The sequence below is a fragment of the Lithobates pipiens genome, unplaced genomic scaffold (genome assembly GCF_037356315.1).
Source record: "Lithobates pipiens isolate NorthernLeopardFrog02 unplaced genomic scaffold, aLitPip1_a1.2 Scaffold_13, whole genome shotgun sequence".
Taxonomy (NCBI): Eukaryota; Metazoa; Chordata; class Amphibia; order Anura; family Ranidae; genus Lithobates; species Lithobates pipiens.
The window spans coordinates 310137586-310209674 of NW_027507718.1; the positions used below are offsets into that span (position 1 = coordinate 310137586).

The 72089-nt window shown below is 41.6% G+C and overlaps 1 long non-coding RNA gene across 1 annotated transcript; it reads left to right on the forward strand.

The window, feature by feature from the left end:
• Positions 1-18085: 18085 nt before the first annotated feature.
• On the forward strand, positions 18086-41279 carry LOC143976114 (uncharacterized). Its single transcript, XR_013272516.1, has 2 exons — positions 18086-18251; positions 39627-41279. It is a non-coding gene; the product is annotated as an uncharacterized LOC143976114 (long non-coding RNA).
• Positions 41280-72089: the final 30810 nt, after the last annotated feature.

Below are 72089 nucleotides of genomic sequence, written 5' to 3' on the forward strand. Positions count from 1 at the left end.
TAGATTTTTATCTATTGTAATAATAAGTTGGGTTTTCTTGACAGAATATGGAAGCAATTTTCTTCTATCAAGGGTCATAACATTGAATTACTTTAGTAAGGGAATAGTTTGTTTATGGAAGGTAACTGGAGCACCCAAAGGCAACCCACACAAACATGATGATCATACACTAACTCTATGTAGATAGTATTCTTGTGGGAATTGAACCCAGAATCACCACATTGTAAGCTTAGAGTGCTAGCTACTGTAAAGTAATATCTAACAATCAGAAACCCTCAACAGACTGACCTACAGGTTATTCACCACTGCCAGAAGACATAATAATTTTGTCTTTCAGACATGGCATAATTGGCTTCTTCAATGTGAACGCTACAAACCTTATATGAAAAAGACACACTGAGAAAAAATAGGGCACACTCACTAGTAAGAGGTCACTTATTGTAAAACATAACAATAACCATAAATGACTGTGCTACTGAAATATTTCCCAAGTCAATAAATTTAAGAATTGCTCTAGGAAACTCTAAATGTTCAGAGATCATCTGTGTGGTAGGTCAATTCTACAGCACATATCGGTAATTGAAAAAGAAAAATGATAGCCCTGGGGATGCTTGAGATGGTGTCTGTGCAATACTATATTTAATTAGGAAATGGTTTGTAACGCCATTCTCCAGTTCATGTGATATTATTAGCTTCTGGGAAATACTTTACTTCAATTACTTATCATACCACATTAAATTTGTTCCATGCAATGAAGTCACCAATGCTTGGGCTACTCATTGCTTATTCAGATATTTCTGAATGCGGCCTGGAAAAAAATAGTGCGAATAAAACAAAGACAGATTTATAGTATATGTCAATGTTGCACTATAGAGTAAACTATGCAAAAGGTTAAATATATTGTGTCTAGTAAAACATGTATGTTGAAAAAACAGTCAATTCATCCTTTAAAATGTTTTCTTTTTAAAATCATTTGGTTCACGCTTTCCTAATTCCATATTTTTAAATATGTTTTCTTTAAAGTACTTTCAGCAGTGTTAGTTAAAGACAGCCATGCACTTAGGGACCCTGATATGGTCCTTGCTGGAACCAACATGCACAGCCAATATTCAGTATATGTTGGGAAATCTTCTACAATTCTCATCCCCTACATGCCCTTCCATAGATAAGCTATACGTAGGCACCTCTGTTTTTGGTAAAACAAGATGAGATTGCTGTTTCCTGACAACAAAATCTCCACACCAGCAACAACTATTTTACAAAGGTGTATTAGTAGTTAGTGTTAGATTATCTATGTATAAATAACAACAATCATTCACTATTTGTAAAGGTTGTTCAACAGTAGGGATGAGCCGAACACCCCCCGGTTCGGTTTGCACCAGAACTTTCGAACGGACCCCAAATTCGTACGAACTTTAGAACCCCATTGAAGTCTATGGGACTCGAACGTTCGAAATTAAAAGTGCTAATTTTAACGGCTAATATGCAAGATACTGTCCTAAAAAGGGTTTGGGGACCTGGCTCCTGCCCCAGGGGACATGGGTCAATGCCTAACATGCTTTTAAAAATGGCCGTTTTGGCGGGAGCACTGATTTTTAATGACGATTAAAGTGAAAAAAAAAGTGAAATATTCCTTTAAATATCGCGCCTATGGGGTGTCTGTTGTATGCCTGTGAAGTGCCACGTGTTTCCCGTGTTTAGAACAGTCCCTACACAAAATTACATTAAACGGAAATAACATTATTTAAAACTGCTTGCGGTTTTAATGTTATATCTGGTTCCTGCAATATGGTTGAAAATCATTGAGAAAAATGGCATGGGTAGCCCTCCCTGCCCATTACCAGCCCCTTTGGGTCTTGTACGCATATTAAGGGGAACCCCGTACCCATATTAAAAAAAGGAAATGCGTGTGGCCCCCAGGCCCTATATACTCAGAACAGCAGTATACAGGCGGTGCAAACAAGACAGGGATTGTGTAGGTTTGTTGTGTTAAGTTGAATCTGTTTGTAATTTTCAACTGGTACATTTTTAAAGTGTAGCTCCAGTCAAAAAAACTATTTTTAAGCTTTTTGGGAAACATAGGGAAGGGTTATCACCCCTGTATAATTTGTTTTGTCGTCCATCTTTTTTCATCTCACTTGCTGTTGTCTCCTTCCTTTTGCAAGTAGGAGATGTTTGTAAGTTGGATGTTTGAAAGTAGGGGCCTGCCCTATATGCTCTGCAGAAATGGTGGAACAAGGTGTTGGTTTTGCCACAACATTGTAAGCGTTCAAAGTGACTCTTGGTGGGCGCTGAAGCGCCCTGCTGTGAACGATTATATCAAGAATTGTAATTACATGCCATTGTTGAACAGTGGTAGAAAAATTGACCTTTGGTGGTTGTGGTGCTGGTGCCACAACACTATAAGTCCTCACAGTTACTCTGGGTGGGCACAGGAACGGGCCCTCCTGTGAAATATTATATCAAAAATTGTAATTAAATGTCCCTGTTAAACAGGGGCAGAAAAATTGTGCCTTAGGCACTGGTGCTGGTGCCACGACACTGCAACCTCTCCCATATACTCTAGTTTCATTGCAGAAATTAGCCCTGCTGCAAAGCATTGCATCAAAAATTGTAATTAGACGCCCCTGTTAAACAGGGGCAGAAAAATTGGGCCTTAGGCACTGGTGCTGGTGCCACGACACTGCAACCTCTCCCATATACTCTAGTTTTATTGCAGAAATTAGCCCTGCTGCAAAGCATTGCATCAAAAATTGTAATTAAACGCCCCTGTTAAACAGGGGCAGAAAAATTGGGCCTTAGGCACTGGTGCTGGTGCCACGACACTGTAACCTCTCCCATATACTCTAGTTTTATTGCAGGAATTAGCCCTGCTGCAAAGCATTGCATCAAAAATTGTAATTAAACGCCCCTGTTAAACAGGGGCAGAAAAATTGGGCCTTGAGCATCCCCTCTCTCTGCATTCACGCTACTGCCTTCCTCTAGCTGAGTGTCATCATCAGAGCCTACAAAACACTGGGCATCCTCCTGGAGCATGTACCCAACACTGTGCTCAAAGAGTTCAGGAGACTCCTCAGGAGGACGTGGTGGGTCTAGGGAAGGAGTCACTGATGATGACATTGAGAGGAGGGAAGACGATGCGTTGGCAGCTGCTTTGCTAGTACCCTGAGACTGGGTGAGAGAGGATGAGGAGGATGAAGAGGGCTTGGTCATCCACTCTACCAAGTTGTTGGCATGTTGCGGCTCAACATGTCCAGCTGCCGAAAAGAAGGACAAGCGTGTCCCATGGCCACGTGTTGATGACGATGCACCGCGTCCACGACCAGCACTGTTGTCTCTAGACACAGAGCCTGCTTGCCCTCTTTTATCGGCTCGCGCCTGTCTGCCTCTCCTTGCTGGCCTTCTAGACATAGTAATGGCCTGGAGGGAGTTGGGTAAAACAGCAATTGGGTAGTGTATATTGTGCTGGAGGCACACAACACCTACTAACTCCTGCAGATGCCTTTATTATAGAACACCAGCAATAAAGGGTAGATAAAGGGGTATACTGTACTGGAGGCACACAACACCCACTAAGCCCTGCAGATGGCTCTATTAGAGAACAGCAATAAAGGGTAGATACAGGTGTATATTGTGCTGGAGGCACACAACACCCACTAACTCCTGCAGATGCCTTTATTATAGAACACCAGCAATAAAGGGTAGATAAAGGGGTATACTGTACTGGAGGCACACAACACCCACTAAGCCCTGCAGATGGCTCTATTAGAGAACAGCAATAAAGGGTAGATACAGGTGTATATTGTGCTGGAGGCACACAACACCCACTAACTCCTGCAGATGCCTTTATTATAGAACACCAGCAATAAAGGGTAAATACAGATGTATACTGTGCTGTGCTGGAGGCACACACAACTTCCAATAACTCCTGCAGATGGCAGATGGCTCAAATAGAGAAGAGCTATGTAGGTGGATATAGCGGTGTGTACTGGGTACAGAGCACGCAGACAGCACGCACAAGCTCCTAACACTGACTGCAAGCTCTATTATAAAAGATAGATATATCGCTAGCTATATAGGTGAGGTGAATATAGCGGTGTATACTGCGGTCAGGGCACGCAGACAACAACCACTACAGAAGAGCAAGATCGAAAAATCGTCCGATAACAATCGGTGTATACTGTGTTGAAGGTACACAGAACACCCACTAACTGCTTCAGACGCCAACACACTACACAAGGCCGCCACGCTGGCGGCCTTATATAGTGTGGGGCGTGTACTACACAGCCTGAGCTATGATTGGCCACAGGCATCCAGCCTATGCCCAATCATGGCTCTCCTCGCTGCCGGCACTGTGATTGGCCAAGCATGCGGGGTCACAGTGCATGCTTGGCCAATCATGAGCCAGCAATGCACTGCGCCATCGCAGTGCATTGTGGGCCGTGAGCGCCACACGAATTTGGCGCGAACGGCCCATAATGTTCGGAATTCGCAGAACGGGCGAACAGCCGATGTTCGAGTCGAACGTATGTTCGACTCGAACACGAAGCTCATCCCTATTCAACAGTCTCAGAAGAGTACCAGTAATCCACAAATTGTTGCAACTAGTGCTTAAAGTATAACTAAAGGCAAAACTTTTTTTTTACTTTTGGATAGAGTGGAGATGGATTAGAGCAGTGGTCATCAACCCTGTCCTCAGGGCCCACTAACAGGCCAGGTTTGCAAGATAACTGAAATACAACACAGGTGATATAATTTGCTGCTCAGTGCTCAGTGATTGCAGTATTCTAGTCTGCATCTCCCCAAGGTAATACATAAAACCTGGCCTGTTAGTGGGCCCTGAGGATAGGGTTGATGACCACTGGATTAGATCACCTGTCAATTTTTATTGCTGTCTGTCCCCCCATTAGGGAGATTCACCCTCTCTATTTGACCTGTTTACCATTACCATAGGAAGTGAAAGTAAAAGAAAATCCCACATTTTAGGTTGTCCCCAGAAAAGTAATAATGGGTACCGGCAGTGTATATTTGGCTGTGGAATTGCTTTTTTCTTCAACAATTAGATGAGTTACACACAACATCAACCCTAATCAGATATATTTTACTTTGAGAATACGTTTTTTTTTCCAAGTAGCTTTGGTAACAACAGTAATATTCCCTCTTTGACCGGCAAGCAAGAATTGTCCAGTAGTTAGCTGTGCCTGTCCCTTTTATCGTTGATGAAAAACGTTTCTGTTACTGGCCATTTTCTGTCAAGCTTTTGCTTAGAATGAAGAGACTGCAATAATGTACAGCAATACAGAACTGTAAAATTGTCCAGCAGCAGGACATTTTTAATGAGGGAGATTTGACAAAATTTGCCCTAGAAAATATGTACAGGCAGGTGTTTTACTATAATTATAGCATTAAAAGACCACAGATGACACAGCAGTAAAAATGAGTCAGAAGCAGGGCAATTTTAACTAAGGCTAGACTCACATTTATTAAAGCAAAGAACATGGAATGCGGTATTACTATAAGAATTAAGATACCACAAAGGATACAGCAGTGTAAATTCAGCTAGTAGCAGGATGGTTTTAATGATGGATACCAAGCCTAACTGGTGTATGTCTAACTTTTATTGTATCTATGGGAATAGAGTGGGGGTTGGAGGAATGTGAGATATATAATTTGAGGTAGTTTAGGTGCACCTCTGATCTTGTTTTCTCTTGCAAACAATTCAGTGGCTTGCTGTAAACAAAAGGCAGCTCCAAAAGCAGTAAAAAAAACAAAAAAAAACAAGACCCTATCAAAATAATAAATAATAAAAATAAAATACAAAGAAATTACCCCCCCCCCCCCCCAATTCCCCCTTTAAAACAAAAGTGCACATTTTCTTAAAGGGAAGCCTTTAAGAAAACATAAAATAAAGGCCTTATCAGTATAAAGCAGAAACCAATATATCCTTCAAATAAATGAAAACCACAAAATACGACCCCCTGAAAAAAAAAACGTTGTTGTTTTAAAGGAAATACTTGCAGCAGAGAAAAAAATATGGTATGGATGAGACAGCAGCTAAAAGGCTGACCAACCTTACCCTCAAAATAAAATGAACCTTGGAAGGTTCGGTGGGAGGAGTCGCTATCTCTCAGGTGCTGTCCTGAAAGACTTCTGGAAAGACTTCTGGAAAACAAGTTACCGCCGGATCTGAAGAAGCTGTGAAATGCGTCATCCTATTGGTTACCCGTATCACGTGACTTTCAGGTGTCGATGTTTGCGTCCCAGGCCGTAACGCACTTCTGGTTCCCATTTGAGATGTAGGATGCTCTCTCGTTGTTCTCACTGAACACTCCAGATTAACCCAGTGATGCTATGGCCACATCATAAACACCCTACAGGCATTATTGGTGTACTACATCCAGCCCCTAGCATTGGGACACAACTCAGACCACTGCAGCCCTTGTCACTTTACTTGATACACCTGTACTTACTCTGCTCTTGTGAGTAGCCATTTGGCTTTGCTTTTATTTTATTAAATGGGAAATTTATACTACTGCACTTAGTTTGGCGTGCCTGGTCTTTTATTCTTTTTACTATTGCAGAGTTTGCTTCAACTCTAAAGGTCGCTGCCTATGGTGCCCCCCATGAACTTTTATGAACTTTTTTTGAATTTACTTCATGATTGGTTTTATTTCCATTTGTATGCATTGTTTATTTCCCCAGTGCTGTTTTTAATTATATTGGACACTCCACTTTTGCGCCATATACCCTTCCTTTACCTACAGATATGTGCCACGGGTACATACCTCCGTGCACACAGCAGTTGCACATCTCACATACAGAGCGGTCGTGCATCTAGATGCATTTGCAGGAACCCAATTTTTAGGGAAATGAATAGTAAAGCAGATGCAGATTTCCAGGTCTGGACTAACAAATTTTAATAGTGAAAGGTAACTGGTGTTTTCTATTAAACAAGGTCTAAATGGTCCATTGACATGCATCACAGTTAAACTTAGGAATGTGTCTTTGCAAAGTTAAACAAAATAAAATACTTTTTCAGGTGATCTACTCATACTTAACCAATTGTCTATCAGAACTGTTTATAAATAGCAGCAGGCAGCAAGAAAATATTGGCAAATCAGTTTGTCTGCTCAAGCTTAAAGCAGAGTTCCACCCAAAAGTGGAACTTCCACTTATCTGCCACCACCGGTGCCACATTTGGCACCTTTCAGAGGGAGGGGGAGCAGGCACCTGTTTTGGACAGATACTCTGTCCCCACTTCCATCAGACCCATGGCAAGGTATGTCAGAAGTTCGGCCCCCTCCTCCTCCCTCCTCCTTCCCCTGCTGTTGGGTCAGTAGGAGAGCTCAGCGCGCTTCCCGCATATACGCAGTAGGGACCCGACCGTGAAGGCTTGTGGCTTCATGGCCAGGTTACCTCACCAGCATGGGCAGCGGCAGTACACAGCAGTCGATGGAAACATTGGCTGCGTTGCCGACATCGCTGGACTCCAGGACAGGTAAGTGTCCTGATATGCTATATATACTGTAGCTGTTGACTTTTAATTTTTTGAGGGGGGGAACTTTGCTTTATGATCAGGCAGGCCTAATAGGTTTTGGTAGACAGTGTAATTATTTTTTTTTGCTGGCTAGTTGGTAATTGTGTTGGGAAATACATTTAGTTTTGTTTGCTGTGTACAAAGCCCATTCATGTGCATCTTGCTCTAAAAACTCGTTATAAATTGAGTTGCTTGCCATTTTTTTCATCTCCTAGTTTTGGGTGTTTGGATTGTTTTTATAAAGAGAAATTAGACTTAATAAACAAAGGTCAACTTTGGACAGGCCAAAATAGATGAAAATAATCAACATTTTAATACAGTCACTTGACTCGGAAAGATTTAGAGAAGCAAAAAAGCCCTTAGATGTTACATTACTGCTCCAGCAACAGCCTGAATTAAACAGTTTTTTTTTTTACAGCTTTCAAGAACGGAAGGCGGCGGCGGCGGCGACGACAGCGGCGACAGAAGACCGGGCCACCGCCTGTAAAAGAGCTACAAGAAGGCGCGGTGGCCCGGCAGAAGAACCGAAGAGGGGGACAAGACCCCCGAAGTCGGGAGAAGAGGCCGGCGGCGGGGAGGAAGAAAGCCGGACTCCTCCGCTAGTAAAAGAGCTACACACAGATAGCGGAGGAGTCCGGCGAGAAGACCCCCGAAGACGGAAGACCCCCGGAGCTGTGCAATAAAATATTTTTTCCCTGTGTTGTGTTTTTTTTTGTACTTTATTTCACAGGTGAATGGGTAGGGGTACATTGTACCCCATACTCATTCACATAGGGTGGGGGGCCGGTATCCGGGGGCCCCCTTCTTAAAGGGGGCTCCCGGATTCCGATAAGCCCCCCGCCCGCAGACCCCGACAACCAACGGCCAGGGTTGTCGGGAAGAGGCCCTTGTCCTCATCAACATGGGGACAAGGTGCTTTGGGGTGGGGGGGCCGCGCGGCCCCCCCTTCCCCAAGGCACCCCCCCATGTTGAGGGCACGCGGCCTGGTACGGCTCAGGAGGGGGGGCGCGCTCGCTCGCCCCCCTTTCCTGGCCGGCCGGGTAGCGTGCTCGGACAAGGGTCTGGTGTGGACTTTGGGGGAACCCCCACGCCGATTTTTTTCGGCGTTGGGGTTCCCCTTTAAGCCCATTCCAAGCGGCGGAGCCCGCGACGTCTCCTTCGCGGGCCCCGCCTACCTGTACACGCGCTCGAAATGGGCGGATTTGCCTCCTCCTTACGTGGGCGAGTCCGTTCATTTCAAAAGTTGAGCGAACTGTTTGCCCAACCTTGTTCGTCAAACAGTCCGCTCGTGTGTGGGCAAGTCCGCTCATGCAAATTTTGAGCGGACTGTTTGCCGAAACTGTTTGACGAACAAGGTTGGGCAAACAGTCCGCGCGTGTGTACGCGGCCTTACACAAAGTTAGATTAAACACAGTCACATTTTAGAAAGACGTGTCATTATTTTGAATAAATGATTCCCCAATAAAAAAGAAATTCGACTCATCAATAAAATAGACAAATGGCATAGATAATATGATAAATATCATAGACAGATGTTGTTTCTTCATCAGTTGTATATGCCTATAGGTTTCCCGTGACTAAATATCAATAAAGTATCAAAAAAAATGTACTCTACTCACCTAAATTTGTGTGGTGCATTTTATTGGGCCTTTTGAGTGTTAAAAAAAGAGGACTCATAGATTAATAAGACAAGTGATATAGATAATGTGATAAATATCACAGACAGACAATATGTCCCTGTCAATAACCCCTCGTTCTTTAAATGAACACTGAATAATAGCAACTCATCCTTTTTTTTACCTAGACCTCTTCCCTGTATACCTCCCTTTAATAAAAAGTTTCGATAGAAAATCTGAGGCCAAAGACCCCATACAAAACAGCAAACTCATTTTATCCTGTTCAAACAGGTTATGGGTTCCTTTTTTAAGACAAACTTCAGAAAAGCACTGCTGATTGTCAGAAGAGCATCAACTTGTTTAAAGAAGAATTCAAGGTGTTAATTCAAAGTATTACTTTGGTTACATTGTTACATTGGTCCATCTGTGGGATCCTGCTAGAAGCAGGAAATCCCTGTAGTAGACACTTTTACTCCAGTGATCTCTAAGACCCCATTCACACCTGAGTGTTTTGTAGCTTGAAGCCTGAAGCTACAAAACGCTACAGGGGAAAAAATCTATTATTCTCAATGGAGATTGTTCACATCTCCATTCCATGTCGCCTGAAGCTGAACGCCTGAAGCTCAAACAAGTTCCGGACCCTTTTTTGTCGCTCGAATCTAGCAGATTTGGGCGTTTTTCTTCTTTTAACATTGGTGACCTTTTGCCCTGCACAAAATCGCGGCAAATCGCGGTAAAAACGCTGCGAATCGCAGTAAAAAATGCTGCAAAAAACGTTGCAAAATCGCGCGATTTTCTGCTTGAAAACGCTACGCTCAGGTGTGAATGCAGCCTAAAAGCTTCTGGTTCCCATGCCGAGCAGTTGCTCTGCTGAATTATGAACACAATAGTTTGGCCACTGAGCAATGGGTGGATTTTTCTGAATTAATGCAAAGCATTCTCTGATTGAAAGAGGCGGAGAGGTGGGCAGGGATTTTAAGCTTTCCACCAGGTCCAAACAGAGAATGCTTTGCAGTCATTGAAAGAAAATGCAAAGTGATTTCTGAATGGTGCCTGGACTGATGAGCTAAGCTCCTGTGTTTACAATGCAGCAGGGCAGCTGCTCGACTAGTGGAGATTACTGGTGTAGCAGTGTTTACTACAGAGATTTCCAGCTTACATAAATGGGTGACCCCCTCCCTCCTCTGACAATACGGGGAAAACCATAGGGAAGTCCCTGTGTGTCAGGGGGCGGGGTCACTGGGTGGCCCCACCCTCTGTTACAAAAGTAGCGTCAGAAGAACCAAAGCGTCACGCGGCAGAAGACTCCCACTGAGGCGGATTGTGCGGACAAAGTGGAGAAGAAGCCGGAGGAAGACAAGAAGAGCGGATGAAGAAGAAGAAGATGGAGGAAGAAGAAAAACACCGAAGGAAGACCAGAAGAAAGAAGATGGAAGAAGCGGAAAGAAGAAGAAATTAATAAAGGACTTTTCAAAAACCATCTCTTGTGTTTAACCTTTTTGACACTTTTTTTGTGAAATGGTAAGGGTACATTTACCCCATTACCAATTCACACAGGGGTGGATCTGGGGATCCCCTAGTTAAAGGGGGCTTCCAGATTCGGATAAGCCCCCCGCCCGAAGATCCCCACAACCACCGGGCAAGGGTTGTGGGGATGAGGCCCTTCTCCCCATCAACATGGGGACAAGGTGCTTTGGGGGGCTACCCCAAAGCACCCTCCCAATGTTGAGGGCATGTGGCCTGCTATGGTTCAGGAGGGGGGTGCTCTCTCGCCCCCCCCCCCTCTTTTCCTGCAGCCTGCCAGGTTATGTGCTTGGATAAGGGTCTGTATGGATTTTTGGGGGAATCCCATGCCATTTTTAAAAAAAAGTTTGGTGTGGGGTTCCCCGTAATATCCATACCAGACCTGAAGGGCCTGGTATGGAATTTAGGGGAACCCACACGCATTTTTTTTATTACATTTTGGTTTGGGATTCCTCTGTGAACTTTTATGTGTATTGTCGGACTGACAATTCATTATAGCCCCGAGTAGTTTTAAATTACTTTTTTCCTTTAGAAATGTCATTTTGCTGTCAGACTGTTCTAAGCACGGGAAACATGTGCCCCTTTACAGGCATACTATAGACATCCCCCAGGTACGAAATTTAAAGGAATATTACACTTTTATTGTTTATGCATTATTAAAATCACTGCTCCTGAAAAAATGTCTGTTTTTAAAACTTGGTTCCCCAAACCCTTTTATGACAATACCATGCATATAAGCCTTTAAAATTAGCACTTTTGATTATTCATGTTCGTGTCTCATAGACTTTAACGGTGTTCGTGTGTTTGAACAAATGATTTGCCTGTTCACATGTTCTGGATGTGTTTGGCTCCTCCCTACTCCAGATCTTAAAGAAAAACAGATTTTAACCAAGTTATCACATATGTTGTGGAGGCCTCTCTTGCACCCCCTGCCCAAAATTCCTCAAGGTGGAGGGTGTGAGGGCACGGAGTGGCACAAGTTCCAGAGTAGCTGGCTGACTAAGTCTGCTCTTTAGGTGGATGAAACGGGGGGTCGCAGTCTAGAGGGCAGGATACCGAAGCAGCTTGGCACCAGAGCAGGAGATGGTAGCAGCGTGGAGGCAGGCAGCTACCAATGGCAGCAGGCAACAAGGAACCCGAGTCAACATGAAGTGCAAAACCAGGAATCAAGCCAAAATCTGCAACAGCCAGACAGCACAGTACAAAATCAGCAAGCAGAGACAAGTACAATAAACAGGCCGTGGCAAGAGCAAAGGCGAAGTCCAGGGGGAAGCTGGGTCATACACAGGTAAGCAGGTTCAATGGATCAGGTCTCAGGAATATAGGTACAAGCTGAAGACCATTCAGCAAGTGCTCATGGTAACAGACCAATTTAAATAAGCCACTGGGCGTCACATGCGCATGCTATTTGGTATGTACATGTGCGAGTGTGCGCATGAATGTTAGTACGACAAACTGGAATAGTACATCCAACATTGCTTCTTCACCTAGAAGTATGAGCATGTGAGCAATGCTCAAATGTGAGCATAAGCCTGCGCTGGTTTTCTGGTGCTTGTTATCCGGTTTACCGTAACGAGCATTACTGGAGTTGGAGAACACAGGCATAATGTAATTATTGCCAAGTGATTACATTTTAGTCATCCTATCTGTTTTGAGGACAGAAAAAAAATGTAAGTTATCTGATAAACAACTCATAAGCAAATGCATTAAAAAAAACACCCATTATTCAAACCTCCCACTTATAGAAATATGACTGCACACCCACCTGTAAGCTTTATTAAACCTCTTAACAGAGTGGTCAAAAGCAAATTGAGCTGTTTGTTTTCAACTCAAGCTCATTTTATGTAATATGAAAGTTTTCACAAGTAAAGCAAAAGAAATGTAGAAAGCAAACCAGGAAGAAACACATGAGTCAAAAGATATAATGGACTTATTCCATATCAAAGTACAAATTCTTTTTACACACAATAGGGCCACCTTTTTTGTTGTAAGTACCTCAAACTGGAGCCAATAATTTTCTTTAGGACAACAGAATTGAACTTACTTCAACAATGGCTTTTAACCTCTTGCACGTTCAACTTCCTTCACCAGGATGTCAATGATGCAATCATCTAAGAGCATACCACATGGATGCAAATCAGCTTTCCTTCGGCCTTTACTAAAACAGAGGCAGCAAGTAGAATGATAAATCATATCTTGGTCAGAGATGTCCTCTCACAAAGCACACAGAATCCTCATTTCAGAGAAGAAAACTTCCATATGGATTGGTAATGCAATAACTTCACCAAGGGTGTTTTCTGAATGAAGTTGGTCTGCGTGATGCCTTCCTCTATAAGAAAATGGGCATGTTTTGTATGTGCTGAATATTAGGCATTTTTGGGGTGAGGTTAAATAAAGTCTGAGGCAATTTGAAAAGTATAGAGTGAGGCAGTGTGGAATAGGGAATGTAGAGCACGGGATACAGAATGAGTCAGCGCAAAATAGGAATTGGCTTATAGATGATATTCTTGAAAAATTAAGTATATCTATTTCAAGAATGATATATGTTTGTTTCCACAAGATTAAAAAAAGATTAATTTAACTCTATTGCTGTCACAGTGTTTTTCACCATATTTTGCACATATTCAATTGGCAGACTCCGAGACATCAGTAGGACAGCAGTACGGGGCAAGGCCCCCAGCAAGGGGCCACATCTGCACGTGCAGGACTGCTGTCTCCTATGGCAACAGTCTTTAACAGTTCCTAAAACAAATCGTTACAGTCCTCTTTGCTTCACTACAACTTCTACTTGTAGTTCTTGAGATCACACAACCCATATTTGTAATCCACAAGATAATGGTGTCGCTTTGATGAGATTTCACCAATAATATCTTGGATCTGGTAGTGTTACTTCTTCTCCTTTGATATTTACAATGACAACATAATATTTGGCATTTTTCTTGTCCGGCTTATGGAGAATTATGTCGTCCTGATACATTTTACTGCCGTAGCCCCAGGTATTTAGCACTGAGAGGTATTCCCCATTTGCAAGTACTTGACACAAAGAAAAAAAAAGACTGGAGTAAGTTCAGCAGAGCGTCCTTTGACTCCACACATGCACATTCTAAGAGAGACTGCTTTAGCACCTCCCTAACAATTGCCAGTAGCATTATTAACTTTAGTTCAATGAATGGACTCGAAAAACAAGTAACAATGGGGCCTCCAACCCCCCCGGTTCTTTGCCATGTTTCGATGGTAACAACTTACTTACACAATTCCTAAGGCGGTGAGACTTTTGCAACTCCGCCAACATTGAAACATTTCTTCCTGCAGGAAACGAACGATACGAAATACAGTTTTCAAAGTTCAGCATATAATAGCAACTTTACATCACCGATACTTTAATCATTGCATGTTCCCCTCCCTTCTTCTTCACTTGCCGGTTTCAGACATTGCCGAGGAGGAATCCAAGACCACCCGCCTCTCTTTGCTCATGATGAGCGAATGTATTGAGCTAGGTGAGTAATAACCATAGGCCCATCTTCTGTATCAGTGACATCCACGGTGATAGCCAAAGTAGCTTGAATCTCCTTAGAGTGGAGGTGAGCTCCACCTGTTCCGGACTAGCAGTCACTGTAGGTGTCTCGAAAGAAGTGCTGACAGTTGGAACTGACACTTCCACTGTGGTATCCGCAGGTTCATCTGACACCTCTAGTTCTAGTTCAAGGAAGAATCCGCCTGGGCCGAAGTAGGACCGCCAGAATTAACAGCTTCAGTGCTGGATGTAGGTATCTTCAGAGTGGCATATCCACAAGCCCAATCCACCCTCATCACCTGTGACGGTAAGGGCGGTCTTACAGCTATTAACAGTAATTCCCCAAATTGATATCATCAACTCCAAGGGCCCATTAATAGGGCAAACCCAGAAAACCGCCGGCAGACAATCCCCATAGCCACGGAGCTCTAGGAGATATACAAAGCGGTCTATCCCTTTGGTATCATCCAAATGCTTATGTCAGTAACCATAGTTCCAGAGGCAAAGAAACAGGTGATTTCCCATGGGTCATATTCGGCCGAGATGGGTTGTGGGACTATGAATCTTGGGACTCCTAAGTGTGCCATGTCTCCTTTCTCCGAGAGGTCTCAGCATGTGAACCCAAGATGGTGACCCAACAGTAATGAATCCTCCTCTGCAGAACGGGAGCTCCTCTCCCTGCCAATGGATTGGTGCAAATGTTTCCTGGGAACTGTAACGCCAGCCTTCTTCTTGCTGCGGTGTGCCAAAACTGGAATGCAGTCCATTTTGCGGCCTGTATTAACCCTCACAGTGCTGGAGGGAAGTGTCAAAACACCAGGCTGGTTCTTTCCTGTGAACAATGAGACTTGTCGGTTCTTCCCCACGTTCATAGTACACATGAGAACACAGTCTATAACAGGGATCCTCAAACTACGGCCCTCCAGCTGTTGCAAACTACACATCCCATGAGGCATTGTGAAACTCTGACGTTCACAGACATGGCTAGGCATGATGGGAATTGTAGTTCCTGAACAACTGGAGGGCCATAGTTTGAAGACCCATGGTCTATAAGAAGGGTAAATGTTACTTGTCACCTTCACACTGAGCCCGGAGAAGTCCCAATGGAGCTGAAGCCAGCAACTGCTGCAAGGACAACACCTTGGCCCCATGTTGGGTGCCAAATGTAGCCAAGTCTCTAGCCTCCTCCAGTCTAATAAGAACCTTCAAGGCCAAAGATAGTTGACATCCTTCTGTATGTGGTGGGTTGTGAGGCATAATGGGTGCAAGATGGATAAAGTTAGTGGGCGTAAAAGAGGTTGTATTTCTCTTAACAGTCCTTTTTATATTTTTATGGGAAAGTGGGTTAGGGCCAGGACACCCTTAAGCAGTTGCAATTTCAATTGACAGACTTGGAGACTTCAATAGGAGGACAGACATACAGGGAAAGGCCCCCGGCAAGGTGACACATCTGCATGTGCAGGATTCCTGTCTCCTTTGGCAATAGTCTTTGACAGTTCCTAACACAAATCCTTACAGTCCTCTTTGTTTCACTACAACTTCTACTTCTATTTAGTTCTTCCGCCCCTTGAGCTCCTGGTCTCTCAATGGACTGTCTGATTCACTAACTCTGAATTCTTTGAGTTTCTCAAAGCTTTGCGGTGGTATACCCCTCAAGCGTCACCCACACTGCTAGGTCTCTAGCTTGGCACTCCAGATACTTCTCAAGCTTCACCCCTGCTAACTGGCTCCGTCACTGACTTGACACTTTTGACACTTTGCGGGAACCAGTGACACTAATAGAGTGATCAGTGCAAAAAATATGCATTGTCACCAGGGCTCAAGTCCTGCGGGAACGCATGGGAACGGAGTTCCTCTAATTTTTCCACAAGAGGAACTCAGTTCCCGTTAGCAGACATGTCCTGCAAGACTATGAAGTATGCGAGCTGTGTGGCAGGTGCTACACTAGCAGCTGCCAACACAGCTCGCAATAGTAAGTGCCGCACACCTGACCATTCAGGCATTGCCAGTAGGGGGCCCTATGACAGCTTCCAATTCGATCTACCTGCCATTCACAGCTAGCTGATGGGTAGATCAGCTATTCTGCTCACAGGACATGCAGGGAGATAGGTGAGCTGAGGGAGGAACATCAGTTTGGGGTGGTAAGCTGAGCACAATACCTGGCAAAGTTTAATGCCAGGAGGGAAGTTTATGTAAAAATATGTGAAGGGTTGGAATAGAGTGTGTGTTGGAGCCCTGCAGAGTTTGCCGCCCCCCAAGCTAACATACATCTCCTAAGCAGGAACACATCACTATCTCCCCAAGCATTCTGTCCAAATAATGTGCAGTTAATTTATGACCTTTCCATTTAACCCTGTGTTATTCAAACTCTGTTCAATGAAAAGTGTAAACTCACCACATAAACACTCTATATACAAAATAAAATTCCCCAATAAAGATCAGAACATGATGTTCACATTAGCATGGAAGCACAATTGAATGAATGCTGATTATTCAGAGAATTACTGTATTTATGTTTATTGAGGATTGTTTTTTTTATGTACTAACAGTTAAGCTTCATACACAAAATACGAAAATCGGATCAAAAATTGCACTTTTGAAGAGTTTGTGCATATGAGCATATCATTTTTTTTTTTTTTTGGTGGGGGAGTGGATCTTCGGTTGGAGTTCCCACACTTTTTTCCCCAGGACTTGACCCCTGATTGTCACTGTACTAATTACATTAGCTGGAAAGGGTTTAAACATCTAGGGTGATCAAATGATCAACCTGTGTGCCTAGCCAGTGTTTTTGTGTATACAGTGTGCTGCTTTCACTAGGGGAAGAGATCGATTCTAGTCCCTGCTTTGCAGAGACACAGGATACATCCCTTCCACCCTATCAGAACTGAAATATGCCTTGTTTACATAGGCATATCTCAGTTCTCTGTGTTTTATTGATGATCAGTGGGTGCCGGAAGACATCAAGTGCTCTGCACCTACAGATCGGCTTCTGCCGGCCAGGCACATGAGCGCAGAGCTGTGCTCTAAAATCTTCTAAGTACTGCCCTTTTTTTATAAATCACAGAGACAGGAGCACACAGCATTAGCAAACACAGAGGATTATATGCAATTGTATATGTTATTTCAGCAGCAGGAGGGGAGGGGCCAGGCACTTGACACAGAGCAGTCAGGCAGTCAGAGGAGAGACAGGAGAGCTGCGGATGACAGAGGCACGTAAACTGACCACAGCATCAGGGCTCAGAAGCCATGATATACCATGGTCAGTTTACAGAGAGGAGGGTAGAACCAGGTAGGTTCAGCTAGGTTCAGCCAGGTGTTTCAGATGATACAGGAGGCTACATTTCACAGCATAAGTACTGTACTATATAACATGCTTTAAAGTAACAGGATCTTTTTTTTACTCTTTTTTTAGGGTAACAAACGCTTTAACTCTGTTGTGAAATGCAAAGTATAACATATATAATGCACCTGCATATGTTTACCTATGTACAGTGAAGATATAAAGTCTACACACCGCTGTTAACCACTTACCCACTGGGCACTTAAACCCCCTTCCTAACCAGACCAATTTTCAGCTTTCGGTGCTCTCACATTTTAAATGACAATTACTCAGTCATGCAACACTGTACCTACATGAAATTGTTGCCCTTTTTTCACAAAAATAGAGCTTTCTTTTGGTGGTATTTAATCACTGCTGGGTTTTTTATTTTTTTTATGCTATAAAAGAAAAAAGACTGAAAATTCTGTAAAAAAATGCATCTTTCTTCGCTTCTGTTATAAAATTTAGCAAATTAATAATTTTTCTTCATATATTTTGGCCAAAATTTATACCGCTACATATCTTTGGTGAAAATAACCCAAATCGGTGTATATTATTATGTCTTTGTGAAAGTTATAGAGTCCACAAGCTATGGTGCCAATCTCTGAAAATTGATCACACAGGAAGTACTGAAAGCCTATCTCATTTCTTGCGACCCTAACAAGCCAAGAAAGTACAAATACCTCCCAAAGGATCCCTTTTTGGAAAGTAAACATCCCAAGGTATTTAGTAAGAGGCATGGTGAGTTTTTTGAAGTTGTAATTTTTTCCCACAATTCTTTGCAAAGTCAAGATTTTTTTTTTCCAAAATTGTTATGTTAGCAGGTTATTTCTCACAGCATATGCATAGCACAAATTACACCCCAAAACACATTCTACTATTCCTCCTGAGTATGGCAATACCACATGTGCATACACAGCGTGGCCACATACAGAGGCCCAACATGCCATCAGGTGTTCTTGGAGCATAAATTACACATACTGTATAATTTCTTCACTACATCTAATGTCGCGTACACACGATCGGAATTCCGGACAGAAAAAGACCGTTGAGAGCTTTTCAACAGAAAATGCGACCGTGTGTATGCTCCATCGGAATTTAGCTGTCCGAATTCCCGCCAGCCAAAAATGAATAGCATGTTCTCAATTTTCCCGACGGAAAAACTTTCTGTCGGAAATTCCGATTGTGTGTATGCATTCCAACACGCCAAAAATCACGTATGCTCAGATTCAACTACGAGAGTGAAGCCATTGGCTACTGGCTATTGAACTTCCTTTTTCAAGTCCCGTCATACGTGTTGTACGTAACTGCGTTCTAAACAATCAGAATTTGGTGTGACCGTGTATAGGCAAGACAGCCTGAGCGGAATTCCGTCAGAATTCCATCGGGAAAACCATCAGAGCTTCTTCTGATGAGAATTCCGATTGTGTGTACGCGGCATTACACTTTTGAAGGCCCTGGATCACCAGGACAATGGAAACGCCCAAAAATTACCCAATTTTGGAAAGAAAACAACCAAATGTATAATCTATGAGGCATATCAAGTCTTTTGAACATGTAACATTTTTCTACAAGTTTTTGGAAAATGTGTAAAGAAAATGAAAACGCATTTTTTTTACACAACCTTGTCCATTTACACAATGTTTCTAATACATAGCATGTACTTACCAATAAATTACACCCCAAAATAGATTCTCCTACTCCTCCTGAGTATGGTGATACCACATGTGTGGGACTTTTCCACAGCGTGGCTACATACAGAGGACCAACATGCAGGGAGCACCATCAGGTGTTCTAGGGACATAAGTTTCAAATCTAATTTGACTACCTATTACACTTTTGTGATGCACTGTAGTGGCATGGATGTGGCATGGATGAGCATGAATGGGGATGGATGAACCGTGGATGGGGATGGCTGAGCATGAATGAGTATGGCTGAGTATGGCCGGGTACGGCAGAGTATGGCTGAGTATAGATGGGATAGCTGGGTGCGGCTGGTAATGCTGGGTACGGCTGAGTATGGCTGGGTATGGCTGGGTACAGCCGAGTATTGCTGGGTATTGCTGGGTATGGCTGAGTATGGATGGGTATGGCTAATTATGGATGGGGGTGGATGGGATGGCTGAGCATGGATGGATGGATGAGTATTGCTGAGTATGGATGGATGGATGAGTATGCCGAGTATGGATGGATGGATGAGTATGCTGAGTATGGATGGTTAAGCACAGATGGATGGATGAGTATGCTGAGTATGGATGAGTATGGTTGGATGCATGGGTTTGCTGAGCATGGATGGGTATGGATGACTGAGTATGGGTGGCTAGAATGGGCACAGAGCAGCCCTGTGGGCATTACACATCTAGCCCACAGCACTGCTGCCACCGATCTATCTCTTCTCCACTCGCACTGTAAATAGCCAATAGGTATGGGGAGGGGAGAGAGGAACCGGACATGTCGTTGGACTTTCGTCGGATTGCTTACAAGTGATCACTTCATCATTTGATGGATTGATCACGTGGTAAACGGCCGCTATCAGCAGCCATTTAGCGTGATCTGTGATGTCTCGGGTCGGTCACAGATATTCCCGGGTGTGCACCCCATGGGGGCACGCGAGACCGGGATTCTGGGAGGACATCATAGTACACCCTCCCAGAGTTATCCAACCACGCTGCAGCCGTCATTCGCCTAGTGGTTAAAATGTCCGCTTTCTGTGATGTAAAAAAAGAGACAAAGATAAATTATTTCAGAACTTTTTGCATATTTAATGTGACCTATAAACTGTACAACTCAGTTGAACAACTTCAATCTTTTAGGTGGGAAGTAAAAATAAAAAAATAAAATAATATGGTTGCATAAGTGTGCACACCCTTAAACTAATACTTTGTTAAAGCACCTTTTGATTTTATTACAGCACGCAGTCTTTTTTGGGCATGAGTCTATCAGCATGACACATCCTGACTTGACAATATTTGCCCACTCTTCTTTGCAAAAGCACTCCAAATCTGTCAGATTGTGAGGGGATCTCCTGTGCACAGCCCTCTTCAGATCACCCCACAGATTTCCAATGGAATTCAGGTCTGGGCCATTCCAAAACTTGAATGTTCTTCTGGTGAAGCCATTCCTTTGTTGATTTGGATGTAGGCTTTGGGTCGTTGTCATGGTGAAGGATGAAGTGAAGTGAAGGATGACGTTCCTCTTCATGTTCAGCTTTCTGGCAGAAGCCTGAATGTTTTGTGCCAATATTGTCTGGTATTTGGAACTGTTAGTAATTCCCTCTACCTTGACTAAGGCCCCTGTTACAGCTGAAGAAAAACAGCCCCAAAGCATGATGTTGCCACCACCATACTTCCCAGTGGGTATAGTGTTCTTTTAGTGATGTGCAGTTCTGTTTTTGTGCCAAACATATCTTTTTGAATTATGCCCAAAAAGTTCAACCTTGGTTTCATCAGACCAGAACACATTTTACCACATGCTTTTGGGAGACTTCAGATGTGTTTTTGAAAAATTTAGCTGGGCTTGGATGTTTTTCTTTATAAGAAAAGGCTTCTGTCTTGCCACTCTACCCCTTAGCCCAGACATATCAAGAGTACGGAAGATTGTTATCACCACACAGCCAGTACTTCCCTGATCAGTTTTCTTCTCGTATTTTTATTAGCTTTGGAGGGACGTCCAGTTCTTGGTAATGTCACTGTTGTGACATATTTTCTCCACTTGATGATGACTGTCTTCACTGTGTTTCGTGATATATCTAATGTCTTGGATACTCTTTTACCCTTCTCCTGACTGATACCTTTTAACAATGATCCCTCTGATGCTTTGGAAGCTCTCTCCGGACCATGGCCTTTGCTATAGGATGCGACTAAGAAAATGTCAAGAAAGACCTACTAGAACAGCTGAACTTTATTTGGAGTTAATTAGAGGCACTTTAAATGATGGCAGGTGTGTACTGACTCCTATTTAACATGAGTTTGAATGTGATTGCTTAATTCTGAACAAAACTACATCCCCAGTTATAAGAGGGTGTGCACACTTATGCAACCACATAATTTTAGTTTTTTTTATTGTTACTTCCCCCCTAAAAGATTTCAGTTTGTTTTTCAACCGAGTTGTACAGTTTATAGGTCACATTAAAGGTAGAAAAAGTTCTGAAATGATTTATCTTTGTGTCATTGTTGTACATCACAGAAACCTGACATTTTATTAGGGGCATGTAAAAGTTTTATATCCACTGTATGTGTAGGTGGATTGGTGTGTGTGTGGGGGGGGGGGGGGGGTGCTTTAACAAATGTTCTATGTATTTTTTATATTGTATGTATTGCTTTATTGCTATCAAAGCTATGCGATAGCATACTGTATATATACAATGTATACTGTATAAGGACCAAAATATTTTTTTTTATTTTGCCTCATTTACAGAGAACAAATGTACTAGCTCAAGTCGCTAACAGTCATGATTGGTCTAAACCTTGTCGAAACAATGCAAATAAAAAAAAAAACGTCACTTCATAAATAAGCATTAGCAAATACTTATAGCAGGCATGTCCAAAGTCCGCCTTGCAGGCCAATCATGGCCCGTGTTCCAGTTTTCGAATTGCCTGCCCGGTAATTTGGACATGTGTATTTTTTGGGACCCCAACAAATCCCAGAGCTCTGGGGGCCATAAAAGATATACATGCTGGCTGCCTTGGAGGGGACAGGGAGGAGACGGGACGAGTGGCATACATAAAGGCGAATTTCCTGTTTGCACAGCGGCTTCTATAATAGGAAGTCTCCTGCGCTGCCATTGGATGACTGTTCTGTCCATCATAGGAGGCTGGAATTTGTATTAAATAGGCCGCGATTCTGCTTTATGTAATCTGTTGGCACTCGTCCCGCCCCCTCCCTGTCTTATCAGAGGCAGCAGATGGGCATCAATCAGGGTGCACTGATGGCAATGGTGAGTCTGCATTCTTGGTAATGGGGGTGCTGCATTCCTGGTAATGGGGGTGCTGCATTCCTGACAATGGTAAGGCATGGCAATGGTAAGGCTGCATTCATGGCAATGGTGGGGCTGAATTCATGGCAACGGTGGGGCTGCATTCATAGCAACGGTGGGGCTGCATTCATGGCAACGGTGGGGCTGCAGATGGGCACTAATTGGGCTGCATTCATGGGCGCTGCCCCTTATTTTGCTTCACCGTTCTTTATTTAAAATGTTATTATGTTCCTGAAACTTCCCTTTTAACCACTTCCCGACCAGCGCACGACGATGTACATCGACAGAATGGCACGGGCAGGCATATTGGCGTACATGTACGTCCAATCTTCAATACCGCCCTGCCATCGGGAGCGCACCGCCGGCGGTGCGCTCCCGCGCTGGTCGGGACCCCCGTGAGTCCGGCCGCGGGACCCGCAGACTCGATCGCCGCGGGCATCCCCGCGATCGTCTCACGGGACGGCTGAATGGAGGAAATGCCGTGTAAACAGCATTTCTCCATTCTGCCTAGCAACTAGTGACGCTGATCTCTGCTCCATGGGATTGGAGCAGAGATCAGTGTTCACTAAATGAAAGCCCAACCCCCCCACAGTTAGTAAAACACCCCTAGGAACACTTAACCCCTACACTGCCACCCACTGGTTAACCCCTTCACTGCCAGTGTCATTTACACAGGAATCACTGCATTTATATAGCAGTGATTGCTGTATAACTCCCAAAAATGTGTCAAAAATGTCCGATGGGTCCCCCACAATGTCACAGTCACAATAAAAATCGTTGATCGCCGCCATTACTAGTAAAAAAAAAAAATAATAAAAAATTATTAATAAAAATGTAATAAAACTATCCCTATTTTGTAAACGCTATAACTTTTGCGCATACCAATCAATAATCACTTACCAAAAATATGTAGAAGAATACGTATCGGCCTAAACTGAGAAAAATGTTTTTTTTATATATTTTTGGTTGATATTTATTATAACAAAAAGTAAAAAATAATGCGTTTTTTTCAAAATTGTCGGTCTATTTTTGTTTATAGCGCAAAAAATAAAAACCGCAGGGGTGATCAAGTACCACCAAAAGAAAGCTCTATTTGTGGGAAAAAAAGGACGTCAATTTTGTTTGGGAGCCATGTCGCATGACCGCGCAATTGTCAGTTAAAGCGACGCAGTGACGAATAGCAAAAAGTGGTCTGGTCTTTGACCAGCAAAATGGTCCGGTCTGAAAGTGGTTAAAGTGACGGTGCGTGTTATATGCTGATAAATACGATATAGCTAAATAAGACTCCCAAGCTCATCTCTTCACCATATACAGCCATAAAGTTAAGAGAATTCTTGTTGGGCAGTGTATTAGTGCTTGGACAAACACACTTAAGCCTCGTGCACACAGTCCAAATGTTGGCAGGGGATTGTCTGTTGACAGACTGTTGCCCTAAAATCTTTTACCTTTAGTACACTCCTTTTGATAACTGTTGTCCAACTTTCGGCCAACAAATGTTGGATGGCAGGCTAGTAAATTTTCAGTGGACAACTGTTTGACGTCAGATTTTTGTATGGTCAGTACACAAATCTGTCACACAAAAGTTGAATGTACAAACAAGCATGCATGGAATCATTGCTCACCAAACACACAATCAGCAGAAAGGGCCAAAAGGGTGGCACTCAAGAGCTGAAATTCCTCGTAGTATGTCACTATGTTCCTGTTTGTTGCATGACAATTGTGTATTGTTAGTATGCAAGGCAAGATCCTGGCTAGGGATGAGCCGAACACCCCCCTGTTCGGTTCGCACCAGAACCTGCGAACAGACCTAAACTTCGTGTGAACTTTAGAACCCTATTAAAGTCTATGGGACTCGAACGTTCACAATCTAAAGTGCTCATTTTAAAGGGTAATATGCAAGTTACTGTCCTAAAAAGTGTTTGGGGACCCGGGTCCTGCCCCAGGGGACATGGATCAATGCAAAAAAAGTTTTAAAAACGGCTGTTTTTTCAGGAGCAGTGTTTTTAATAATGATTAAAGTGAAACAATAAAAGTGTAATATTCCTTTAAATTTCGTAACTGGGGGGTATCTATAGTATGCCTGTGAAGGGGCGCATGTTTCTGGTGCTTAGAACTGTCCCTGCACAAAGTGTCATTTGTGCAGGAAAAAAAGTCTTTTAAAATCACTTGCGGCTATATTGTCGGCTCCCCCGTAATACAGAGAACACTCAATGAGTGTTCTCTGTATTAGCCGACAATTCATTCATCCATTGATAAAAAAAAAAAAAAGCGTGGGGGTTCCCCTAAATTCAATTACCAGGCCCTTCAGGTCTGACATGGATATTAAGGGGAACCCCGCATCAAATTAAAAAAAAAATTGACGTGGGGGTCCCCCTAAAAATCCACACCAGACCCTTTATCCGAGCACGCAACCTGGCAGGCCGCGGGAAAAGAGGGGGGGGGGGGGGACGAGAGAGCGCCCCCCTCCCTCCTGAACCGTACCAGACCACATACCCTCAACATTGGGAGGATGCTTTGGGGGTCTGTGACCCCTCAAAGCACCTTGTCCCCATGTTTATGAGGACAAGGGCCTCATCCTCACAACCCTGGCCGGTGGTTGTGAGGTTCTGCGGGCAGGGGGCTTATCAGAATCTGGAAGCCCCCTTTAACAAGGAGACCCCCAGATCCCAGCCCCCCCTGTTTGAAATGGTAAGGGGGGGGCTTCACAAAGAAAGTGTACAAATGGTTAAATAAGACAAACACACTTTTGAAAAATTCCTTTATTAAAAATAAAAAAAATAAAAAAAAGATTCCAGCGGTGCTAATCCACTCTTGCTATCCAGCGACGAATCTCCGGGGTCCAGGTTTCCGTTACATCAGAGGGGGCGGGTAACCCATACGTCACTGGGGAACCCCTGGCTCCCTTCACCAGCGTCAGAGGGGGCGGGGTCAGGAGACAGGTGGCCCCGCCCTCCTAATATAAGAAACGTCAGCGCTGGGATCTCCGCAGTGTCTCCGCAGTGGAGACAGAAGATGGATGTATGGACAGCGCTGGACTGAGAGATCCCCCGTCGCTGGATATGATCATCCATCGCTGAACCCCGGAGATTCGTCGCTGGATAGCAAGAGTGGATTAGCACTGCTGGAATCTTTTTTTTATTTTTTTATTTTTAATAAAGGAATTTTTCAAAAGTGTGTTTGTCTTATTTAACCATTTTTACACTTTCTTTGTGAAATGGTAGGGGTACTTTTGTACCCCCTTGCCATTTCAAACAGGGGGGCGGGATCTGGGGGTCCCCTTGTTAAAGGGAGCTTGCAGATTCTGATAAGCCCCCCACCCGCAGACCCTCACAACCACCGGCCAGGGTTGTGAGGATGAGGCCCTTGTCCTCATCAACATGGGGACAAGGTGCTTTGAGGGGTCACAGACCCCCAAAATATCCTCCCAATGTTGAGGGTATATGGCCTGGTACGGTTCAGGAGGGAGGGGGGCCACTCTATCGTCCCCCCTCTTTTCCTGCGGCCTGCCAGGTTGCGTGCTCGGATAAAGGGTCTGGTATGGATTTTTAGGGGGACCCCCACGTCAATTTTTTTTAAAATTTGATGCGGGGTTCCCCTTAATATCCATATCAGACCTGAAGGGCCTGGTAATTGAATTTAGGGGAACCCCCACGCTTTTTTAATTTTTTTATCAATGAATGAATGAATTGTCGGCTAATACAGAGAACACTCATTGAGTGTTCTCTGTATTACGGGGAGCCGACAATAGAGCCGCAAGTGATTTTAAAAGACTTTTTTTCCTGCACAAATGACACTTTGTGCAGGGACAGTTCTAAGCACCAGAAACATGCGCCCCTTCACAGGCATACTATAGATACCCCCAACTACGAAATGTAAAGGAATTTTACACTTTTATTGTTTCACTTTAATCATTATTAAAATCACTGCTCCTGAAAAAACGGCCATTTTTAAATCTTTTTTTTGCATTGATCCATGTCCCCTGGGGCAGGACCCAGGTCCCCAAACACTTTTAAGGACAGTAACTTGCATATTACCCTTTAAAATTAGCACTTTAGATTTCTCCCATAGACTTGTATAGGGTGTTCCGGCTTTTCGAATTTGCTGCGAACAGCCCAAATTGTTCACTGTTCGCTGAACAGGCGAACAGGCAATGTTCGAGTCGAACATGAGTTCGACTCGAACTCGAAACTCATCCCTAATCCTGGCACACGCCCTTTTGACAAAAATCAGACGCTCGGTTGGCCAACAATCGTACTGCGTGTACGAGGCTTTAGGCCGAATTTGAATGGTTCAGAGAATGTCAGGCAAAATGGTCGGCCCTTATGCACATTCACTTCATCAAATCTGGCCCTCTTTCAAAAAAGTTTGGACACCCCTGACTTATAGCAACAGATGTTTACTTTTAGTTCATTTATTTACATAATTTAAAAGAATCCGTTCTTATGAAACCTGCCTATCAGACAATCCTCAGTGATAGCATCCATTCTATGATCTCAACTGCAAACTAGATCCAGGGTAGTGGGAACACCTGCATAGCTCTACCGAAAAGTCAGATGACTATTTGGAACTGGTATGGGATTCAGAGAGAGCTGCTGTTGCCTTCAGCCAGGTATGTATCTTAAGGACTGAATACCTTAAGCTAGCTGTGTTCAAATTATCATATTCAATTAAAATAAAATGGATTAATCGACAGTTGCACTCGTGTTCTTTTATGAATGCAGCCTAAAACTCCCGGTGTGTGTGAACTGATAACAGTTTTGTCTCTCGGGGTTTCGTTGACATTAACAAGACGCACGCTTCAAAACAATTACTGCATTTAATACAGGAAAATTTAGCAAAGAGATGACATATTGCCTAACCTTTAGCTAAACGTGTATGTTTGAAATTGCTGGGCTTTCAGGACAATTCTCTGTAAAAACAAGCTTGAATAAAGCAATTTTAGACCTAGCCACTGAGATCATTCTGCAAAATCTCCCAGCCAGGGCATTGCAAAGCCATGTGTATATTTAGTTACTGTAATTGTAAAGTTTTTACAGTGCTTATGGTTGTAATACCAAATAGTGTTTAGCTGGTATGGCGTCCCCTTAGGCCCCTTTCACACTTGGGCGGTTGTTAGCGGCGATTTACCGTCAATTTAATGGCGCTATTCTCGGCTGCTAGGGGGGGCTGTAAAAGTGCCCCACTAGCGGCCGAGAAAGGGTTAAACCACCACAAATCGCTGCTGCAATATAGCCACACTGTCCAATTGATTTCAATGGGCAGGAGCGGTGAAGGAGCGGTGTATACATCGCTCCTTCACCACTCCAAAGATGCTGCTAGCAGGACGTTTTTAGCTCCCTGCCAGCGCACCGCTCCAGTGCGAAAGCCCTCAGGACTTTTACATTGGAGACACAGCAGCAGCTATTTTAGAGCGCTTTGCAGGCCCTATTTTTAGCGCTGTAGCGCCTGCAAAGAGCCCCAGTGTGAAAGGGGTCTTAAAGAAACCCTATCCCTGTAGATTTTAAATGACACACTAGTAATGTAGCAGCAGGGTGGAGTAAACAACATTCAGTGGAAAGACTTAAATTCTGATCTCTGTATGTCAGTGAAGCTAGCCATTACGCTGCCACAGCAGTACAATGTCCTTAATTACCACCACACCAGTCACAGTGTCCCTTATCATCATCACACTATTCACAGTGTCACCATAATAGAGCAGTCAGTCGTGGTGTCCTCGATCGCCACCACACCAGTCTCAGTATCAACAATCAGCACCACACTAGTCGCAATGTTGCCAGACTAATGTAAGCCATCAACAGTGCTTTTGATTACTGTTAAACCAGTTGCAGTATCACCAGAGCAGTGTAAGCCAGCAACAATATTCTTTAAACCCTTCACACCAGTCCCAGCGCCACCAGACAAATGTAAGCCATCAACAGTGTTCCTGATTGCCATCCCACCAGTACCAGCATCACCAGACCAGTGTAAACAAGAAACTGTGTTCTTGATCTCTGCTACACCAGTTGTAGTGTCACATCAGTGACAATGTCATCAGACCAGTACAACTAGAAACAATATTCCTGACTGCTAGCCATACCAGCGCCAGTGTCACCAGAGCCAGTGTGGCCATCAACAGTGTCCCTGATCACTGTGAGCCTGCCTCCTGTACTGATCCTGAACTGTTAAATGACAATGTTTCTGCTTGCTGTCTGCACCAATCCTTTTCCTGTTTGCTGACCATATTTCTGACTGACAGCTGAACTGAACCATTTGTATGTCCCACTGTCCATATTCCCGTTAGAGAAACCCCTACAAAAAAACTGCACTCCTGGAACCACAGGAACTCTTTTGTTCTTGCTTTCTTCAGTCTCCTGTACTTTCGAGCCAGTGAACACAGCATTCCTGGGGGAATCGATGTACCAGTAGGAAAAGTTTGTTTGACTTATAGGAAGGGGTATTGCTATAGGTGACACTACACTAAACTATATTCCCTGACCTCTAGTACAGAGGCGAACATTACAGTACGAAGAGGTTAGGGACTGCCTGTCGGTTTTGTTCATAATTCGGACGCGCATGCACAGAACGGCATTTCCGCTGTTTTCCAATGTTTTCCGATGTTGTTTTCTGACGTTGTTTTCTGATGTTTTCCAATACTTTCCGATGTGCCCACTGGCGCCACCTGCCAATCGTAAGTAGGAGTCGTTCGCAAGTCAAGTGTTTGTAACTTGGGGACTCCCTGTACATTAAAATATTTGATACAGTGGGTCTCACACATGTAGTATCTTCAAACTCTGGAGGAGTAGAAGAATGTACTTTGGGGATGAAATTGCAAATATACACATACCATGTGTGAAAAATATTGTATTAAATTGACAACTTTGTTTAAAAAAAAAAACTATTTTCCTTCTGCAATTTCCAAAAGTATGTGGCAAAGAATAATTTTTCAAAAAGACTCACCATGCCTCCTAAAAAATACCTTAGGGTGTTAGCTCTCTAAAATGTGGTTATTTTGTGGGTGTTTCCACTGTCCCTGGTGCTTCAGGGTATCCAAAAACATGATAGGTAGTCAGCAAAATAGAGGCATAATTTATATCCCTAGAAAGCCTGCTCCTTGAATTGTAGGCCCCTTCATGTTGCTAGGCTGCAAAAAAGTCTCACGTGCATGATATCCCCATACCAATGAGGAGTAGCAGAATGTGTTTTGGGGTGTAACTCCAAGTATGCCCATACTGCGTGTTGGGGAAATTAGTTGACAACTTTGTGCTAGAAAAAATATTTTTTTTCCAAAAACATGTAGCAATAAATTAAATCTTCAAAAGACTCACCATGCCTTTTAAAAATACTTTTGGGTGCTTGCTCTTCAAAGTGTGGTCATGGGGGGGGGGGCGTGGCCTGCTGCAGACCGTGATGGAGGCCTGAGTCCCGAGCTCAGCTCCACTGTTAGGATCCAGAGCAACCCCAGGCAACTGCTCGACCCCCGATCTGGCTGCACTGTGGGACAGGGGAGGACTCAGGACCATCCTGGGCATGTTCAGGAAGTGATACAAGCCAACTGCACCCCGCCACCTAACGGACTAATTTAGCAGCATGGCTATGAACTCGACCCAAGATGGTGCCTTCACTGGGAGCCAGGGTAATGTAACACCCACCTCCTAGCTGCAGAGATGCAGCCCCCCGCCAGGAGCATCATCATGCCACACTCTCCAGGGACAGTGCTAGGGAGGACATGGACACCTTGCCCTCACCAGACACCTCGTCCTCACAGAAAAGCATGGATAGAGGTAAGAGGCTGGCATCCTTCCCTTCCCTCTCCCCTAGCAAAGAACCCCAGCCCAAAAAACAACAGTGGGCTAATCTGGCCATTGGCACAGGGCATACTCCAACTCTAGAAGCCATCCATGTGTCATATAACCCTTTGACAGAAGAAATATTAAAATCCATGCTACTTATACTGCAAACGTGCTTGAGGAGAACATGCATGACCATGTTAAAGCACATAACAAGCTATTAGATGCACATGACCACCATGCATCTGAAATACAGCATATTAAATTGAAATGAGCTGATTTAGAGGATCGCTCTAGATGAAACATTATCAAATTTAGAGGCGTCCCTAAATCAATAAAAACAAATTAGATCACTCCTTATCTGCAGCAACTGTTTTCACAATTATTACCTCGCTTAAATGCACACAACATCACCATTGATCGGGTGCACAGAATCGCTAAGCCTGCACACCTTCCCCCAGACACCCCAAGAGATATCCTGGCACAAGTACACTACTTTCATATCAAGGAACAAATACTCCATGCAGTCAAAACCACTAAACTGGTACCAGCAGTGTACACTAACATTCTGCTGTTCAGTGATCTCTCAAAGGCTACCATGAAAATGTGAAGCTCCTTTACTCCGATCACCTCTATCCTCCAAGAGCAGAAAATCACTTACAAGTGGGGCTTTCCTACTAAATTTTTGGTCACCTATCAACAGCAAATAATTCCCATCCTTACACCCAAAGATGGGTACAAAAAAATTAACCAATTGGGGATTTCTTTCCCCCCCCCCAACACAACGGAGCATATGGTTTTCCAACCAACTCCACCATAATCCCGGAACCGGGCACCAGATAAAGTCGGGCTAACCACTACTAAGGCCTTCGGTCCCATGTATACATTGGATCCTACATAGGTAACGTTATATCCACCCCCTATGTTATAGTGTGCTACACACACCAATTTTGCTATTTTTGTTGTTTTTTCTTTTTTCTTGTTGATATAATTACCTACTGATACATTCTGATACTTCCTCTAATACGTTACAATAATTTAAAATTGTTTATCCTGTGACACACCGCTTATCTTGGACCTAATTTGTATATGGGTATATTGATTTGATATACCTATTGCACACAATAAGTGTACGTCATAGGTGTAGTCTCGCTCCCTTTATCTCCCTCCTCAGGTAATATCCACCAAAATGGGCATCACAATCACCTCACTCAATGTCAAAGGATTAATTTCCCCCTTCAAATGTTAACTCCTATGGAAAGAAGCTCTGACCCATCAAGCAGACGTGCTTTCCATGCAAGAAAAGCACTTCACCAAAAACAAATCCCCCACATGCTCACATAAACGCTACCCACATTGCTTCTTTGTCCGTGCCCCTAAGATAAAAAGAGGAGTCATGATCGCAATCAGCTCTTCTGTTTTTATCGCACTACATCATGTGTGGCTGATGCAGAAGGCAGGTACTTGATTCTATCCATGAGGATTGAGAATCAACACCTTACTATAGTAAAATTTATTTTGAGCCATGTTGTGCATATAAAGATTCACTATCTTTATATGCACAACATGGCTCAAAATAAATTTTACACAAGCCTACTCTCTAAATTAGCCCCTTATAGATCCAGTAATACTATGTGGGAATTTTAATGACATTGTTGACACTTCCCTAGACACTACTAATCCAACTAAAAGAAGGCCCTCTGCATTGTCCTCTTTACTGAAAAAGGAGGATTTATAAGATCACTAGAGATGCCTACATGGTGAGGAGCGAGATTACACATTTTATTCCCACTCCCAACAATCTTACTCTCGGATCGACTTGTTTATCAGATAAATTCCTATTACAATCAGTCACAGAAGCACATATAGGTATAATTACCTGGTCTGACCATGTGCCAATATCCATTAAGTTATTCACCAACAACAAATCCTCAAGACATACTGTATGGAGACTAAACCCCTCCCTGCTCAACAAGCCCAACATATGAAGGGGGAATTTGATCTGAGATTAAGAGATAATTTGAACACAATTTACACGTAGTTGATAACCAATCTATTATCTGACATGCGCACAAAGAAATGCAAGAATTAGAATATGTTAACAATCACTTTCCACCATCCACCAAAATGTGCCTAGATTTAAAAAAAAAAACTCTGAAACCAACTTATTGATAAAAAAAATCATAAAAATTTTGACTACTATATTAAATAATTACCTTACTGAAACCTGGCAAAGCCCCTGGTAGTTTGGCGAAATACCGCCCAATCTCACCCCTAAATACAGACACCAAACTAAATGCAAAACTCTTAGCACAATGTCTTTCTTTGAATATCCCCAAAATAATCCACCCAGACCAGGTGGGAATTTGTACCAGGCAGGCAAGTCTCAGATGGTACCAGATGCCTCATTGATTTAATACAATGGGTGGAATGCAACCAAACGCCTTCTCTCTTCTTGTTACTTTCAGAGAAGGTGTTTGACAGGGTTCACTGGACATACATGGAAACTGTACTAGGCAAATTTGGTTTGTCTGGGACAATACTATCAGTCATCCTGAATCTATACTCTTCCCCAAGCATGTGAGTTTGGACATCTGGCATAAAATCAGACCCCTTTACAATCACTAATGGCACAAGACAAGGGTGCCCACTTTCCCCCTTGATCTTTGCCATGGTAACGGAACCACTTGTACAAACCATCAGGTTGACAGTGGCAATAACGGGTATCAAAATCGGGGACCTAGAAAACAAATTGGGCCTATACGCAGACGACATCATCATCACCTTAATTAATCCCAAATCATCCCTTCCAGCTGTCCTAAAGACCCTCGAACACTTCAGCTCAGTCTCTCTCTATAAAATCACCCACAGTAAATCCACTATGTTAAGCTTAGGTATCGACCCACAGACCAAACATATTAACTCAAAAGAAACCCCCTTCATGTGGTCTGCAAGTTCCTCACTCCCGTACATGGGAATTCACCTAACTTTACTTACCCAAACAGGACTTCTTTAAGAGTAAATTATGATGACCTCCAAGAAAGGCTTATGTGCATATCCAAAGAACTGAGCCACTTCCCTGTCTGACTTAGGCAGGTAGAATAGCTCAAAAATGTATCTGCTTCCCCACATCCTGTATATGTTTCGCACAATCCCAATACACTTTCTACCCAACCAATTAAAACACTTACAAGGAATAATCAACACAAGAAATCCAGACTCATGAAAGACACTCTCTTCACCCCTGTACAATAGGAGGGAATGCAAGCCCCTAATGTCCAGGCATACTACAGAGCAGTTGTACTGGACCAACTCAGAGAATGGTGGTTACTTAAATCCAACAAAACATGGATCCAAATTGAATCCACAGCTCTCAACATCAACATGAAACATATTCTAACTGCTACCTTACTGAATTTCAAACCAAAACATCAATATCTAAACATGGGAGCAGCAGCACTATGAGTATGGTCAGCCTCCACGCAACACACCAAAGGATTACTCAGGTCCATTCTTTCTAGACTCCCAATCAAAGTGATAGAACTCCTAAAATTCGGACTTGGCTCTCAAAACCTGGATACAAAAAAGGGCTCAACAACTTTGGACAACTAGTATCCACTTCAGGGATACACCCATCCTCACATTTGCAACAAACATACGACATCCCTGCTACAACATTCTTCTTATACCTCAGAATTTGATCAATACTCTCCAAAATTGATATCACAGATAAAGACTCTCCAATGCTTACTATCTTAAAAGTGGACAAAGCCTCTGCTCCAACAGTTAAAGGAATCTCACTGACATACAAACTACTAACTACGACTTTCACAGACTATCCTTCAGCTTCAATCAATTTCTGGTCATCATTCTCAGATACTCCGCCCCCGTCTACACTGTGGCACTGAGCCTTCGTGTGTCCCACTGTACCTCCCATTGTGAATCCGCACAAAATCTATTCAACAAGTGGTATTTGACCCCGTCCAGGCTGGCTGCAATCTACCCCTCAACATCACCTCAATGCTGGAGAAGGTGCAATGAACTTGGAACTTTATGCCATATCTGATGGGACTGGCGTAACATTAAAAGATACTGGCAAGAAGTAACTGCTTTCATCTCTTCTGTATGCAATGTCTCTTTCCCATTAACCCCACTGGATATTCTTCTGTGTCTTACAATACCCAGGTGGGTTGTAAAATGGGGTCATTTTGTGAGTGATTCTCCTATTTTTGCACTTCATGGCCTCAAGATAGTTAGTCAAAAAATCTGATGAATTATTTATGCCCCTTGAAAGCCTGAAGTTACTTAATCCTATGGGTTCCATATGTATGTGTATATATATATATATATATATATATATATATATATATATATATATATATATATATATATATATATATATATATATATATATATATATATATATATATATATACACACACACACACACACACAGTATCCCACAAAAAAAGGAGTACACCCCCACTGAAGAAATTACACTTTGCTACAATGTAAAGTAGTGATTGTACAGCTTGTATAACAGTGTAGATTTGCTGTCACCTCAAAATAACTCAACACATGGCAATTAACCGCTTCAGCCCGGGAACATTTTACCCCCTTCCTGACCAGAGCACTTTTTACAATTCGACACTGCGTCACTTTATCTGACAATCACGCGGTCGTGCGACGTGGCTACCAAACAAAATTGACTTCCTTTTTTCCACAAATAGAGCTTTATTTTCATGGTATTTGATCACCCCTGCATTTTTTTTGGCGCTATAAACTAAAAAAGAGTGACAATTTTGAAAAAAAATGTTGCTATAATAAATATCCCCCAAAAATATATATACATTTTTTTTTCCCCTCAGTTTAGGCCGATACGTATTCTTCTACATATTTTTGGTAAAAAAAAAATCGCAATACGTGCTTATTGATTGGTTTGTGCAAAAATTATAGCGTTTACAAAATAGGGGATAGTTGTATGGCATTTTTATTAATATATATATTTTTTACTAGTAATGGCACCGATCAGCGATTTTTATCATGACTGAAACATTATGGCAGATACATCGGACATTTTTGACACATTTTTGGGACCATATACAGCAATCAGTGCTATACAAATGCAATGATTCCTGTGTAAATGGCACTGGCAGTGAAGGGGTTAACCACTAGGGGGAAGGGTAAGGGTTAAGTGTGTCCTGGGGAGTGTTTCTAATGGTGGGGGGGAGTGGCTATGTGTGACATGTCACTGATCTCTGCTCCCGATCACAGGGAGCAGAGATCAGTGACACTGTCACTAGGCAGAACGGGGAGTTGCTTGTTTACATTAGCATCTCCCCGTTCTTCCTCCCCATGAGACGATCGTGGGTTTCCTCATGGCGATCGAGTCCTCGGGACTGCGACCCAACTCATGGAGGTCTCGGCCGGTGTCCCAGAAGAGGCTTCCTTCTGGGAGGACAGCCATGCAGACAAATTTGGTACAGTGTGCAGTGTATGGTTTGAGCACTGACAGGCTGACCCCCCACCCCTTCAACCTCTGTAGTAATGCTGGCAGCACTCATACGTCTATTTCCCAAAGACAACCTCTGGATATGACACTGAGCACGTACACTCAATTTCTTTGGTCGGCCATGGCAAGGCCTGTTCTGAGTGGAATCTTTCCTGTTAAACTGCTGTAGGGTCTTGGCTACCGTGCTGCAGCTCAGTTTCAAGGTCTTGGTAATCTTCGTATAGCCTAGGCCATCTTGTAGAGCAATAATTATTTTTTTCAGATCCTCAGGGTTCTTTGCCATGAGATGCCATGCTGAACTTCCAGTGACTAGAAATCGAATTATTTTGGTATAATGTTGGATCACTGAATAATTGTCAAAGTATGATAGTACTGAACTGAAAATTCGCCTGGAAAAGAAGGATGTTGAATACGCCAGTCTTCAAGTACACAATATTTAACATGTTGGTATTCACATTCAGTGTTTGCTTGTTGACTGGCTCGTAAGTATGCAGTTGCTTATTGCTGAGACATATTGGAGACCCTCAGCTGCCTTTGTGCTATGCTGGGTAGACTTCTGGTGTGTCTCTGCATTTTTAAGAAGCATCTAGTACTTTAGGAGCACTGGCTATTTTTTATTTTTTATTTGTAACAAATAGAAGAAAGTATTTATGAGATTACAACGTTGAAAATGATGGCTTCAATCTCCCACCCAAACACCTGGTCAGACATGTGTGTTCTGATCCCTATACTTTGGAGATCTGCCACAATCTTAAAGAGTGGGTAAACCATATAGGCCATATTCATGATATAGAAACCATTATGCACTACAAACTAAACAGGCTACCTCACTTCAATAGCATGTGGCAGGCATGGAAAGACATTCAAACCTCTCTAACCTACAGAACTATAAAATGACCTAATACATTTAAGTTCACACAAAAACCCTGACCATTCTGGAGGGGAAACACAATAGCAACACAGGACACCTCAGTCCTCACTGCCCCTTTCCTCTTCCCATAAATTTTTTATTCTTTACACTGTGCTACACGCTACAATTCCTTCCTTTTCTTTCCTATTGGTTCACCCTACCTCGGAGCAGAACTTCTAATGAGCAGCTTACCTTATAAAGTTTTCGGTCATGATCAATATTAGTTCCCCGTTTTTGCATTGGCCTAAGTAAAGGGTTTACTAGCGCTCTTTGGGCTTTGTTGCAGGATGCAGTTTAATATTTTTACTAAATCAACAGAGCTTTACCACATTTACTAAACTCTAGGGGAAATTAGTGCCCAATCTATTGATCTTTAGTAAATGCACCCCAGTGTTTTTTTATTTTTTTATTCTTCAGTTTTTTCCATTTTTTTTTTCCCTTTTAATAAGACAGACTGCTAAATTTTGCTTCTGCACTGCTACAGGGTTTACTGCATCGAGTACATTTGACCTTTCTTCCATCCATATTATAGCTTTCTTGTAATATGTCTCTCATTTTCTAGCGTGCTTAAATAATCCTCATATGAGACATCTTATTGTTACTACGGCTTTTACCATTGCACTGTACACGATCTGTCTTAATTATACTTTTTGGCCTGTATTTTCTCTTATGTACATGAGAAGCACTTCATTTTTTCTGAAAGGATATTTAAAAATAAGAAGACAGTATTAAAGAAGAATCTCAAAACAACTGCTGATAAAATGAAAGAAGTGTGGTGAGGCCATATGTCCAAAAGCTGAAGCTAAAGGTCTTTCAACACCATAATGATATGTAGCACAATATCAAATCCAGCAAGGAATAACTCAAAGAGAAGAAATAGAGGGTTATAGACTGCTTAAGTCGAAGACATAATTTGATTCACATTGAAATGCTGTAGTTTTTATTTTAAATGATCAGGTCAAACTTCCTTGTATGAACTGACCTCACCCACCAACATCTTGCAACTAAAGGAATTTTTTCATGGAGAAGTGGTCAAAAATTGATGGGGGCAGTTTTACAAAATGTGTACAAAAATTAATTTCTGATAAAGGACACGTACGTGCTTACTTTTTTCCACATAATCTTATTGATATTTTTGTTAAATAAATTACTGAAAATGCAATTTTTTTATATGTGGAACCTGAAAGTGCCTGAAGGTGCCTAAAATGTAATTGTTCCACCCCGCCAGCACTGAAAACGACTGATTTGAGAACATCTACTCACACAATACTTTAGATTTTGATTCACGCTTTGCTTTAGTGCTCCAATCCACATAAATACATTTTATTGAGGATCTCATAATCTGATAATCTTCTAAAGCAGAAGAGAAATTGTCAACCACAAACTTTGCAGGTCCCACTATATCAAATATCTGATGTGAAAGATAATGTCACTGCTAGGCAGTTTCTCACAGCTGTCAGTCAGATTTAGTTGAGGAAAGATAGCACTGGACCCATAGGATTATCTTGCTGATAATGTTATTTTAGTATTAATGTGATGTAAATGATCTGGTTCCTGGGCAGGCAGCCTATACACCCCAGAGGATCTTCACAGTCTTCTTGGCCTGTACTGTAATGTAACAAAATTTGAAATTGAAGCACCATACAATTGCTAAGGGGTCCATATACAACGTTATTCCTATAAAAGTCAGAGGTAAATCGAAAAAGTAGGCAACACTTTTCAGGGAGTACAAGAGCACCCTCTTCATCAGGGCTAAAAAGAACATAAGAAGATCTACATATCAATCTGATATCAATAAAATGCCCCCTCAATATTTAAATCCAAAACGTCAATAAATTTTGGAAGTGTCAAAATTCATAAAGAAAAACTTTAGACAAATATGAGAACATACATAATAAAATATTCTGTTTTATAAAAAAATAAAATAAAAATAAAATATTATTAGTTAAATTGTTTGTTCTGGGTAATATATTTACCTAATAAGAAAAAATATATAAAATATAAGACTTGAACCATACATTAGTCAGATTCAGGTCACTTGTGCTGTCCTCTCAAGAGCTATCTGTGTTGAATTACCCTTTAGAAGGCATTTGACAAGTGATAAGCATTTTATCACCTCCTTACTACCTGTTTTAATCTTTTTAAACCCCTAAAACTTTGCACCAGCAATTTCCGGGATGCTCAATATGCATTTTTTTACCCGGTTCTCCTGCACATATACGTTGGCAAAATGGCACAGCTGGGCAAAGTAACGCACCCGTATGTTACTTTGAATTTCCTGCTGCACGTGCCTGATGAGAGCTCTGTGACCATGGTCGTGGGTCCCGCGGACTCGATCGGCGCGGGGATACCCGCGATTGTGTCAGGGAGCTCAAGAACAGGGAGATGCCGAAGTAAACAGCATCTCCCCGTTCTGCCTAATGACAGGATACTGATCGCCTGCTCCCTGTCATCGGGAGCAGCGATCAGTGTGGTGTCACACACAGCCACGCCCCATACAGTTAGAAACATTCCCCTAGGACACACTTAACCCCTACACTACCACCTAATGGTTAACCCCTTCACTGCCAGTGACATTTTTACAGTAATCAATGCAATTTTATAGCATCGATCGCTGTATTAATGCCAATGGTCCCAAAAATATGTCAAAATTGTCCAATGTGTCCGCCAAAATGTCACAGTCATGATAAAAATTGCTGATCGCCGCCTTTACTAGTAAAAAAAATTATTAATAAAAGTGCCATAAAACTATCCCCTATTTTGTAGACGCTATAACTTTTGCACAAACCAATCAATAAACGCTTATTTTTTTTTTACCAAAAATATGTAGAATACGTATCAGCCTAAACTGAGGGAAACATTTTTTTTTAATATATTTTGGGGGGGATATTTATTATAGCAAAACATGAAAAACAATGCGTTTTCAAAATTGTTGCTCTTTTTTTGTTTATAGCGCAAAAAATCTTAACCGAAGAGGTGATCAAATACCACCAAAAGAAAGCTCTATTTCTGAGAAAAAAAGGATGCCAATTTTGTTTGGAAGCCACGTCACACGACTGCGCAATTGTCAGTTAAAGAGATGCAGTGGCGAATCGCAAAAAACGATCTGGTCAGGAAGTGGGTAAATCCTTCCGGGGCTGAAGTGGTTACTGTTCTGCAACATCAAGTGTGAACTAGGCCTCAGGAAGTTACACATAGCTCTGACTAAAATTAAAAATAATATAAAAGCAAATGTTCTGATTTAGTACAACTGCAGTGGGTAGCTGGGTAGCCTTAGTGATAATTGATTGCATTCTCATGTTGCTCTTTGAGTGCATAATTTCTTCAAAGCTCAATCGAACTTTCAGCTTAAAATTGCTAAATACAATCCAGGTGCATCAAAACAAAAAGTCCTACAGTTGGTTTTCTTTAGAAAGTGGCCACAGGCGAGTGTAAAAGCCTGTTCCCTGCCAGCATGCCAACATAAACTCATACAAAAAGAAAAACATGCTATTCTCATTTTGGCTTTTTCTAAAATTACATAAAACAGTATGATCTTGTTATGATTGGTTATTATTATATTTTTTTTTTTTTTGCCTCTGTCATGCAGGTAACTTTTGCAAATGTAATAAAATGTCAGAAGATGGCGGTGCAATGCTTCTAGAATATACTCGAACCCACATTTAATAAAGCAATATTAAATCCAAAATAACTTTCATGTTAAAAGCATGTATTACTCCTAGTAAAGATGCAAAGAATCCAAAGTAAATGTGAGGTTTACGAGAAAGCTGTCATGAGGAAATCAATCTAGCAAGCAGCCTCCAGCTTCTTCTCAGTTTTTATGCTAAACCCTGGAAATAGAAAGATTGAAATGTGAATTATTGTTATCTGCATTCATCTTCAGGGTGGGAAAATCAGTACTAAATCTAACCAAGACATACATAAGTCTCGCGCCTGTTCCTTCGAAAAAAAAGTTTGAGAAAAAAAAGACAAAGACATACATATTCAATGTAAAGTAAAATTTGAGTTCAAGTAGCAATAAAAATTAGGGAGCATGTTTGTAGATATAAGTGTATGTAGATATACGGCAAATCCAAGTCAACTTGCTGGCCCGGGTTTGCTGGGTTTTTGGTTGCACAGTGAGTATGTCAGGAAATGCAAGTGAAGGAGCTGGTTTAAAAACCACTGTCACTTCCAGCGCTAATAGGTCTTCCAAGTTGTGGAGTAATAGATGTCAGATAAAATGTGAAAGGTATATATGGTATCCCAAAACTAGGTGGATGCTGCCTTCCTCAGATAGGGTAATCCGAAAGGAACTATAAGAAAAACAGAAATGGAAGGCGCGACTGACAAAATGCAACTGACAAAAGGCCATACCCCGTGTTCTGTGCATGTCCATGCACTGTGTTTATGGTCTTTTGTCAGTTGCATTTTGTGAGTACCCGCTTTTATATAAAAATTTCTTATTATTGAACTATCTCTGGTAATACACTAGGTGTGAGCGCCTTCCATTTCTGTTTTACTTGAATGAGCTGGTTGTTACATCATATATGGTTGTCGATGTTGATATTGCTGTTATCCACTTTTGTGTGATTCTGCTTCACGAAATAAAAGGCATTTGAATTTATCTTGGAGTACGGCCGTCCAGAGTTCTTCAATTATTTGCTGACTAATGACTGACAAGGCTGCAAAGAAAGGCTGCAAATGACACTGACAAAGCTGCATTGATGGGCATTTAAGTGTAAGTTTTTTTCCGTAAACTTCCCTCCTAAAAGTTTTTTTCTTTAAAATTCTCCTGCTAAGCTTGGGGTGCGTGTTATATGCCAATAAATACGGTACCTGTGCTCAAATCTCAATAACTTGTGTTTGAACTATCAGGTGCTAAATGGGTGTGACCACATTTTACCACTAGATGAAATACTGACACAGGTAAAAAGTGGAAATGATTAGAGAGATGCAGAGAGGTGAAAGTTACAAAGTCATCACACGGTATAACATACAGTGCAACAACATGTTTTACTGCAGAATTTTCTGATATATATTTAAGAATTATGTTATGCCTGACTCCATGATCAACTTTCACCTTTTCTTATTTGTGTCATCAATTGCTGACAAAAAATTCACAAATTTTCAATTTAAAAATTGTTCCATAAGGAGATGTTCTATAACATATCATGTTTTCTTGCCTAGGTACAAGTTTGTTGCACGTTTAGCACAATGCAAATGTGGAATTAAAGTACATCTGCCTTTCCTGACTAAGTCAAATTCTTCCTTACAAGCACCCCCTCCTGAATGCTGCAACTCACAGTTGGGGGGGTTCAGCAACAAAGGCAGTGCTGGCACTCCAGAAAGCAGTGGGCAGGACTAGGTGGGGACAGGCAGGGCTGCTGTTAGAATCTACCGGGTCCCATGCAGCCAACCTGACAGCCCCCCTCCAAATAACAGAATATAAGGCTGCTGCTCCACAGTGGGATACACACACATAAACATAGATAGAAAATGAACAAAAGAGCTACGCCAAATAGTATAAATAAAAAAAAACAATTTATAAAGAAAAGTCCATGAAAACTTTATGTTATTCAAAAAAGGAAGACGATCGCACCACAGTGATTCCACACTTCCTTATCGCTATAGTGTCCCACCACCGACAAAACAGTGCGCTTACCAGATGGTAAAAGCACAAGGAGCGTTTAGAGTACCAAGCCACCGGCAGCTCCTCGCTTCCACCGAACACTTTATCCTTAATCCCTCAGGAACGAACGATCCATACACTGTAGCCGCTCCACATTCTCATAAGTAACCCAGTTTCACGTTCGTAATATAAAAAGAAATGAAGCCTCCCATAGTGTAAAAAACTTCAATGCTTTTTTAATTAGTAGAAATACACTTACATAAAAACAAACGTTTTCTGCATGTAAAATCAAGCCGTCCGGAAAAAAAACGAGAGCCCGTCCTCCTCTCGTAACACGTGGTGATGGGTAGACCAACGGGTATTAGTGGGAGTCTGCAGGTACACTAGCAGAATACTGTATGTGCAGAAGCACTTATAGTATAGTTAAAGCTGAATTCTAGGTATGGCCGTTTTTACAAAGCTACATTGGTCCAGATCAAAACCAATGTGAATATATATATATATATATATATATATATATATATATATATATATATATATATGTGCCAACCATGTGGAATCCCCCTGGAAGCTAGAAATCACTGTAGTAGACACTGCTACTACAGTGATTGTGACTAGATTCTGGGTCCTATGCTGAGCAGCTGCACTGAACACAGGAGAATGCCTGCTCTACATGGGCACCATTCAGACAACACTTTGTATTATCTCAGTGAATGCAAAGTGTTCTCTGATTGTTAACTCCCATGTCTCAACACCTCATCCAATCAAAGATTGGTTTGCATTCATTGCAAAAATGCAAAATGTTTCCCGAATGGTGCTTGTACCACATGAGCAAGTGACCTTCTTTGTTAAGTAAGCAGTGGGGCAGAAACTCATCATGGGACCCAGAATAGTTGAAGCTGTTATAGCTGCCAAGGGTTGGGCCAACTCAGTGTTGAATCCTACGGACTAAGCCCTTGTACACACGGTCAGAGATTCCGTCGGAATGTTTCCTATCGGACCGTTTTGTCGGATATTCCAACTGTGTGTGGTCTGCATTGGACTGTTTCCGTCGGAATATCCGACAGACCAACTTTTCCAACTTGGCGATAAAATTTTCCAACAAAATGCTCCTATCGGACATACTCCGATCATGTGTAGCCTACTCCGACGGACAAAGTGCCACGCATGCTCAGATCAAATTCCTAGGCTATTGGCTACTAGCCTAAACGTAGTCCCATCATAACGAAATAACGTCATCACGTTATGTACAATCGGATTTTCCGGCAACTTAGTCCGACCGTGTGTATGCAACATCACTTCCAGACCTCTTCCGGAATTAATCAGTCGGAATAACTCAGACGGATTTGGTTGTCGGAATCTCCGACCGTGTGTACAAGGGCTAAGACATTAAGGTTCACGTGCGTGTAAAGGCAGACATCCCAATACTTTTGACAATATATTGTATGTTTCGTTTCGATCACCAGTGATACAAGATTTGCGTAGTTTATTTTATTGAACAAGCGGCATATGTTCACCATTGGTACAGAGAAGCGTGTATCTTGCTCTGTAGCTACCCCTCTGCCTTTACATTAGGGATGGGTGAACGGTTCGGCCTGAGGATAAGTTTGGGCAGAATGTTCGTTGTTCGGGAGTTCTGCAAACAGCATTGCAGCGCTGAACAGTGCATTGTAAGCCCCGATTGGCTGAAGCAGTGAAAGCTTCAGCCAATCAGGACACAGAGCACTGTCAGAGTCATGTTTGGACACTGTCATCATGACTTTATCCAATCATGGCTCATTCCCGCCTCAAAGTATAAAAGTATTCTTTCAATGGCAAACATTTTCAGTGGGATTTTCACATGGAGAGAGAGAACAGGGCTCTGTTCAGTGCTATTAGTTAGTTAGTAAGGATGAGCCGAACAACCCCAGATCGGTTCGCACCAGAACATGCGAACAGGCAAAAAAACTCGGACAAACACACAAACACTGTTCAAGTCTATGGGACACGGACATAAAAAATCAAAAGTGCTAATTTTAGAGGCTTGTATGCAAGTTATTGCCATAAAAAGTGTTTGGGGAACTGGGTTCTGCCTCAGGGGACATGTATCAATGCAAAAAATGTTTTTTTTTGGGAGCAATGATTTCTTTAATGCTTAAAGTGAAACAATAAAAATTAAATATTCCTTTAAATATCATGCCTGGGGGGTGTCTATAGTATGACTGTAAAAGTGGCACATTTTTCCCGTGTTTAGAACAATACCACAGCAAAATGACATTTCTAATGGAAAGGAAAAATTGTCATTTAAAACTGATTGTGATTGTCATGAATTGTCGGGTCTCAGCAATATAAATAAAACTCATTGAAAAAAACGGCATGGGTTCAAATACCCCCCCACCGTCCATTACCAGGCTCCATGGGACTGCTATGAATATTAAAGGGAACCCCAAACCAAAAATGTAAAAAAAAAAATTTTAAAAATTGTACCCCTACCAATTCACAAAAAAGTGCCAAAAATGGAAAAAGAGACAACTTGGGATAAGTCCTTTAGCCCAACAGACTGGACAAAAATAAAAGCTGTAACAGTTGCCACTGAGTGATGCTTCTTCTTGGTGACAGCTGTTATATAGCTGAGGGCCACCCAGTGACCCTGCCCCCTCTGACACCACCAATCCGCATGGGGGGCTGTGATCTGGGGGTCCCCTTGTTAAAGGGGGCTTCCAGATTCCGATAAGCCCCCGCACCCACAGACCCCCACAACCACCAGGCAAGGGTTGTGGGGATGAGGCCCTTGTCCCCATCAACATAGGGACAAGATGCTTTAGGGTCAGACCCCCAAAGCACCCTCCCCATGTTGAGGGCATGTGGCCTGGTACAGTTCAGGAGAGGGGCGCTCTCTCAGCACCTCTCTTTTCCTGCGGCCTGCCAGGTTGCGTGCTTGAATAAGGGTCTGGTATGGATTTTGAGGGGACCCTGCACCATTTTTTTTTATTTTGGCACAGGGTACCCCTTAAAATCTATACCAGACCTGAAGGGTCTGGTATGGATTTTGGGGGACCCCTATGCCATTTTTTTCATTTGTCGCAGGGTTTCCCTTAATTTCCATACCAGACCTGAAGGGCCTGGTATGGATTTTGGGGGGACACCCATGCAATTTTTTAAAACAATTTGGGTTCTGGGTTCCCCTTAATATTCATACCAGACCCAAGGGCCTGGTAATGGACTGGGTGGGTAACCCAGGGTTGCAACATGTACTAAAGCAGGCCAGAAGAGTCTGTAGCCATTTCAGGTGGTCATACACAGCCAGTGCTCGATTTCAAATTCAGCAGGAATTCCACCTGCCCATAAACTGCCTGATTTGTGGCATGCCCACCAGGTGGCACTCAACTTTGGGAATGTTGCAGTGGCTATACATGCAGAAGAGGGCCGTCAATGAGCACCTTTGCCAGTACGGCATGACGACGGGTTCAGACTCTGCTTTTTTTCCCCAGTGGGGAAATGGCTGATCATTAAGGATGCAGACACTGTATTCTCACCATTTGAGGAGGCCACAAGGATGGTGAGCAGTGACAGTACATGCATCAGTGACACAATCCCTGTTTTTTTCCTGCTGGAGCAGACTCTGTGTGGCATTATAGACAGGGCACTGGATCCAGAGCAGGAGGAGGAAGAGGAGGACTACTTTCATAGGCTTTGAAGAAGAGGAAGACACGTGTCAATCTGTAAGTGATGGCTTTCCAACCCCAGGACCCTTGGGAGTAGTACATGGCTGGGAGGAGGAAGTTCCAGATGCTTTCATCCTGAGTGACCCAGAGGAATCTGCTTCTCAAGCCTCTGCAAATTTGAAGTGCATGGGCAACCTCATGCTTCAAAGCCTGTGAAAGGACCCAAGAATACGTGGCATAAAGGACATGTATGATTACTGGTTGGCAACCCTCCTTGACCACCGTTATAAGGGGAAGGTCTCAGAACTTATCCTGTCCCCACAGAAAGTGCAGAAGATAAAATCTTTTGAGGGCAAGTTAAAGATGATTTTATTGAATGTTTTCCTGACTCTAGTAGGTTATAGTTTGGTGGAAAACATAGTTTTGAGTCTTCTGTTGGTCAAGAAAGGAGCATTGGAGAAGGCAGCGTCTGTATCACATGGTGGACGATTACCTCGGGGCCAAAACAGAGATGGAGAGCTTTCCAGCTGATGATCCACTGACTTACTGGGTCATGAGAATAGACCCCTGGCCAGAACTTGCCCAGTATGCTATTGAGTTGTTGGGCTGCCCTGCATCCAGCATGCTTTCAGAATGGGCATTCAGTGCTGCAGGAGGTTTCGTTACTGATCATGGAACACGTCTGTTCACAGAGTCCGTGGACCATTTGACTTTTATAAAAATGAATCAGTCCTGGATTACCAGCTATGAAGCTCCCGATGCACTTTGGCCAAACGAGGTTCAGAGATCGGGTCCTTGGGTCATAAAGAACCTTTCCTGACTTTCTTTCAAGTGGTCCTCATCCCTATGCTCAAACCCAAAAGTCATTTCAGTGTTCCATGAGAACCAAGACATTGTCTTACCTACATTCAGGACCCCGGAGTCCTCTGAAGTTCATCCTCTGGATGTAGGCGAAATACTGAAGAAATACTTGCAAGTTACTTCCTCCTTTAGACGCTTCAACTACCTGTTTATCTTGCACTTAGACAGTAACAGAGGGAAGCGAGCTTCGTCCAGAATGATTGCAGCTTGGATTGTCCAGTCCATCCAGCAAGTTTATAGGGCCAAGGGCTTGGCTCCTCCAGAGGCGGTGGCAGCACATTCATCCAGGGGTATGGCGGCGCCTTGGACAGCAGCCCGGCATGTGGCTCTAGACATCATCTGTAAACCGGCCTCATGGGCCTCCATTAATATCTTTATGTCACATTATTGCATAGAGCCTGCATCTCTATCTTCTGTGAGCTTTGGTTTAAGAGTCCTGTCAGTTGATGGGCTAAATAAAAGGTATTTTTGATCTGTATAACCACTCGTGTGGATTGGCTAGTTATTACCCACACATAGTCTGCCATGGAGTCTGTCAGGAAAACTGATTAACAGTACTTACCATAATTTTCCTTTCCTGATGGACTCCATGGCAGATAGTGTTCCCACCTATTGGTCAAAGAGTTGGCTAGTTATGGAACAGTCTCTAGTGGTGAGCTCAAATTTATAGGAGTAGGGTCCTGTGGCATTGGAGAGGAGGCGGGGTTAACACACGTAGTCTGCCATGGAGTCTATCAGGAAAGGAAAATTACAGTAAGTATTGATAATACATTTTCCATTTTTGGGGGGCTTTATAAATGCAATTATTGCTGCAGCAGATTCTAGACATGGTACAGATCTGCTACTTTACAGGTAGAATAAGGCCCCCCCCCCCCCCCCGGCACTATATTGGAAGGCATGTTCCATTTTTATGCTTCCACTTAAAAAAAAAAATGCTAATTTAAAAATTACAATTTTCACAAACTTTTTTTTTATTGATATATGTCCCCCAGGGCAGGACCTGGACCTCTATAACCATTGTATGCCCAATTACTCGGTCCCATTGACTTTAATGGGGTTCGTTATTTGGATCCAAACTTTTGCGGTGTTCGAAAGGTCTGGTGCAAACTGAACAGGGGTCTGTTCAGCCCCATCCCTACTCTACATCACCATTGGATCAAAGCAGCTCTAAAGTGAACAATAAAGCCACAGTAGCCAGTGGGTGAAACCACAATATGCATCAGGGAGATGCAGACATCAGACACAACTGGATTGAGAGCAAAGATCAGCTAGAAGGGAGACGGTACCGTTGAGTCTAATAAACATAGTTTAACATGCAGTGTTTGTTTTTTTTTGGGTAAAAATTGGCATATAATTGTTTAACTTTTAAAAAGTAAAAAAATGAAGTTTGAGTAAGGTTTGAATAACTGGCTAAAGTATTACAAATAAACATACATCTTTATTCTTACAGTTTGATACAGAAAAGTTCCTAGAATATTTGATTGGGCTTTTTCGATTATGTGTGCAAAATAAGTACAACATTCTCAGAATATTGCTTTGGGTTAAAATTATGACAAGAGATAAGTATTTCACTTAATTAGAGCTCAGTTAGTATTCATTTTTACACACACTGCACCTGTCAGTTGAAGCTCACACACTGATAAAAATGATTCTGTTGGCTTGTAATTTTAACATAAAAATGTTATAATTTTCAACATGAAAATAAATGTTAATTCATTTACATTGATATTTTAAGAACCTTACTTAATTGTCATTAGTTCTTAAAACACACCTTTTACATTTACAACAATAATGTATAACCACTTAAGCCCTGGACCATTTGGCGGGCCGAAGACCAGAGCGTTTTTTGCGATTCGGCACTGTGTTGCTTAACCTGACAATTGCATGGTCGTGTGACGTGGCTCCCAAACAAATTTGATGTCCTTTTTTCCCACACAAATAGAGCTTTCTTTTGGTGGTATTTGATCACCCTTGTGGTTTTTATTGGTTGCGCTATAAACAAAAAAAATAGCAACAATTTTGAAAAAACACATTATTCACTACTTTTTTTTATCCATAAAAGTTTTTATTGAGCATTTTTCATAGATAAGTAGTACCATAAATCACATAACTGGGTTACAAGTACATGTTCCAACTAGATTGGATACAAAATTCACAAGAGTAGGATCCGACCATTGCAGCCTCTAAGTTAGTCAGTAACAGTCACACAAAGAAACCTACAATAGTGGGGAGTAGTTCCCTAATTTCTTATTCCTCCCTATGTTTAATTTTTGTTTTATTTTCAAAAGAAAAATTTAAAAAAAATTACAACAACGAAGAGATCTACCATTGTGTATTTCGGGCCTGCCTGATTTACGCTGGAATGGGGGACTTCCTAGAAGAGTAACCCATGTTGCTTCTGTATATACTATAAGACAAGCAGGGGCTGGGGGTGCGTCTGGTTGCAAGGGCAGTATTTGACTTCACAGCCTTTTAGTGGAGTAAAATAAAAATTAAAGCTGAATGACAAAGGAGAAGATACAAGAAAGGAAATGAGAAAAAAAAAAAAAAAACATCAGAGACAAAGCAAAGTGGGGAGGGGAGGTAAGGGGGGGGGGGATGAGGGAGGCACTGTACCGGGAATGCGTGAAGATGGGGTGGGATCACCACCAGCTATCCTCCCCAGTGTACCCCAGATATCTTGGGAGGTACTGCGCCTTTCAGGGAGTATCCCGGCTAAGTCCTGACAGCGCTGCGACTTTCGGTATTCGAGCCAGGGAGCCCATATTGACGAAAATGATACTATTCTATCTTGTGCATTGCAAATCAGCTCCTCCTTCGCTGCTATCTGGTTCATCCATGCCATACGTGGTGCTGCACTTCCCTTTTCTAGTCCCGTTGTACGTGGTGGACGTCACCATGTTCTAAATGATTGGAACTTGGTGTGACCATGTTTAGGCAAGACAGCTTGAGCAGAATTCCGCAGGAATTTCGTCAGGAAAACCATCAGAGCTTCTTCCGACGAGAATTCCGGTCGTGTGTACGCGGCATTAGATTGAAAGCTTCTTGAGGGCAGGGACAGATGTGAATGTATGTGTAAAGTGCTCCGCAAATTGATGGTGCTATATAAGTACTTAAAATAAATAAGTTAATGTATGTGTTCCTAACTTAAACATTTGTAGAAACTGGAAAAATTGAGTTGGCAGTATTTGAATCTATGGTCTATAAACTGGAAAAATTTAGTTGGCTTCACTTAAATCTATTGTCTATAAAGTGGAAACATTTAGTTAGCTTTACTTAAACCTATGGTCTATAAACTGGAAAAAATATATTTGGCTTTACTTAAAAATATAGTTCCAGACAAGTTAAGGTATGTATTCCTAACTTAAATCAGTATGGTCTATAAACTGAAAAAAATTAGGTGGCTTTACTTAAAACAACAAAGTTGAAAACATGAAAAGTCTAATGAGTCAGACAAAAATAAGTTTAGTTGACAGTATTTAAAAAGCAGTAGACCCAGCACAATATTTTTTACATCCTTCTACCTTTGACAATGATACACTGTAACACATATAGAGGAAAGAGGAGGAGAGTCTGCAGAGGACACTGCAGTATATGGAGAAGAGTGAGTTACATAGAAGGCAGCAGTGAAATATGCTAACATCGAATGACATGCACACTGTCCATTATGTTGTTTGACAATGGCACTTGAGCAGTTGTATTATACAGAAAGATAAAGTTTAAATATTTTTTTTATTATTGCCAGGACTTACCGTTACATATTCCTTCTATTTATGCTTTACTTATTGTGAGATAGAATAAAGAGTTAAAACTTTAAATATGTCCTATCATAAAACAATTTCCATCTCCCCTTTGTGAAACTATAGCAGTTATCAATAGAAAAAAGAATTGGATGTGTTCAGGCTGAATACATTTGCTCATCAGTAGGGGATGTGTGCTACTGATTAGCTGACTTAATCAAATACTGTTAGCAGTAGACATAAATGCCAAAACTGCATGCATAATATTAATTAACTGTGTAAAAAAATATTATACTGGATTGGATGTTTGGACACAATGAGAGTACCACAATTTCTTTAAAATATGTATGTTACTGTCAAGTTATCTGATAAGAGCAGAGCCCTTGGCCTAAGTACAGGAGATATCCAGAGCTCATCACCTTCACTTAGATCAGTGAAGGTGTAAAAAAAAAAAATCACTCTGCAAAGAATACCCAATCACATTGAAAGAAAAATAAATATTTTTCCTACATGGCTTTGCTTATGATTGAATAATAGAAGTCAGCAGAACTTTGCCTACTTCATTAAGCTAAGGGAAAATTCCATTGCAAAGCGAACAACCTATTTCACTTTAGTAAATAAATCCCTATTTACTATATGTCTCTGATTTCATGGCTACTGAAAAAAATGGGGAGGGGGGTGTAATCTCCAGTACAAATGCAGTGTCATAGGGCGGCATTAGAAGACAATTTCTACCCAGACTTCCTGTAGTGCTTCCACTGCTAATGTCTACCACAAAGAGAATAGCTTAATGGGGCACAAATGCTCTGCATGACTGACTGTAACTGACTGTTCTTGTGCAAGCACTACGTGGGATTCATGTCAGCATAAGCTGCTATGCCTGTGGCATTACCGCAGGTCCACTCTTCCGTGCTTGCAGCAGCATAGCCAGCCACCAAGAGCTTTTGTAACTGACTGTGCGAGTTTGCTGTGCAAGATTATTTTTGGTAAGAGAGGATAATAACTCAGGTATTGTTCTTGATGTCAGGGTGACATTATCAACTACAGCTAAAGTATGTCTCCATGATCTTTACCCAGTAAAGCCCAATTTAATTTTAAATTTAAACCAGCTATTCATTCCAGGTAAGTTAATGAAAGGTTTGCAAAATCTTGCAGTTCTTTTTCTTTGAAACACTGCCAGAGCCACTGCTTGTGTGTAAAATTCGCTGTTTGCATGGTCCAGCTCTCTGTGTGCTGCTAGCAGAAGAATTTTTAACCCTTACTGCAGCACTTAGTGTATAAGTATGTATTCATTACTGTACAGTCTCCCAGGTAGCAAGCAATTGTGCTGCAAGTTTGAAAATGACTTGTAAGTAGGGATGAGCCCGATGTTTGAGTCTAACGTAAGTTCTACTCAAACATCGGGTGTTTGCCCATTCGCCGAATTTAGAACATTATGGAGCATTCGTGGGAAATTTGAGTGTGCCCGCAGAACGCTCCATAATAAATGCCACGACCATCAATGTACTGTGATCTCGACCTGCATGCTTTGGCCAATCACAGTGCACTCTGCTGTGAGAGCCAGGATTGGCCAAAGGCAAGGTGCCTTTGGCCAATCATGGCTCAGGGAGCTGAGTCCACGCCCCACACTATGTGAGGATGCTTACATAGCGGCCATACATAGTTTTATAAAAATAAGAGCAGCAAAATTAAATTTATAAAGTAAAAAAAATAATTTAAAGCTGCTCGCGGCTGTAATGTATTGCATGATCCCAGCAATATAGAAAAAAATCATAAAAAAAACAGCATGGCCCCCCCCAGTCCAATACCAGGCCCCTTGGGTCTGGTATGAATATTAAGGGAAAGCCCACACCAAAATAAAAAACAAAATTGCCTGGGGGTCCCCCCAAAATCCATACCAGGCCCTACCAGGTCCCCCCCAAAACACCTTGTCCCCATGTTAATGGGGACAATGGCCTCTTCCCCACAACCCTTGCCTGGTGGTTGTGGGGGTCTGGGAGTGGGCAGCTTATCAGAATCTGGAAGCCCCCTTTAACAAGGGGTCCCCCAGATCCTAGACCCAAAGGGACTGGTAATGGACTGCTGAGGACCATGCCTTTTTTTCAATCATTTTTATCTATATTGCCAGGATCCGACAATACATTACAGCCACAAGCAGTTTTTTTAAATTACATTTTTTCCTTTAGAAATTTCATTTTGCTGTGGTACTGTTATAAACATGGGAAAGATGTGCTACTTTACAGCCAGACTAAGGACATACCCCAGGCATGATATTTAGAGGAATATTTCATTTTTATTGTTTCTCTTTTTTTGCATTGATACATGTCCCTGGGGCAGACACTTTTTATGGCAATAACATGCATATAAGCCTTTAAAAAGGGCACTTTTGTTTTTTCATGTTTGTGTCCCATAGACTTTAATGGTGTTTGCACAAATTTTTTGCCTGTTTGCAAGTTCTGGTGTGAACCCGAACTGGGGGGTGTTCGGCTCATTCCTACTTGTAAGCTAGTGCTAGACTTCCCAGGCTTCACAGGTTTGTTGCATAATTGCAGTATGTTTGCATTGCATGACTCCAGATCAACTTTGTGGATTGTTTTCATGCCTAATGTGTTTTTGTCCTATATAATACAACATGTTGTCTTGCTAAGGTAGCATACAGTGCTAAGCATTACAGATAAAGTGAGGTATTCAAGTTACTGTTCTTTGCAAACATTCTGCAAGCCTACTGCAAGTTTTGGTTCAGTTATGTGGTGCAATGGTCATCCCACCACAGGGGTCACTGTGGCAGAATTTTCATGCTGTAGACTTGCAGATCTCTTGCTGTAGACTCACCACTGCAACTTTGCTCTTGCTAGCAACTTGCCATGCAAATTTACTACAAAGTGTCACTTAGAACTTTGCTTAGCATGCTCTGCAAGTGTACAACTTGCCAGTGAAAATGTTAACAGACTTACAATTCAACACTGTCTGGCAAATGTGTGGCAAGTTATCCTTGCTATTTGGGATGTACAAACTGACCGCATTGCAATAATAAATATGGAGGATCCAAATGGGCTTGAGTTGCAATGACCCCCTTTTGGTCATTGTCTGAAATCAGCTTTTCTCTAGTATGTGTGTGGGAGAGTCAGATTCCACTGGTGTGTAGGAATAGAGAAGAGCAAGTTCATAGGTCCTTAGAAACAAGTTAGGCCGCGTACACACGCGGGGACTGTTCGCCCAACTTTGTCCGCTGAACAGTGTTTCGGCAAACAGTCCGCTCGTGTGTGGGCTTTCAGCGGACAGTTTCAGCGAACAGTCCGCTGAACAAGGTTTTTCGGAAATTCCGAAAAACTGTCCGCTGAAACCTTGTTTAAGCGAACAGTCCCCTCGTGTGTAGGCTTGTTCGTCAAACTAAGTTCCGCGCATGCTCAGAAAGGATTTACACGCCGAAAGTTATAATGCAGTGTATAGGACGTCGTATTTTTCGTCCCATCGTACGTGCCGTTCACGTCATCGCGCACGGTTTCAGCAAACTGTTCGTCCGTCATGTGTGGCCATGTCCGTCCATGCTAATTTTGAGCGGACTGTTTGCCGAAACTGTTTGACGGACAAAGTTGGGCGAACAGTCCCCGCGTGTGTACGCGGCCTTACTCTGACACCTTTTCCCTACAAAATAGGATCCTTGTTCACTTACCAAAAAAAAAAAAAATGTTATGTTTGGACACCTTTTATGCAGATTTAAAACTGATGTTACTGCTTTGCTTACATTTGCAGGACTGTAGTCAGCATTTACCTTCAAACCTATTGAAATCACAGTTTCCATACTATTCTTTATATAGAATGTCACTGCTGTTGAGAGGTATACAGAAGAACAAAAGTGTGAAGAAATAAAAAAAACTGACTTGTTAGCACATTATGAAGGTAATCCAAGTACACTATTTAATCAGTAAATGTTAATTCAGTAGATTTTAATGTGCTGAATGTGCAACACCAAGCTTATGATATACATAAAGTTATAACTATTCTAGAGCCAAATTGCCCCTCTGTCCTTGTTAAAAGATCATTGCTACTGGAAACTGCAATATAGATCTTTTTAATACAACTTTATGCCCTGCAGTTCACTTCAGAAACAGCTAGCATCTTTACATGCCTATATTCCATAACCCAAGCTGTACATTTTTTTTCTTTCTAAAGGAAAACTACCCTGAAAAGTACAATATTTACTAAATATATGCAATGAAACTGTTTAAAAATGTCCGATGTGTGCATTTGAATACTCCATTTGTAAGAATAAATAATGTTTCACTTTGTTCTTGGCCTACAGTAGGCAATGAATCCATTCATTGCCAACATCCTGCACCTGTGTGGTCTACATCTCTACTAGTCATCACATATAGAGCAATTGCATCCTTGTACCTTACCAGCTTTGTTGGGCTCATTTGTGACCGTAAACTCATGGTAGAATCTCACCACTGGAAACCCTGAAGGTGTAAGACAGCAATTTGAACATGCTGACAAACAGTCCTAAATATCTTGTGCTTATGGACATAGAATTAAAATTGTTCTAAAGTCAGAATGCATTCTATGCATTAAGATAAAAAAAACTTCTGTGTTCAGCAGCCCCCCTCAGACCCCTTAATACTTACCTGAGCCCATCTCAATTCAGCGAGGTTGCATGAGAGTCTCAGCTGCCCGAGACACTCCCTCCTTATTGGCTGAGACAGCATCGGGCGCCATTAACTCCTGCTGCTGCAAAGTTAGTGAGCAAATGAGGAGAGACAGGGAGGGCATGGCCGAACCGCGGCTCCGTGTCTGAATGGACACACAGAGCAGTGGCTCGGCTTGGGTACGCCATACCAAGCTGCTTGCTGTGGGGGCAGGAGGGAGGGGCTAGGAGCGCTGGCGAGGGACCCGATAAGAGGAGGATTGGGGCTGCTTTGTGCAAAACCATTACAGAGACGAGGTAATTATGTCATGTTTGTTATTTTGAAATTGAAAAGAAATAAGACTTTAGTATCACTTTAATAATAGTCCATGAAAGGACACATTGCATTGAAAGGACACATTGCATTTTGTAGATTTGGAGTACAGTCCATTTAACATGGTTTCCTATGGAACACGTTCTGAAAAATGCAAAAAAGACTAAAAATGCATAGATGGGAAATTTGTGTTTTTCAATACATGCTTTTGATTTCATTAAAGTCTATGAAACCAAAAACCAGAAAAAAAGTCCCTGGTCCTTTTCATAAAATTCACAGATTTGAACTACATCCATTGGAAAGCATGTTAAATTGACTGTAGTGTCAGCAAAACTGAAAATGCACTTGAAAATGCATAGGTGTGAACCAGGCATTACAAATACAGATAAAGAAAGCCGCACTAAGATTTTAGTATAATAGGTTGCTACCGTCCCCCAAATTCTCGGCCCCCACAGAAGCCGTGAATTTACAGCTGGTATATAAATATAAATAGGGACCCAGGCGCTACCTCAAAAGTATATGTTATAGGGTACACCCTTATTTTATAAAGGTGATCTGAGGTCTGTCTGCTATGTTGAGCCTATGCCCCGTCTAAGACCTCTGTGATTTCTTCCTGTCTTAGACGGGGCATAGAGTGAACCAGGCATTACTCAGGCACCAACTAAAAGTTTATTTTCAGCGACCGATAGACTTAAAATACTATAACATCGCCTTTACTATTGACTCAAAATACATATTCTGTGAAAAAGCTATTTAGCTGTCAAAACTCAAATTTCACACACATAAAAACAGATTGCTTACTTGTTAAGAAAAATATAAGGAAATCTTTAAAGTGACACTAAAGTCACATTTTTTTTATTTTTTAAATAACAAACATGTCATACTTACTAGACATGTGCAGAGTAAAATATTTCGTTTCGGAATTTCGTTTTCGTCTGAAAACTTAATTTATTTAGTTACTCCCGAAATTCGTTTTTATTTATTTCGTTTTTCGTTCAAAAATTGCATTCGTCCGAAAATCCACATGAATCACGGTCGAATCTGTCTTTGAAGGCTTATGGTGTCTGTCGAATGTATAAAGAAGATTCGACGGAGCTAGTATATAGCATACTTTAGAACCCTATTAAAGTCTATGGGACTCCAACGTTCAAAATCTAAAGTGCTCATTTTAAAGGCTAATTTGCAAGTTACTGTCCTAAAAAGTGTTTGGGGACCTGGGTCCTGCCCCAGGGGACATGTATCAATGCAAAAAAAAGTTTTAAAAACGGCCGTTTTTTCGGGAGCAGTGATTTTAATAATGATTAAAGTGAAACAATAAAAGTGTAATATTCCTTTAAATTTCGTAGGGGGGGGTTGTCTATAGTATGCCTGTGAAGGGGCGCATGTTTCCCGTGCTTAGAATTGTCCCTGCACAAAGTGTCATTTATGCAGGAAAAAAAGTCCTTTAAAATCACTCGCAGCTATTATGAATTGTCGGCTCCCGTAATACAGAGAACACTCATTGAAAGTCATTGATAAAAAAATAAATAAATAAATAAAAAAAAAGCGTGGGGGTCCCCCAAATTCAATTACCAGGCCCTTCAGGTCTGGTATGGATATTAAGGGGAACCCTGCCTCAAATTTAAGAAAAAAATTGACGTGGGGTTCCCCCTAAATATCCATAACCAGACCCTTCAGGTCTGGTATGGATATTAAGGGGAACCCCGCGTCAAATTTAAAAAAAAATTGACGTGGGGTTCCCCCTAAAAATCCATACCAGACCCTTTATCCGAGCACGCAACCTGGCAGGCCGCAGGAAAAGAGGGGGGGACGAGAGAGCGGCCCCCCCTCCCTCCTGAACCGTACCAGGCCACATGCCCTCAACATTGGGAGGATGCTTTGGGGGTCTGTGACCCCTCAAAGCACCTTGTCCCCATGTTGATGAGGACAAGGGCCTCATCCCCACAACCCTGGCCGGTGGTTGTGGAGGTCTGCGGGCGGGGGGCTTATCAGAATCTGGAAGCCCCCTTTAACAAGGGGACCCCCAGATCCCGGCCCCCCCCCTGTTTGAAATGGTAAGGGGGTGCAAAAGTACCCCTACCATTTCACAAAGAAAGTGTAAAAAATGTTTAAATAAAACAAACACACTTTTGAAAAATTCCTTTATTAAAAATAAAAAAATAAAAAAAAGATTCCAGCGGCGGTAATCCACTCTTGCTATCCAGCGACGGACGGTCATATCTCCAGCGATGTCTAATGTCATCCAGCGCAGCGCAGCATCCTTCTTCTGTCTCCGTGTAGGAGACATTGCAGGCATTCCGGCGGCTGACGTTTGTTATATACGGAGGGCGGGGCCACCCGTCACCTGACCCCGCCCCCCTCTGACGCAAGGGGAAACCCGGGGTTCCCCGTGACGTATAGGTGACCCCGCCCCCCTCTGATGTAACGGAAACCTGCCTGTGTTACATCAGAGGGGTGCGGGTCACCCCTACGTCACAGGGAACCCTGGGTTTCCCCTTGCGTCAGAGGGGGGCGGGGTCAGGTGACGGGTGGCCCCGCCCTCCGTATATAACAAACGTCAGCCGCCGGAATGCCTGCAATGTCTCCTACACGGAGACAGAAGAAGGATGCTGAGCTGCGCTGGATGACATTAGACATCGCTGGAGATATGACCGTCCGTCGCTGGATAGCAAGAGTGGATTACCGCCGCTGGAATCTTTTTTTTATTTTTTTATTTTTAATAAAGGAATTTTTCAAAAGTGTGTTTGTTTTATTTAAACATTTTTTACACTTTCTTTGTGAAATGGTAGGGGTACTTTTGTACCCCCTTACCATTTCAAACAGGGGGGGGGCCGGGATCTGGGGGTCCCCTTGTTAAAGGGGGCTTCCAGATTCTGATAAGCCCCCCGCCCGCAGACCTCCACAACCACCGGCCAGGGTTGTGGGGATGAGGCCCTTGTCCTCATCAACATGGGGACAAGGTGCTTTGAGGGGTCACAGACCCCCAAAGCATCCTCCCAATGTTGAGGGCATGTGGCCTGGTACGGTTCAGGAGGGAGGGGGGGGCGCTCTCTCGTCCCCCCCTCTTTTCCTGCGGCCTGCCAGGTTGCGTGCTCGGATAAAGGGTCTGGTATGGATTTTTAGGGGGAACCCCACGTCAATTTTTTTTTAAATTTGACGCGGGGTTCCCCTTAATATCCATACCAGACCTGAAGGGTCTGGTTATGGATATTTAGGGGGAACCCCACGTCAAATTTTTTCTTAAATTTGAGGCAGGGTTCCCCTTAATATCCATACCAGACCTGAAGGGCCTGGTAATTGAATTTGGGGGACCCCCACGCTTTTTTTATTTATTTATTTATTTATTTTTTTATCAATGACTTTCAATGAGTGTTCTCTGTATTACGGAGCCGACAATTCATTATAGCTGCGAGTGATTTTAAAGGACTTTTTTTCCTGCATAAATGACACTTTGTGCAGGGACAATTCTAAGCACGGGAAACATGCGCCCCTTCACAGGCATACTATAGACAACCCCCCCCTACGAAATTTAAAGGAATATTACACTTTTATTGTTTCACTTTAATCATTATTAAAATCACTGCTCCCGAAAAAACGGCCGTTTTTAAAACTTTTTTTTGCATTGATACATGTCCCCTGGGGCAGGACCCGGGTCCCCAAACACTTTTTAGGACAGTATCTTGCAGAATCTTTTCTCTCTGTCAAATCTTTTTTCTCTGTCGAATATTTTCTCTATATAATCTTGGACTAATAGAGGTAAGGTTAGGCACATTCGAACACAGGTTCTATAGACACAGATTGTTGTCAGAGTCATGTCGAATCTCCTATTCTATATCGAACTGTTGTAACAATGAAAACGAAAATAAAGCATTTATTTATGTCGGATCTTTCGTTTTTCGGATTTTGTGCTTTCGTTATCGTTTGTCAAAACGAAAACGAAAATAGCTGAAATTCGGACGAAAATGCATTCGGACGAAAACGAATGCACATGTCTAATACTTACCTCTATTGTGCAGCCCATTTTGCTCAGAGTGGCCCCGATCTTCATCTTCTGGGGTCCCTCGGCAGCTCTCTCAGCTCCTCCCCGCATTAGATAACCCCCTGGAAGAAGCACTCCCTGGGGGGGGGGGGGTTACCATGGGGGCACGCTCCCCAGGCCAGCATTTGGCATTCATAAATGCCATAATTCAGCATGGCCTCCATGCCAGCATTCGGCATCCATAAATGCTGAATACAGGACTCAGCCCCGCCCCCTGGATTTGATTGACAGCAGCGGGAGCCAATGCCTGCGCTGCTATCAATCTATCCAATCAACAGCTGAGAACACCCTAGCCGAGAGACAGTATGTCCCTGTGGGACATGTTTTAGGGTTCAGGTAAGTAAAACGGGGGCTGCCAGATGTTTTTTCACCTTAATAGGATACCTTAAGGTGAAAAAAAAAAAACACTTACCTTTACAACTCCTTTAATTAAACATATTTAGACCTGTTTACTCTGATGAAACAAATGGACTGATGTTTTCTCTCTCCGTTACAGGGACTATATGAAATGCCTTGATTAGTACAGCTACAGGCATAATAAAACAGTACACCACAGAATGAAGTTATTTAACTTAGGCACACATTAAAAGCTTTTTTTTTTCAGCAACCTTAAAAGATAAACTTAAAATAACATTACATCGCCTTCCCTATGTGAATTCTCTGCACAATAACCAACATTATCAACATCACCTCAGGATATGGAACAAATTCCAGTGGATTGTTTTCATGCCTAATGTGCTCTTGTCCTACATAATACAATATGTTGTGTTGCTAAGGTAGTATACAGCACTAAGCATTACAGATAAAGTGAGGTATTCAAGTTGCTGTTCCAGGTTATGTCATTATAAATAAGGATACATCTTTCACATCATATAAGGTTTGTTTTGAGATATGTGAAAGCATGGATAACTGTAATTTATAGGGTAAAGAAGCAAAAACATGTACAATAGAAGTCATAAGATATTGCATTTCTGTTTCTAGAACACAATAATATGTTTACTGTTTATCTGTTGTTACCAGTAGACTCACATTGTATAGGTAGATGTATCTTGTCACATACCTTTAGGACTGGCAGTGGTTACCTTGGTCTCATTGCAATGGCATGTCCTTTCATCCGAGAAATTATAGTATTAAACTCTGAAAAATAAACTGTATATTTTGGTTGATGGGGAACCTTTTAAACAAAACCAATAATGTGCATTTCCAGATTCCTGAACTTACAGTGAACAGTGTGCTAGTCTTTTCTCCCTCTACATTATCTGTACTAATATATTAATATGTGTCACTTTGAGAACATTTTTAATAATTAATGCATTGTTCTCATTTATATAGCCCCTTTCCTGTGCTTCATAATGCAAACCTAACCATCTAAATCAGTTCATGCCACCAAAAGGGTAGTACAGCAATAGTGGCGCACATTAGGGTCAGCCAAAGTGTTTTGGGCTTTGGGAATAAACTGAAATACCCAGAGTATTCCCATACTAACATACTGTATGACAGTATACAAATTCCATTGTTTGAGTCTGTGTAGTCAAAAGCCTGTGCTGCATGGCTATAACTGATTTGTTACTGTGGTGCCATGTTCTGAGTTTAGAGTAGATATGCACTCTAATGTTTCTCAATTTGGGGGGGGAGAGCTGCAAGCCTTTTTTTCCTAGATTGTCACCGCCCATTCTTAGGAATAAATGAGGAAGGTACTATAGTTTGAACTCTATGCTAGCAGCACAGAGAACACAGGAGAGGGATGTACTCAGCAACAGCTATGGTCAAACTGGATCCAGTTGATTAAGTCATTACATATTCTGACTCGGACTATGGGAACTCACTCTTTTTGGAGACATTAATATCATAGGATATTGGCATCTGCGCTAGGACACCATATCTTAAATGTAATATGGGGAAGAGTGATTACTGTGAAGGCAACCTGTGTGAAAAGGAAAAGTTCTGTAAAAACTTTAGTTGCTTCTATCAAGACTTGTTAGTAAAACACTCAAAAAATCATTCTTTCTTGACTATGGGTTTTTGGGTCTTACCTGATAGAGCGTGACTGTGTCCTTCACTTTTGACATATTGTTCTTGTTCAAAAATCCTGCCTGTTTTAGGGTGTTGAGCTAAAAGTATATGCCATAATGTAGACAGACCTGAATCATCCTTTTAAAGCACTGAGCAGTAAGGAGGGGATCATTCTGCCCAAAATGAGGTTTAGTCAGGCCAGGTCATTCAATGAACTGGTAAAGGGATAGTTTGGAGAAGATGCACTGGAAAAGAACTTAGAAGTTGGATTCCCTGTCCTCTGGGATGTCATGGGAGTATATACTATGCTTCCCTACTAGTTGTTGCCACAATGCTAAAGTGTAGTGCTTTATAACTGGGGTCACAAGGGTTGGGAAACCCTAGCTGTAATTCCACCGATTATGCTACCTCTTAAAACTGTGCACCCCCTGACAATATTCCATTTGCATACCACTTACAGACTGTACATCCAATAGTAAACTAATAAAACAATTCAAATGGCCCATTACTATTTTACTAATTATTAATTGTCCAATGACCCAAATGTCAGCATCTTGTATTAGTCAGATTGCCACAGAACAGTTTTTCTGATCTTTAGTAAATGAGACAATTAAAGTTGTCTCTGACCCATTACAGTTATATTCTAAGCATAAAACAAAATAATAAAAGAAAATATATTTGTGTTAAAACAAGGGAACATGACATAAACACTCAACACCAATATGAAATGTTTCCTAGTTTTGAATAGCAAATACTATTCTTTTACTATAGCCCACAATATAATGCAGTCGCTTAAATTCAATTAGGCTAAATTAATGTAATCTATTTAATTCATCCAAAATTCAATTATATATTAGAGGTAATGGTTCCCTCTTTTGTTCATTACCTTACAAACTTATTGTCCCTTAGCGTAAGTTTTTGTTCTTTAGGCACCTATGTTTCTGTATACTGTATGTACAGCATGGCATACATAATGAAGCTGTGCTGAATAAAGAATGTACGGAATAGTATACGAAACAAGGTGGTGCAAAATAGAAAGCATATAGCATGGTATATGAAATGAGAGGGTACAGAATAGGGAGTGTACAGAATAGCATACAGAATGGAAGGCATAGAATAGATAAGGTGCATCATACATTGAATATTTGAAATTAGGCCTTTCAGATTAGGGAATGTATAGTATGGTACATAGACTAAGGCAGTGGGGATAGGTAATGTACATGGTATACAGAAAGTGGTGGTGCAAAAAGGGAATGTACTGCATGGTATACAGAATGAGGTAGTGCAAAATGAGGAATGTACAGCATTTCCCTGATAGACCCATTCAGCTTCAGGGGATTTCTGACTTACAGGTGATGTCAAACAGGATTCTAGTGATGTCATAGGCCAAATATGGTCATATCATAGAACTATTAACAAAAAACACCTGTGAACCACCTTCCAATGTAAATGAAAAGAAATATAAATCTTGGTTGCTAGCCAGAACTCAAATGTGGCCTTACTCTACCCTAATATAAATCAAATAACTCAAATTTTTTCTGAAGAAGCCCAAGATTGGATGATATGGGACAAAGGTGGTGCTTGCGTGCCGATGGCATAATCATGTTGGATACAGATCTTCAGCATGGGAGAGCAGTGAGCCGTGTGCTGCTGTTTTCAAATGCTGGCTGAGTTTATTATTGAGCCTTTCATTCCTAATACATAGTAATTTTTTTTAATCTGTGCTTGTGTGAATAAATATATCTGTGAGCACTATGTCAGTGTCTTGTCTTTTAGTGCATAGTCTATAGTGTATAGTGCCTGTTTATCCTTGAGAGGTGCATGGCATTCTTAAGGTTATTAAAGAGTGTGAATCAGTTCCCCATTTTCCCTTAAAGGGACACAAGTTTGTGTGACCTCTATATAGCAATGAGATCTGAATGTGACATAAGTGCTTTATTGGCCATGAGGGTGAAAATGGCCCAGGGTGTACGCAATAAGAGTGGCTTATAAAGTTTTACATGACATGGGTCATGGGAATTTTCTATAACAGACTTTGGTTGATGTGTCATAGACTTTGGTTTATTCACTGGATTATTATATTTTGTCACATTTTTATTATTACACAATTTAGCATAGTATCTAATAATGGATTTCTGAAATTATTTTTCAATTTTGATATTTAATGTATTCTTATCTTTGTAATTATTATTGACACATGTTATTTACTTTAGTATTGAGTGGTACTGCTGCACTATTTTTGAGTTATTCACCTGGGATAAACCCCTTAGTTTACACTCCATTATGGTACAAGGATGAGTGAGCAACGGGATCGGACATGTCAGCTGGATGATACATTTTTACTTTTAGGGAGTCAGTGGATGTCACTCATTATGGATGAGGATTTACATTTCTGGACAATGTGATTGATGGTGGACTTACTTCATGGGATTTTTTTGTTTTTGTTTTTGCAATATAGCATTTGTTAGCATTTGGCATCATTTACTATTTACATTTTTTTTTTAAAGGAGTAGGGCACTTTATATCCCTTACTCATTTGTATTTATGAGGTACCCGACTCTTAGCTGCTCCAAGATTCCAAAGAACAGAGATGCTGCCTGCTGAGTCATCCAGCCTACTTTAGTTACTCAGCCCTTACCCAGATTCAACCCAGGCTTGGCTGCCAGCCAGGCCAAATGTACCTACACTTTACACTAGCACACTATCTAGAGGGTGCTACACTTAGAATATAGTACAAACTGTTTAAGTATCTGAGACTTTAAACGGGAAATCATACAAGAAAAATATCCCAGAAAAGTAGAGTATCACACAGTGTGATGATACAGCATGGGTCATAATAGAGTAAAATAAATAGTGATGTTTTTGTTTGTTGTTTTTATACATATTCCAAAGGGCAAAAAGTGCTGATCAGAGTTTTCTGGTGGTGGTGGGGGGGTCCTCCCTGTCAGAACACAACAGCTCAGTGGAGGAGATCACTGGACTAACCCTTCATGGTTAGTACAGCAGCTCTGACCGGAGCTGTCAGTTTTTGGTTTTCTTTTGCATAAAAAAAACTGTAGTGTGGTACACTTAAGTCTGGTTCCTCTCTGACCTCTTTTCTCTCTATCTACATGACTCACTCCTAATAGATTAAGTCAACTGCTCAGCATCCCAGGAAAATTGGCTGACCCCCCCCCCCCCCCCCACTTTCAGCACACAGTAGATAAATCATATTCAGCTTTATGTTTCTCTGAGCCTGTGAACAGGGGGATGCCACTTTCCTCTAATCAGCTCTCAAGATTACACTCAGCTCGGTGCTCTAGCTCTACCATGTATGTGTGATATCAGACCTCTGCTGTCTGCTTTCTGCTGCTGAGAAAAAGTCCTTTAAGTTGTGTGTTGTAGAAGGCTGGACAGGACAGATGATATACAGGTACAACTTATGTAGGAGGATGTGTTTCATCTCTGTGTATCATCTGAGGCTAGTCACTTCACAGGATATATATAAGCCCTTGTACACACGGTCGGAAATTCAGACGGAAAATGATAAGATTGTGTTGTCGGATAATCAGACTGTGTGTGGGCTCCATCTGACTTTTTCCACCGGAATGTCCGACCAACAAAGTTTGAGAGCTGGATATAAAATTTTCCGACAACATTATCCGATCGGACTTTGTCCGATCGTTTGTAGAGAATTCCGATCGGACAAAGTGCCACGCATGCTCAAATCAAATTATGAGACCATAGCTATTGGCTACTAGCCTGAACGTAGTCCCATCGTAATGAACAAACGTCATCGCGTTCCGAACGATCAGATTTTCTGACAACTTTGTCCGACCGTGTGTATGCAACACCAGTTTCGGACAAAATCCGTCGGAAAAAATCTGACGAATTTTGTGGTCGGAATGTTCAACCGTGTGTACAAGGGCTTAGAGTTTACAACCACTTGAAGTGAACTTTACTCAAAAGAACAATTAACTAATAAACCAACTGGTAGTTTCATTATTTCCAAGACTAAAACAACACCAAAAAAGAAAAAAAAAAGAAAACGGGAAATACATTCACTTTAAACAATTCTAGAGAATTGTATTTTGACATATGAAGATTTGTTCTTCTTCTACAATGGTGATGGCTTTTTCAAAAACATCCATCATTGCTAACAATTCCACAGATGCATGTAGAAATGTTTATTGTAGCTGATTTACAGTATATACTGCAAAACAACCATGTAACCTATTGCATAAAATAATAATGCAACATTCTGATTCAAAGTACCAGAATGTACTATATGTATGTCATGTCAATCAATACCTAGTATTATAATTTGGGGTAAGACTGCCCACAGATGGTTATACATAAGGAAGAGCTGACAATATGCAGCTGGCACCCCAGGTGAATATATAGTCTTGAATTTTTATTATTATACAGGATTTAAGGATTGTAAAGTCTTTAGATATATATTGAAAATAAATCAGCTTGATTTATATAAGGTCATTGATTTGTGGTAATGTTTTTTTTTTAAATCTTGCTCTAAACATGCGTGTTGATTATATATTTAAATGGGGGGTGTGTTATACTAAGGTTGGGGCAGTGGAAGCAATTTTCCCAAGTTGCAGGCAATAAGCAAGTATATTATCTGTGAAGGCCTTTTCAAGTGCATTGATCTCCCACCATAGAATACCAGCATAGTTCCAGTGTTGACAGCACACAGTTTAGTGTTTTTCTCTTCCCTTGGGTTAAAAACTGCTGACACCAATGACCTATATACAGTGGGGATTGAAAGTTTGGGCAAAAAAATGTAAAATGTAAAAATGTGTATTAATGTGCATAACAAAGACAAGGAAAGATGTAAAACTCTCCAAATGGCATCACATTACAGATTAGACATTCTTATAATATGTCAAAAAAAAGTTAGATTTTATTTCCATCATTTACACTTTCAAAATTACAGAAAACCAAAAAATGGCGTCTGCAAAATTTGGGCACCCTGCAGAGTTAATATCTTGTACTGCCCCCTTTGGCAAGTATCACAGCTTGTAAACGCTTTTTGTAGCCAGCCAAGAGTCTTTCAATTCTTATTTGAGGTATCTTTGCCCATTCTTCCTTACAAAAGTGTTCCAGTTCTTTGAGATTTCTGGGCTGTCTGTCACGCACTGCTCTTTTAAGGTCTATCCATAGATTTTCAATAATGTTGAGGTCAGGAGATTGTGAAGGTCATGGCAAAACCTTCAGTTTATGCCTCTTGATGTAATCCCCCATGGATTTTGAGGTGTGTTTAGGATCATTATCCATTTGTAGAAGCCATCCTCCCTTTAACTTCAGCTTTTTCACAGATGGCATCAATTTACCATCCAAAATTCGCTGAAATTTGATTGAATCCATTTTACCTACTACTCGTGAAATGTTCCCTGTACCACTGGCTGCAATACAACCCCAAAGCATGATTGATCCACCCCCATGCTTAACAGTTGAACAGAGGTTATTTTCATTAAATTCTGTGCCCTTTCTTCTCCAAACGTACCTTTGCTCATTCCGGCCAAAAAGTTATATTTTAACCTTATCGGTCCACATAACTTGTTTCAAAAATGCCTCAGGCTTGTCTATATGTTCATTTGCAAAGTTCAAACGCTGATTTTTGTGGTGAGGACGTAGAAGAGGTTTTCTTCTGATGACTCTTCCATGAAGACCATATTTGTACAAGTATCTCTTTATAGTGGAATAGTGTACCACAACTCCAGTGTCTGCCAGATCTTTCTGGAGGGATCGTGCAGTCAAACGTGGGTTTTGAATTGCTTTTCTCACAATCTTGCGAGCTGTTCTGTCTGATATTATTCTTGGTCTTCCAGATCTTGCTTTAACTTCCACTGCTCCTGATGACTGTCATTTCTTAATTACATTCCGAACAGAGGATATTGACATCTGAAAACGCTTTGCTATCTTCTTATAGCCTTCTCCAGCTTTGTGAGCGTCAACTATTTTCAGTTTCAGTTTTCTAGACAACTGCTTAGAAGAACCCATGGTGCTGATTGTTGGGGCAAGGTAAGATGAGTCTGGCCATTTAAAACCTTTGAGATTGACATCACCTGGTCTTCCCAGACGATGATTCAGAACAATCCATGACACTGGCAGGTCTCAGCTTTGCAAAGGGGGCAGTGCATGCTATAAATTCTGCAGGGTGCCCAAACTTTTGCAGACGCCATTTTTTTGTTTTCTGTAATTTAGAAAGTGTAAATGATGGAAAGAATGTCGAATCTGTAATTTGATGCCATTTGGAGATTTTTCCATCTTTCCTTGGCTTCGTTATGCACATTAATACACATTTTTACCTGGGGTGCCCAAACTTTCGATCCCCACTTTAGCAGCCTTCAATAGGGAAGCAGAATTTTCCTTTCACCAACCGCAATATAACAGACTAGCTCTCCCACTGATCCCCACTGTAAGTTGACATCTTTGGTCCCATTGACCATAAATATAGATGGGTGCTTTTCCTACTGACTATCTATACAAATAGGCACTTCTACATTGACCACCAATGTAAGGGGCACTATACTAAGACCCCATACATACTATTAGATTTTCTGCAGATTTTTGTCTTCAGATTTACCAAAACATTTAGTGCAAGGGCGTGCCTGACTGCATACAAATTGAAACTCTTAAAGAGGAAGTAAAGGCAATATAAAAAAAACAAAAAAAAAAACACACCCCTGTAAGGCAAAGGCATAATGAGCTAGTATGTAATCATGTTCCGGGCGGATATATGGTCACAATGATGCAATCAAGCCTCAACATGTTTTAGCCAATAGGAACGACCGTCATCAAAAATATTATTATTAATATTCATAATGAATATTATGTTTGAAATTTATACTAGCTCTCTGTCTACATATATTCTGATGCTGAAGCTGAAAAAAATATAATTAAAACCCCTTCCATGCTACGGTAAAAAAAAAAGATAAACAAAATTAAATAAAATTAAATAAAATTATCGACAATGTGTATATAATCTCCACTTAACCAGCTGCTATTTTTAATGCCATCAACAGATATAAACTTATGAAAACTCCTGTGTAGTGATACCCCAGAAGGACTTGGTTTTGTTTGTTCAGTCCATTACTTTGCCTCTCAACCCCAAAGAACTGTCTCATCCCTCTGGCACACCTAGCAAACAATGTACTTGCAAACACAGATGCAATGAACAGTAAGATTGTTTACTGGGAGACTTTCCACAATCAAACAAACAGTTATCTGGTAACTCAATAGTCAAAAATGGCAAACTGTGGTATTTAATAGTGTAAATCAAACCCAAAATGCAGACTTCAAAATAACACAGTCAAACAACCTACATAAGTCTAGGGTGGCCTATGCACTCAGGCATAAAGCGGAACTGATCTGACTTAACAACAGTCAGTCTGTTTCCCTCAAATCCTGAAGTCATAGACACCGGCAATTAAATGTGAGGCAATAGGCCAAAAATGCAATTTATCACTTTAACATTTAACGCAAGGTTCCCCTTTAAAGGTAGTCACTGGGATCACTAAATTACTGATGCTGAAAAAGTAACAGAAAGGGTCCTCACAATAGAGATATCCAGGATTTTCAGCTAGCCTGGCATTGGTGCACTTGGTGTCCTGTTGAGCAGGATAAACAAAGGGGTACTTGAGAGTTTTCTGGTAGGCAAAAAATGAGATGTAGGATGCTAGCAGTATCCTGATAGGCGAAGTGGAATGTAGTGACTGTTTAGCAGGGTTCAAGTATTCCTACAAATGTAGTCACTGGTGAGGCAATGTTGCCTGACTACCGTGTCCTTAAAGATGGGCAAACGCCCACTCACCCATCCTGCAAGCAAAGGATCAAGCATCCAGTCCCCCTGAAAAACTCGTCTGGCCACCTTGTAACTGGATCGGCCCAAACCCTCAGGAACACCTGGAGATTTAGCCAGGATCCTTCTCAGGCTGGATGTCCATCGCCGTCCGACTCCTGGAACTGTGGTAGGATCAGCACACCAACCTCTGGAGTTGTGGCTGGATCAACACAACAACCTCTGGAACTGTGGCTGGATGGATCCCCTCTGTGGGTAACAGCAGCCCCCCAGATCATGTCTGTGTCTTTCTCACTCCCTCATCGGATGACTTTTTCCTCAGAACACAAATGGAGTCTTTTACTTTCCTGTGAGCAAAGCCTGCTGGGATTTGTATGTCTCCCTGTATACCAGTCTATGGGGCCGTTTTGTGTGGGAACTGCATGTCCTAGAATCCATTGCAGCTCTCCCTGCAGTTCAGTACAGTCTTTCCCATTGGCTGTTGTAACTGTGCCTTTAATTGTTTTTTTTTCAGCCAATAGGGGCACACGAGAGGCTGCTGAATGCACAGCTCTGTGTGTGTCAGCTCACAATACAATATTCATTCAGTGAAACCAGGAAGAAGGAGGGGGGTAAAACAGCCCATGCAGACATGACAGACAGTCCCCCCTCTTTCAGGCTGGGAAGTCTGTGTACATGCAGTCATCTGTGATAATGTACATGCAGCCCATCTGTGTTAATGTAAGTCTTTGGCTGCAATACCTGCTACACCTACAGTATAAAGAATAGTTTTTCATAAAGTATAGCACTAGACTTCTATGACCTCTCAATATGTTCCAAATAACCAATCTGATCAAAAACAAATCCTATAAACATAATAATACAAAGTTCAATGCAAATTGGACACGTGCACTGCTGAAAAATGTGTTCGTTTTTGTTTTCATTCCATTCGGTTTTTTTTTGTCTCTTTTTTTCTGGGTCATTTGTAAAATTCAAAAATAAGAAAGAAAATCTGAAAATTTAAAAGAATAACTAACTAACAATAACTAACTATTAAATCATACTGTAGGTATTGGAATTTCCTTTTAAATTTGGCTGTGAACGTAACGAATACGAATTATCCAAAATAACAAATGCAGCATCTAAAAAAATGGAACATAACAAATTAATAATAAATAAAAATAAAAAGTTTTTATTGTTATTATATTTATCTAATATTATTAATTCATTATTTTACATTCGTTTAGATACGGCATTCGTTATTTCGGATAATTTGTAACTTTGGACAAATTTGTGTTTGTTACGTTCACTAACAGCCAAATTTGAAATAAGATTGCAATACCTACAATTTAATAGGCAGTAATATTTAAGTTTTTATGTTATGTTAGTTACTATTTCAGATTTTCAAATTTTGGGGTTTTCGAATTTCTGAAATTATGAATTTACGAATTTACAAATATTAGGAAAAATCTTTTACACAGGTTTTTGTTCATTTTGATATTTCTGAATTAACAAATTTGTAAAAATTCATTAAGAAACAAATTCGTAATTAAACAAATTGCACATGTCTAATGCACATGTGTACCATATAAAAAGTGACATTGATAGTGCTTGTACTGGTTCCAAAAAATAATATTCACAGCTTTTTCTTTAAAATAGTTCATCAAACTTGTATGCAAACAAATGTATGTGCATATGACACCCAATATATTTTTAAAAATCCGTTTTAGTGGTGATCCCTTTACCCCACTTAGAAAATGCACTCACCATAAGCCCTTGTACACACGGTCAGACATTCTGACAACCAAATCCGTTGGATTTTGTCCGAAACTGTTGCATACACACGGTCGGACAAAGTTGTCGGAAAATACGATCGTTCAGAACGTGATGACGTAATTTCATTACGATGGGACTACATTCAGGCTAGTAGCCAATAGCTTTGGTCTAGGAATTTGATCTGACCATGCGTGGCACTTTGTCCAATCAGAATTCTCTACACACAATCGGACAAAGTCCGATCGGATCATGTTGTCGGAAAATTTTATAGCCCAGCTGGAAAACTTGGTCCGTCGGATACTCAGACGAAAACAGTCTGATGGAGCCCACACATGGTCGGATTATCCGACATTGTCCATCGGAATATCCGACCGTGTGTACAAGGGCTAAGTGTGGTCCAATTTAATTAAAGAGGGGCCAGCACAACATGAATATCAGGTGGGATGATACTCTTGGACTGCTTGGGCTTTGTCTCTGGGAGTAATCCTCCATTACTACTCATCCTCCTCTAAACCCTGGATGTTGACATTATGCAGGAAAGAAAGGCTCCACATAGTGTAATACCATAAAGAAGTCTTTCTTATATTGTAAAAATAAAATGCTAATTACAAAAATCCAGCAGATCGCACATTAAATTGTAGTTTCAGCAAATTAATAAAATAAGTAAATGCACTCAACATACACAGAGATGAAGCCTTCAAACAGCTGCTGGCTGCCCAGCTATCTTCCCCTTGCGCAACAAAAAGACACAGCTCCTCTCTACCAGCATCAGGCTCCACTGCCTATTTTCTGTGTTCATAAAATAATATGTAATGAAAGACTTTCAGTTGAAAAACAAAATAATTATGCTGAGGTTTATATGTGTCTGTAAAGCTCTTGTTTATGACACTGTAGGGGTCAGCCCCTAGGATTACTGAACTATATTGCACTGTGTTCCATCTATAATATATACAGCCTGCTATTTCCAGTTTAGCCACAAGATGTCACTGTTGCTGCC